This window comes from Bos indicus x Bos taurus, chromosome 7 (assembly GCF_003369695.1).
Source record: "Bos indicus x Bos taurus breed Angus x Brahman F1 hybrid chromosome 7, Bos_hybrid_MaternalHap_v2.0, whole genome shotgun sequence".
Taxonomy (NCBI): domain Eukaryota; kingdom Metazoa; phylum Chordata; class Mammalia; order Artiodactyla; family Bovidae; genus Bos; species Bos indicus x Bos taurus.
Genome location: NC_040082.1, coordinates 90,632,791 through 90,701,435, shown reverse-complemented (window position 1 = coordinate 90,701,435; position 68,645 = coordinate 90,632,791). Strand labels below are relative to the sequence as shown.

At 56.3% G+C, this 68,645-nt stretch overlaps 2 protein-coding genes across 4 annotated transcripts; one reads left to right on the top strand and one right to left on the bottom strand.

Annotated features, from left to right (window-relative positions):
• Positions 1-20,449: 20,449 nt before the first annotated feature.
• On the top strand, positions 20,450-41,149 carry ZBTB7A (zinc finger and BTB domain containing 7A). 3 transcript variants are annotated; one of them, XM_027547256.1, is made up of 3 exons: positions 20,450-20,728; positions 30,338-31,611; positions 36,030-41,149. In XM_027547256.1, the coding sequence occupies exons 2-3, from the start codon at positions 30,353-30,355 to the stop codon at positions 36,556-36,558; spliced, it is 1,788 nt and encodes a 595-aa protein (XP_027403057.1). In that variant the 5' UTR covers positions 20,450-20,728; positions 30,338-30,352; the 3' UTR covers positions 36,559-41,149. The 3 variants fall into 3 exon arrangements, with proteins under 3 accessions (XP_027403057.1, XP_027403058.1, XP_027403056.1); XM_027547257.1 differs by lacking the exon at positions 20,450-20,728 and adding an exon at positions 21,745-21,981; XM_027547255.1 differs by lacking the exon at positions 20,450-20,728 and adding an exon at positions 22,067-22,299.
• Positions 41,150-44,244: 3,095 nt separating this feature from the next.
• On the bottom strand, positions 44,245-68,224 carry PIAS4 (protein inhibitor of activated STAT 4). Its single transcript, XM_027547254.1, has 11 exons — positions 67,727-68,224; positions 62,542-62,968; positions 51,842-51,926; positions 51,181-51,222; positions 50,685-50,775; positions 50,451-50,579; positions 50,244-50,349; positions 48,205-48,278; positions 47,956-48,116; positions 45,275-45,405; positions 44,245-44,975 (listed from the first exon to the last, which is right to left on the bottom strand). The coding sequence occupies exons 1-11, from the start codon at positions 67,751-67,753 to the stop codon at positions 44,707-44,709; spliced, it is 1,542 nt and encodes a 513-aa protein (XP_027403055.1). The 5' UTR covers positions 67,754-68,224; the 3' UTR covers positions 44,245-44,706.
• Between the last annotated feature and the right edge of the window lie 421 nt (positions 68,225-68,645).

Sequence of the window (68,645 nt, the reverse complement as noted above, 5' to 3'; positions counted from 1 at the left end):
AATGAGCTCACAGCATTAGGGCAGCGCTAGGCAGAAGGCTATGGACTGGGTGTTGATGTTGAGAGTCCTTGGGGGGCATAGAGCGGGGAACGCCTCACAGGAGAACCAATGTGAGCAAGAGCATGGTGATGGGTGCTAAGTCGCTTCAGTCATGTTCGACTCTTTGTGACCCTATGAACCATAGCACATCCGGCTCCTCTGTCTGTGGGATAGGGTGAAAAATCTTTCACCACCTCCAGCAGTGACCACTCCTAATGGGCCCAGAAGGGGGCCTCAGCTCAAAAGAGGGTCAGATCTGCCTCCACAGTGCCTCCTATGGACTGTTTAACTCTGAAGTGGCAGGTAGGGTGGCGGAGGTCACAGAGACTGGGATGTTGGCTGCCTACCAGGCGAACAGAAGCCTGTCTTCGTTTCAAACTCCACGGGCCTTGGGTGTGGGACCAGGTGGTGGCCAAGTAGGGAGCCAGATCACTAGGATATCTGGCTAAGAAACTGGAACTTTGGAGCTTCCCTGGTGGTCCAGGTGCTAAGACTGCACGCTCCCAATGCAGGGGTATTGGGTTCCATCCATGGTCAGGGAACTAGATCCCACATATCACAACTAAAAATCCTGAGTGCCACCACTAACACTCTGTGTAGCCAAATAAATTTTAAAAAATAAATATTAAAAGAAAAAGTCACAGAGAGAGTTGGGGGCAACGCCTTGGACCAGAGACCATCCTGCCAAAACCTTCCTGGTAGCCTGCCTCAGGTGGAGGCCCCTTACGTCCTGTCCCCCTGTCCCCTCTTCCTCCCAGAAGACCACACCCACCTCGAGGCACCAGCATTGCACTGATGTCCTTTTTTTTTTTTAATATTTATTTTTATTTATTTGGCTGTGTTGGGTCTTAGCTGGGGCATGTGGGGTCTAGTTCCCTGACCAGGGATCGAACCTGGCTGGCCTGCATTGGGAGCTCAGAGTCTTAGCCACTGGACCACTAGGGAAGTCCCTGTGGGTGTCTCCTGAGGAGGCCTCTCTGCCTTCTCGGAGCCCCCACAACCCTCCCCTGTGGCTGGGGTGCTCCCCACCACCACACTCATCTACAAGTTCATGCACAGGGTCAGCCCACTGCCCTCTCCCCTGCCGGGACACCCATCTCCTTTCTTCCTTAACAGCGTTGGATTTTGCAGTGGGGACCAATGAGATTTCAAGGGCAGCCACATCAGCCCCACCCCCACCCTGATGCCTGTGAGGGGACCAGTGTACAGGGGTAAGGGCTGCCCAGGGGTCAGAGTCAGGGAGGAGGGGAGGGAGGGAAAGAGGGAGGAGAGAAGGAAAGGGGATGGGGAGGGAGGGGGAGGGGAGAGATGGGGGGGAGGAAGGAGAGGGAGGTGGGAGGGAAGGGAAGAGGCAGTGCAAGTCTCACTCACTCTTGGCTCCCTGTCTTTGCACCTGCTGTTCCCTGTTCTGGAGTTCCTCTCCCATTCCCTCTTCCCACTCCCAACTCCTGCTTAAGCTTCAAGCACCCTGCTGCCAAGGACCGACAGACCCCTGAGTCACATAAAACCCTCAGCAAAACTGCCCTTTGACCTTCCCATCCCCCATCTTCATGGCCTTGAACTTGGCAATAGATTCTTCACCAAGACACATAGTGCACAAGCAGCAAAAGAAAACATAAATGAACTTGGACTTAATCAAAATTTAAAACTTGGGTGCACCAAAAAGAACACCATGGGGAGAGTGAAGAGAAAGCCCACGGAGTGGGAGAAAGTGTTTGTAAATCCTGTAGGGGAGACCGGTCTATGCCAAAAGAGATAAAGAATCCTTAACTAACAAAACAAAAGAAAGAAAAAATAATCCTTATACCTTAGCAACCAAAAGAATCACAATTAAAAAGGCCGGTATCTGGTCTTCCCTGGAAGTCCAGTGGTTAAGACTGGGCACTTCCAGTGCAGGGGACTAGGGTTCCCAAGTGCGTGGGTGTGTGCTCAGTCACTAAGTCGTGTCTGATTCTTTGCGGCCCCGTGGACTGTAGTCCGCCAAGCTCCTCTGTCCATGGAATTTTCCAGGCAAGAAACCTAGAGTGGGTTGCCATTTCCTTCTCCAGGGGATCTTCCCCACCCAGGGATCAAACCCGTCGTCTGCATTGCAGGCGAATTCTTTTACCGCTGAGCCATCGGGGAAGCTGCTGGTGCGGCCAAAAAAAAAAAAAAAATCCTGATTCATACCGATAGGTCATTCTATGGGATTACATCTAAAATAATATTTACATTTTTTAAAAAAGGCGGTTATCTCCCCAAAGATGTACAGGTGCCCAGTGAGCACGTGAAGAGCTGCGGGGGCGGGGGGGGTCTCCCCACACTTGGAGTTGGGCTGGAGGAGAGGGCAGGGCGAGGAGGATCCGCCTCCACACACAGGGCTGGGGTCTCCCTGTGATGTGTGAACCCGGAGGTGCGCTGTCTCCTCTTTACCCCCACATTAAAGAGCAGGAAGTGGCTCCGGAGTGACAGGAACGGGGTCCTGTGTGACTCCCCTCACTCCTCCTCCTCCCCTGCGCTAGGGGCTACCCTCCAAAAGAGAGGCGGGAAGCCAGGCACAGGTGCGAGTAAGCCGCCTGCCTACCTGCCCTTAGAGGAAGCCCCGCCCCCGCGCTCCTCCTCGCTCCCCCTCCCTCCCCTCCTCCTGCCGCTCCTCTCCTCTCCCCGCCCCTCTCCTCCCCGGCCGCGTCCTGCCCACCCCCAGCCCAGCTCTTCTCCTCATTAAAAGGGAGTGGCCGCTTTCCGGCCGGTGTTCCAGACTGCCGGCCCTGCTGCTGCTCCGGGTCGGCCCCTGAGGTTCTGGGAGGTTCTCAAACGCTCCCTTTTGAAGTTCTGGCTTCCCAGTGGAACCAGCCAGGTTATGGGTAGGGAAGAGGTTTCCCCAGCATCCAGCACAGACCCAGGGAGTCTGGGCGCCAGGCTTGCCCCTGGGGGGTGCTCCTTGTTTCTGTGTCTTTTAGTGTACTCACCCTAATCGCCCAGAAAACTCGGGGTCCCCAGATATCAGTTATGGTGGGTTGACATGCACCAGTCAACACCAACTTGGGTTAACACCTGCCTTCATTCACAGTAGCCCAAAGTGCAGACCATCCAATATTCATCAGTGCATAGTGGATACACGAAAAGTGCTCCCTCCACAGCTGGGAGCATCACTCAACCATGAAAAGGAGAGAAGCCCTGACACTTGCCACCACGTGGACCGATCCTGAGAACACGATGCTCAATGAGAGAGGCAGACACAGAAGAACACACAGGGTGTGACTCCACTGATGGGAAACGTCCAGAACAGGCAGGTCCACAGACACAGAGAGTGGGTTCCTGGTTGTAAGGGGCTGGGGGAGGGGATGGGGTTGATGCTAATGAGGATGGGGTTTCCTTCTGGGGTGATGAGAGTGTTCTAAGATTAGATAGAACTGTTGCACAACACAGTGAATGTCCTCAAAACCAGTGAATTGCACACTTTAAGTGGGTAAACTGTATGGTAGGTGAATTATATCTCAGTAAAGCTGCTATACTAAAAACGAACCACCGTCTCTCATTGGCTCCCGCCCACATTCTATCTTGCTGAGTTGTTTGTTTGCTTTTTTTTTTTTTTAATATTTATTTTGATTTATTCATTTGACTGCATTGGGTCTTGGTTGCGGCCCATGGGATCTAGTTTCCTGATCAGGGATCTGAACCCAGGCCCCCTGCATTGGGAATGTGGAGTCTCAAGCCACCAAATCACCAGGAAAATCCCTGAGCTGTGTTCTTGACATCCCCAAGGTGACTCTCCCTGGCCTCTTCTCGCCCAGTCTGGGGAGTCCTTTTTAGGCCCTGAACAGGGTTCTGGGGAGAGAAGACTGGGCCCAGGTCCTGGCATCCAGGGCACTCAGCCCAGCCCAGAAGACAGTGGATATGTGGCCCAGAGGTCAGCTGTGGACCCCCTACCCTGCAGGAAGAAGAGCAGTAGTGAGGGGAACAAGGGCACACCATTGTCCAGAGACAGGCAGGCCTACTGGAAAGCCACTGGAGCAACTGGGCCTCCAGAGGCTTCTGCCAGAACAGGAGCCCCAAGCCACGGCAGGTGAGTCCAGGGGACTCCCGCCCATCCCGGACTCTGGCCACATGGAGGGAGCCTCCTTCCTGGTGCTTTCTGGGCCAAGGGTCCCTGCTGGGTGAAGACAGCAGACATCCCGTTCTGCCTGGGACCATGCTCCGCCCTCTCCCTAAGGGGATGTTGTGAGACTGTCCTGGGTCAGCAGTCAGCAGGGCTTTGATCTTCCCAGCACCCCATGGGGGCCGACATGATCCCCAGCCCCACTTTGACAGGAGGCTGAGGGTGGGATGGTGCGGGGAAGGAGTCCAGGATAAGAGGGTGGCTTGTGAAACCCAAGGTCGCAGTGGGAACTTGCCCTTGACCCCTTGACCTTTACTCTCAGAATCTACCCTTCAGAGGAAGGTCAGGGAGGGAGCTGCAAGGCAGGCGGTGGCCCCGCCGGACAGGACAGGGCAGAGGCTGACCCCCGCCGCGCCCCCCCCCCCCCCGCCCCCCGCCCCGCACCTGATACGGCTGCCCTCCTTCTCTCTCTGTCTCCCTCTTCTCCTCTCTGTCTCTGTCTCTCTTCTTTCTCTCCCCGAAAGTGAAACCAGTGACACCAAACTGAAACTGAAGCTACTGCCTGGCCGCCAAGCTGGCGGAGGGAGAGAGCAGACAGGCGGGCCAGTGGGCGACTCCTCCGGCCAGCCCACGTGGCGGGCCGCGGGATGGAGGGAGGAGCCGCTCCTTAAATTGCGGTGATTTTAAAAAAAGAAAAATCCGAGGCGGAGGTCTGGCCGACCGGCAAGGCTGCCACGTTCTCCTCTTCGGCTCCCCTGCTGCCTTTCCTGGCTGTGGTCCCCTGCTGCTCTGTAGGCTCCCCTGGGGAGGGGGGTTGCCATCTTGTAGAAGGTCCTGGGGAGGCGGGCGGGGCGGGAGACAGGACTGGCCTGGTTCACTAGGGGTCCCTCGGGTGAAGCGGACCCATGGAGACCATCTCCACTGAATATCCAGTCCCGGGCCCCTTGCACAGATAAAAAGCCAAGCCTGGAAACAGGCATGGAGACAGGCGGCCTGAGACAGTGTGGGGGTGGGGAAGAGGCTTTGCTGGAGGAGTAGGGGTGGAGGAGGGGGAGGGTAGAGGGACGGCTCCAGTGCTGGGACCGGGCCACTGGTCAAGCTGAGGCCACAATGCAGTGGTTTTCCTTCTCTGCAGAGCATAGGAAGTAAGCTGGCATGTTAGATCCAGGCTGGTGTTTCTGCCCCCTGGTCACTGTGGGCACTTGGGACCAATTGTTTTCTGGTTTGGGGCTGTCCTGGCCACTGGGGGGCTGCTGAGTGGCACCCCTGGCCTCCACCAGCTCCATGCCAGAAGCTCCCCTAATATGACAAGCACAGTTGTCCCCAAGGGGTGGGGGAAATCACACACACCCTGTCCCCCACCAATGTGACCCTTTTGCCCTAAGCAAACACCCTCGTGGGACCCTGCTACAGAAAGAGGGAAAGAGACAGGGCTCTGGGGTGGACCCCAGAGGCAGCCAGGCAGGTTGGCCCCCAGCTTTGGAGCACTCCTTCGAGGTCCTGAGAGGCCCCGGGGAGCTGTCACCCAGCCTGGAGTGAGGGGGCGTCTGGGAGACCAGCACTATTATGCTGGGTGGAGACTGGGAGCTTCGGGCTGGAAGGACCCATTGCACAGACGGGAATCCTGAGGGGTGAGTGGATGGAGGGAGGGATGGAGGGACAGCAGTGCTAGATCAGACCACCACTTCCATCTCTTAAGTGAGGCTCCCTAGCCCCCCAGGAAAGCATGGACCACCATCACCCCACCCTCTGCTTCTTAGAAACATTTCTCAGTGATGCTGGGGGCCATGCATGCAGCTGCTGAAGCATTTTGATACTTGCACACCTGGTTTGACAACCCCAGGGTGTGCTGGTTAAATGTTAGCTCATCTGGGAGGGGCCCTGGGGACCTGGGAGGAGCCTGGGTGGGAGGAGACAACCGTCCACCCACCAGGGAACCAGGGGCTTCCGGCTGCTCACCTGGCCTGCCCTGCAACTGGGGTACCAGTTCCGGGTCTATGGGGCACCGGGGACAGGCAAAGTCCCTGCACAAACCCATCGATGTGCCTGTGAGTGGTCCTGGCAGGGCTGGAAGTCTCCAGAAGCCGAGCTGGGAGCCATTTGTCTCTGCACTTGCGGCTGGTGGCTCCCGGGTTCTTTTCTTTCCAATGTCATCACTTGCCAAAATAAAACGGCTGGACTCTCTTTAGTTGGGCCCCAAAATAGTTTCTTTTGGTTTTATTTTTTTAGTCCTTTTTTTTTTTTAAACAGACCTGGATTTTTTCACTGTATTAAATTATACACAGAAGTTACTATCTTAACCACTTTTAAGTGCACAACTCAGTGGCATTCAGTACGTTCACATTGTTGGGCAAATATCTCCAGAATTTTCTCATCTTCCCAAACTGACTCTCAGTCCCGATTAAACACTGACTCTCCATCCCCCTCCCCCAGACCCTGTCTCCTCCCCATCTTACCTTCTGTCTCTAGGGATTTGATTTCTCTAGGGACCTTCTGTGAGTGGAATCAGATACTATTTACCCTTCTGTGTCTGGCTTCTCTCACTGAGCATCATGACCTTGGGGGTCCTTCCACATGGCAACAGGTATCAGAACCTCCTTCCTTTTTATGGCTGAGTAATAATCCACTGCATGGATGTACCACAATTTGTTTATTCATCATATGTCTACTTGACTGCTCTGGACTGCTGTGATAAACACAGGGGTGCAAACACCTGCACAGTTTCAGAAATTGAACTTTGCTCTGGATTCTCTGATTTAGGCCTCAGCAGCTCTGTCAGCACTTTGACCCAGTGAGTCTGGTGGAAAGACCCCCACAAGGCTCCCAGAAGATTCTCTTGATATTGTGCTGATCCAGCCCCCAGGAGTAAAGTGAGCCACCCATTGCCTGAGTCCAGTGCTGTATGCCAGGCAGTGAGAGGAACTCAGATAGGACTGGGACCATGTCTGACATTCATCCTTCCATCCCTCCCTTGGGAAGACCCCAGAATCAACTTCACCTTCCACCCATAAGCCATACAGAGGACTTCTGTGAACCAGACCTGGTTGTCGTCTATCTGCCTTTTCCTTGTGGGACATGACTCTCTATCTTTTTTCAGCATCCTGGTCTCATCCCTGGAATGTTTTGGTAAGACCCATCATCTCCCTTGAACTGAATGCTAGACCTCTATTAATGTGGCCTGAAATCACATCAGCTTTTTCAGAATCTCAGCTGCATTTTTTTTTTTTTTTTTACCCCATGCCATACAACATGTGGGATCTTAGTTCCCTGACCAGGGATTGAACCTGTGACCCTTGCATTGGAAGCTTGGCCTTTTAACTCCTGGACCACCAGGAAAGTCTCCCTAGCTGCACTATCTATTGCCTGGTTTGTCCCTACAAGCTGTGGAGGGCAAGATAATGGTCTCCCAGGAACGTCTGAATCCTAACGCCTGGAACTTATGAAGATGCTCCCTTACATACATGGTAAAGGAAATCCGCAGGTGGTATTAAGTTAAAGCTTCTAACAAGAGAGATGATCCTGGATTCCTCGGGGGCCCAGTGTCATCACAGGGTCCTTGTAAGAGGGAGGGGGAGGGTCAGAGGCAGAGAGATGGGAGATACTGCTCTGCTGGCTGTGAGAAGGGAGGGAGGGGCTGTGAGCCAGGGATGCGGCACCTCTAGAAGCTGGAAAAGGCAGGAGCCAGTGCTCCCCTGGAGCCTCTGGAGGGACCAGCCTAAGACACCCATTTTGGACTTCTGACCTCTGGAAATGGAAGATTAATTTGCATTCTTTTCAGTCACTACATTTATGGTAATTTTTGCTATAGTCACCCTGGGAAACCCATACAAAACCCTCATAGGATATTCTGTCTGGTGCAATTACCCCCCCCTTTTTTTTTAAAGAAAAGAAATATATACTAATTGAAAAAAAGTCAAATAATCAGAGAAGCAAGAAAAAAAGAAATCACCCTTATCCCACCATGTAGAGATAAGCACTGTTGATACCTCAGTGTGTATACAAAGATTATACATGTATATATATTTAAGAATAATGGGACCTTAAGTTTTGGGTTTTTTTTTTTTTTTTTTGCCGCACCATGCAGCATGTGAACCCGGGCCGCTTGCATCCCTGCCTTGGAAGCACAGTCTCAACCCCTGGACCACCAGAGAAGTCCTAGGACCTTTTAAATGTACTGGTTTGTAACCCATTTTTCTAGTTACTATACCTTGACCATTTCAAAATATTTTCTTTGGATAAATTTCCAGATATGGAATCTCTGGGCCAAAGGGTATGCATATTTTTAGGCACTTTTGGTCAAGCAACTTTTTTTTCAGGTGTTTTCATTTCTGTGTGTTTTTCTAAAATTAATATATAGGCTATAGACAATAAACCGTACAGATATTATGTATAGAGTTGGATGAATTTCACAAATGTACACACCCATGCAAACTCAATTTTTGCTTTTTTTTGTGGTTAAATAAATGTTTTATTTTGGATATAGTTTAGATTTACAGAAAAACTAAAAAGATTCCAAAATTAGAAAGACTTCCTATCTACCCTTAACCCAGCTTCCCCTAATGCTATCATACATCACCATGGTGTATCTGTCACAAGGAACCAACACCTGTAAACCCTAAACTGTCTTCACATTTCTCCAGTTTTTTCCACAAATGCCCTTTTTCCATCCAAGACCACATCCTGCAGTGAATCAACTGACTTTCCCCCCTGAAAAAAAATTGTAGGGACTTTCTGGCAGTCCAGTGGTTGGTTAAGACTCTGAGCTTCTGATGCAGGGTGCCTGGGTTCGAACCTTGGTCAGGGAACTAAGTTCCTGTGGGGAACTAAGCCCCATGCTATGGCCAAATAAATAAATAAATAAAGATAAATAATTATAATAAAACATACATACCAGGGCTTCCCTGGTGGCTAAGACAGTAAAGAATCTGCCTGCAATGCAGAAGATCCAGGTTCAATCCTGGGTCGAAAAAGCCCCTGCAGAAGGGAATGGCTACCCACTCTAGTATTCTTCCCTGGAGAATCCCATGGACAGAGGAACCTGGGCAGCTACAGTCCACGGGGTCACAAAGAATTGGACACAACTGAATGACTAACACTTTCACTTTCATACGTACCATAACATTTACCACTTTAACCCTTTCTAAGTGTGCAGTTCAGTGGCACTAAGTACATTCACATTGTCGTGCAACCATACCCACCATCCATCTCCAGGTCTTTCTCATCTTCCCCAACTGCAACTCTGTCTGCGTTCATTCCGTTGGCTTTTGAGAGTGTGTACAGAACTTTACAGCCCTCCCAGGAAGGCAAGTGTGTATTTGTGTGTTTGTTATGATACACTATGAATCCAAATTTATCTCCATTCTCTCAGAACTGATAAGTTAGCCTTCAGCATCTTGGCATCTTTATTCAAAGTCACTGGTGAAAAAGATTAGATTGATAAGGACTTCCCTGATGGTCCAATGGTTGGGATTTCCCCTTCCAGTGCAGGGGATGTGGATTCAATCTCTGACTGCTAGGCTCTCACATGCTTCCTTGCCAGGGGACCAAAACATGGAACAGAGGCAATATTGTAACAAATTCAATAAAGACTTTCTAAATGGCCCACATCAAAAAAAAAAAACTCTTTAAAAATTAGATAGATACTGCTTAGATAAGTGTAAAAACATAGACACACACACATATATATGACATGTTGAAGTCCTAACTTCCAGTACCTTAGAGGGAGAGTTTATTTGCAGATAAGGTAGTTGAAGATGTAATTAGTTAACACAAGATCATGCTGGAGCAGAGTGGACCCCTAATCCAATGTGACCACTGACCTTACAAGAAGGGGACATTTGGACAGATACAGATGACCACAGAGGGGAGATGACCTTAAGGGACCTGGGGGAAGCCAGCAACTCGCAAGCCAGGGGAAGCCTGAGGCTACTGGAAGGAAACCAGGAGAAAGGTCTGCAACTGATCCTTCCCGCAGAGCCTTCAGAGGGAGAATGGCCCTGCCCACAACTCACCTCTGGGCTCCTGGCCTCCAGGACAGAAAGGGAATATATTTCTGCTGTTCCCAGCCACCCAGTTTGTAGTCCTTTGTTACAGAAGGTCTGTTGTTGTTCAGTTGCCCAGTCATGTCCGACTCTCTGAGACCCCATGGACTGCAGCACACCAGGCTTCCCGGTCCTTCACTATCTCCCAGAGTTTGCTAAAACTCATGTCCATTGAGTCAATGATGCCATCCAACCATCTCATCCTCTGTCATCCTGTTCTCCTCCTGCCTTCAATCTTTCCCAGCATCAGGGTCTTTTCCAATGAGTTGATTGTTCGCATCAGGTGGCCAAAGTATTGGAGCTTCAGCTTCAGCATCAGTCCTTCCGGTGAATATTCAGGGTTGATTTCCTTTAGGATTGATTGGATTGATCAGCAAAAAGATGTAACACAGAAGCTGTAGAAAACGAATTTATGTACATATTTCATAGGCTCCTTATAAGAGGGAGTTACAAAGGTCGGTCAGAGAGAAATGAGAGGATGTCAAGCTGCTGGTTTTGAAGATGAAAAAAGAGATCATGAGCCTTTAAAAAATAAACATAAGGGGACTTGCCTGGTGGTCCAGTGGCTAAGACTCCAAGCTCCCAATGCAGGGGGCCTGAGTTCAGTCCCTGGTCAGGGAACTAGGTCTCTCATGCTGCAACTAAGATCTGGCGCAGCCAAATGAGTAAATAAATAAATGTTGTAAAACATAAGTGTGGGGACTTCCCTGGTGGTCCAGTGGTTAGGACTCCAAGCTTCCACTGCAGGGGGCACGAGTTCCATCCCTAGTTGGGAAACTAAGACCCCACATACCTCATCACATGGTTGAGAAAAAAAAAAAAAAAGACCTTGTCTACCTTCCCCTACTGTGGTCTCCATCTGTATAGGCCGGGATGCCCATACCAGCATCCCAACTGGCCTAGCCCTGCCCAGGGCTCTTACACAGTCATCAGTGTGATTAACAAAACATAAAGCAGGGCACAGGTCTGCTCAAACCCAAGCTGATGTCTTTCCATCAATATTTTTGGGGTAGGAGGAACATTTTAATTTTTTTTTTTTGCTGTGCCATGAGGAATGTGGGATCTTAGTTCACTGACCTGGGATCAAAACCGTGCTCCCTGCATTGGGAAGGGAAGTCCCTCGACTTTTTTAATTTTAATTTTTTGAAAAGAAAAACATTTGGGAATTCCCTAGTGTCCAGTGGTTAGGACTCTTCATTGTCACTGCTGAGGGCCTGGGTTCAATCCCTGATTGGGGAACTAAGATCCCACAAGCCATGTGTCGTGGCTAAAACAAAGAGAAAGAAAGGAAAAACATTTAGTTTTACTCATAAATGACCACAGTTCATAAAAATGGGATGTGAGAAATCACTAGGGACCACAGGAGTATCCAGACTTCGGAATGAGATTGAGCCCAGCCACTCCCATCTCTTGTTCCAGGCCTACTTTTCTTTACAACCTAAAGAAAAAAACTTGGGGCAACATACATGAGACATAAATTTTACCAATTTAACCATTTTTAAGTGTTTATTTAGTGACACTTAAGTATATTCACACTGTTGTGCAACCATCCCCACCATCATCTGCAGAACTTTCTCATCTTCTCAAACTGAAACTCTGTCCCAGTGAAACACTGACTCCCTATCCCCTCCCCCAGCCCCTGGCCCCACCATCTCCTTCCTGTCTCTGTGGATCTGACTTCTCTAGGGACCTCCAGTGAGTGGAATCAGACAGTGTGTGTCCTTCTGGTTTATTTCACTGAGCATCACGTCCTCAAAGTCCATCCAGGTTGTAGCAGGTGTCAGAATCTCCTTCCTTTTGAAGGCTGAGTAATATTCCACTGTGTGGACGGACCACATTTTGCTTATTCATTCATCCATCAATAGACATTTGGGTTGTTGCCACATTTTAGCTATTGTGGATACAGCTGTTGTTAAACATGCATGTTGCTTTGCTTTTTAAAACTGATGTCATTCACATACCAGAATATTCACTCTTTAATATGTACAATTCAGTGGTTTTTACAGAATCGTGAAATCATCACTACTATATAATTTTCAAACACTTCCATCACCCCAAAGAACAACCTCATCCCCCTTAGCAGTCACTCCCCTCCACCAGGTCCTGGCACCCACAAATCCACGCCCTGTGTCTGTAAATCTGCCTGTTCTGGACGTTTCCCATCAGTGGAATCACAACTGTGTCCTCCTTCTGTGTCTGCTCCTCTCACTGAGCATCGTGTCCCCAGGGTCCATCCATGTAGTAGTCAGTGTCAGGGCTTCACTCCTTCTTATGCCTGAATCCATGACCTGCAGGTGCCCGGGTCACTGCCCTAGAATCTATTGCTCCAGCCTCACTGGTTTCCTGCCTGATCCTCCATCATGAATCCAAGCCCCACACTTTACCCTTTACCCTCACACCTGGGAACCTGCCCATCCTTATTCAGATCTCGGTTCTCTACCACCTCCTTGGAATAATTCTCCCTGATGATCATTTCAATAAAAGAACTGACCCCTTAGACAAACCTAGTCTTGGTCTGATTCTATGGGGTTTCTTGGGGTTTCATGCCTTTTGCCATTTGGGGGCTATTTTACAACTATGGAGAAGGCAATGGCACCCCACTCCAGTACTCTTGCTTGGAAAATCCCATGTATGGAGGAGCCTGGTAGGCTGCAGTCCATGGGGTCGCTAAAAGTCAGACATGACTGAACGACTTCACTTTCGCATTTCACTTTCATGCATTGGAGAAGGAAATGGCAACCCACTCTGGTGTTCTTGCCTGGAGCATCCCAGGGATGGCAGAGCCTGGCGGGCTGCTGTCTATGGGGTCGCACAGAGTCAGACACGACTGAAGCGACTTAGCAGCAGCAGCAGCATGTTGTAGAAAATGGATGCTTATGGCAATGATTCTTTTTGTTTTTGTTATTTATTTATTAATATTTTTGGTCACATTACACGGATTTTGGGATCTCAGTTCCCTGACCAGGGATTGAACCCAGGACCATGGCAGTGAAAGTGCAGAGTCCTAACCACTACACTACCAGGAAATTCCTTGGCAATCATTCATTAAAAAAAAATTTGTTGTTATTCAGTCACTAAGTCATGTCCAACTCTTTGCAACCACATAGACTACAGCACACCAGGCTTCCCTGTCCTTCACCATCTCCTGGAGTTTGCTCAAACTCATGTTCATTGAGCCAGTGATGCTATCCAATCATCTCATCCTCTGCTGCCCACTTCTCCTGTCCTCAACGTTTCCCAGAATCAGGGTCTTTTCCAATGAGTTGGCTCTTAGTATCACGTGGCCAAAGTATTGGAACTTTAGCTTCAACATCAGTCCTTCCAATGAATATTCAGGGTTGATTTCCTTTAGGATTGACTGGTTTGATCTCCTTGCTGTCCAGGGGACTCTCAATAGTCTTCTCCAGCACCACAGTTCGAAAGTATAAATTCTTTGGCTCTCAGCCTTCTTTAAGGTCCAACTTTCACATCTATACATGACTACTAGAAAAATCATAATTTGACTATATGGACCTTTGTCGGCATATTTTTAAAATTTTCTTCCCCAATTCATTTATTTTCTTATTTTTATTAATTTACTCTTTGGCCACACAGCATGTGGGATCTTAGTTCCCAGACCAGGGATCAAACCCGTACCCCTTACAGTGGAAGCACAGAGTCTTGATCACTGCACTGCCAGGAAAGTCCCTGGGAATGATTCTTGTCAAGAGAGATACAAATTAATTGTGCTCAATCATGTCTTGCTTCTGTCTGTAATTCATCCAAGCGTTGCTCACCTGTCTCTATGTGAGTGTTCTTTGGATTTTCCTTTGAACCCATTGTAACACCTTGCTGGTTCCCTCATTAATGAATGAATGAAATAAAATCTTTTGACCTGTGTTCATTTAAAAAAAAAAAAAAGGGCCCCAGGCCCCCATCACTGTCTATTCAGTTTCTCTGGTAACTGTCTTCAGTGAATCACTGATAATTTTCTGAAATTCTTTATGTATGTGTCTATTTGCTTATTATCAGTATTCTCCACTTGAATGTGAGCTGGAGATTGGGAACTTGGCCCATGGGAGGCGCCAAGGGCTAGCTAAGTGGGTTTCCAGGCAGACCAACCACTGAGCAGAACATTCTAGAATTGTCAGGGTGTCCACATTAGGCTCAGTGACACCCCTGGGTTTTAGGACCTGCCTACAACCCCGCCATTTTCAAAAGAGAAATGCTTACCCTAGCTTTCTTTCCCAGAACTTCTTCTAGAAATATCAGCTAGGATTCCCAAGGCTTGTGTGCAAACTTCTTCAACACCTCAATCTGTGAGCTTCCTGGGCCCAGTGACAGACCCCAGTGACATCCCCAACAGCCAGGGAATGCCCCTCATCCACTCCCTCTTGGATCTTGGTTGAGAGAATAGTCAATGCCTAAAAACATAATCTAACTCGGAAAAGAATTTGACAAAGAATATATACATGTATATGTATGGGCTTCCCCGGTGGCTCAGTGGTAAAGAATCCACCTGCAATGAAGGAGACACAGGAGACGTAAGTTTGATCACTGGGTCAGGAAGATCCCCTGGAGGAGGGCATAACAACCCACTCCAATATTCTTGCCTGGAGAATCCCATAGACAGGGGAGCCTAGTGGACCAAGTCCACAGGGTCACAAAGAATTGGACACAACTGAAGCAACTGAGCATGCATACATGTGTGTACCTGAGTTACTTTATTGTACACTTGAAACTAACACAATATTGTTAAGCAACTGTGCTCCAACATTAAAAAACAAACAAACAAACAAAAACAACTAAAGACATTTGATCCAAGTTGCCAAGTGCCTTCCTTGTTTGCTGGCTGCTTTGTAAGCCTGTGAAAGAGATATGGTGCTTGCCACCATTGGTGTATTGAGGCCCAGGGGATGGAAGAAGATATTCATGTAAATGGAAATTAAAAGAAAGCTAGAGCAGCAATACTCATATCAGACAAAAATAGACTTTAAAATAAGGGCCGTTGTAAAAGACAAAGAAGGACAGTATATAGTGATCAAGGAATCAATCAAGAAGAAAATATAACAATTGTAAATATATATGCATTCAACATAGGAGCGCTTCAGTATATAATTGCCATATATATGGCAAATATCAACAACCATAAAGGGAGAAATGACAGTAACATAATAGTAGTTAGTAGTGGGGGACTTTAACATCCCACTTTCATCAATGGACAGGTCATCCAGACAGAAAATTAATAAGGAAACACAGGCCTTAAACAACACACTAGACCAGGTGGACTTAATTAATATTAATAGAGTGTTCCATCCAAAAGTAGCAGAAAACACATTCTTCTCAAGTGCACATGGAACATTCTCCAGGATTGACCACATGCTGGGTCACAAAGCAAGCCTTGGTAAATTTAAGAAAATTGATATATCAAGCATCTTTTCTGATCACAACACTATGAAATTAGAAATAAGTTACAAGGAAAAAAAATATCAAAAAAACACAAACATGTGGAAATTAACAATATGTTACTAAACTGAGCCCCAGAGTGGGAGGGTTCAACCTGGGCTGCAGAATCAGAACAAGAGGATTGGTCTTAAGAAATGCCAGCTTTGGGACTTCCCTGGTGGTCCAGTGGTTAAGAATCTGCCTTGTAATGCAGAGGACACTGGTATGATCCTTGGTCTGGGAAGATCCCATATGCCTCAGGGTCACGAAACCCATGCACCACAGCTACTGAGCCAGCTCTCTAGAGCCCATGAACTGCAACTACTGAGCCCATGTGCTGCAACTACTGAAGCCTGAGCACCTAGAACCTATGTGTCCCAACAAGTGGAGCCACTACAATGAGAAGCCCACACACTGCAACAAAGAGTAGCCCCTGCTTGCCACAACTAGAGGAAGCCCAGGTGCAGCAGTGCAAACCCACCATGCCCTCCCCCCAGATAAGAATTATAAATAAATAAATCTTTTTTTAAAAGAATTCTGTCAGCTTCAAAATACTCCTCTATCAAAAAATAAAGCCATTGTAAACCAACTCTACTTCCATAAAAAAGTAATTATATATATACATATATATATATAATATTTACTGAGATATAATTCACATGCTAAACAATTCACCCTTTTAAAGTACATAATTCAGTGGTTTCCAGCATAGTCACAGAGTTGTAAAATCATGGCCACTCTACTTCCAGAACATTTTCATCACCCCCAAAAGAAACTTCATTTCTATTGGTATTCGTTCCCCACCCAATTCTCCCCAACACCTCCCAGCTCCAGGCATCCACTAACCCATATTCTGTCTCTGTATTTGCCTGTTCTGGACATTTTGTATAAATGGAATTATACACCGTGTGGCCTTTTGTGTCTGGTTTGTTTCACTGAGCATTCTATTTTCAAGGTTCATTCACACTGTAGCCTATGTCAGTGCTTCACTCCTTTTTAAGGCTGAATAATATTCTATTGTATGGATGGACCACATTTGATTTATCCATTCATCAGTTGATGGACATCTGGACTGTTTCTAACTTTGGCTATTAGGAATAATGCTGTTATAGATATTCTCATTTTTCTTGGGTAGAGACACCTAGGAGTGGAATTGTTGAATGGTATGGTGGCTGTCTCTTTCACCACTTGAGAAACTGCCAAACTCTTTTCCACAGCAGCTGTAATATTTTACGTCCCCACCAGCTACAAATGAGGGTTCCAGTTTCTCCCCCATCCTCATCAATGCTTGTTCTGGTCTGTCTTTTTGATTCAAGCCACCCTAGCAGGGGCGAAGTGGTGTCTCCCTGTGGTTTTCATTTGCATTTCCCTGATGACTAGTGATGTTGGGTAACTTTTCATGAGCTTGATTGGTTGTTTATATATATATATATATATATATATATATATTTTTTTTTTTTTTAGAAATGTCTATTTAAATCCTTTACCTATTAAAAAAATGGTAGTGTTTTTATTGTTGAGTTTAAGAGTTCTTTATATATCATATAAATAGTAGACCCTTATCAGATCTACGATTTGCAAATGTTTTCTCCCATTCTGTGGGTTTTTCTTTCACTTTCTCGATGGTGTTCTTTCAAACACATAGGTTCAAAATACTTTAGACATAATTTTTGTTTTATTATAAGTCATAAGTGCAGGATACAAAATTCAAAAGATCAAAGAGAGTAAACAGGAGCTGTCTCAGTCTGCTCCCCATCCCAAAGGCAACCGGTGTTGATGGTCAAAAGAATTATCTGTTCAAATGTTATATAACTTTGCAGCCTAGCCATTGTAACTGTAATTCAAGCTCCTCTGCTCAAATGCTGTGTGTATTTGGTAAGTTTGCCAAGTTTACCCTCTCTGGGTCTTCAATGTCTTCATCGTGTACATCAGGGATGATAATTCCGGGGTCCACAGATGGACTAAAATTGCACACAAAAGTGGAATTCAGAAAAGGAGAGCTGGTATTACAACTCACCCTAGACCAAATCTATTTTGAGGCAAGTTTCAAGTATTTAACAATTTTTATATTGCTTTATTGCTATGATGGAGTTGGTCCTGATACATTCCAAGAATCCTTTAGCCAAGCATCTTAAGTAGGGGTCTGCCAATGAGATTAAAAAAAAAAAATGCCTTGAGTGTGTGTGAAGTTTTCACCTTGGGAGATGTGGGTCTCACCTCTATCCTGGCCAAGAACAGGGCATGAGGGGTCAGGGTATGGCCCAAATAAAAGTAATAATAACAACAATAACAACATAATCCCATCTGTCCTGTGTTGAGGACCTCCCACCAGCAGGTACCATGCTGTTTAAGTATGTTACATGTACCATCTTGATTCTCCTTTGTTACAACCCCAGGAAGTCTCTACCATTACTTTTTTTTTTTTTTTACCATTACTTTTTTAATTTTTAAAATAAAATTTCTTTTTACGTTTTATTATTATTTTTGGCCATGTTGTGGCATTTGAGGGAATCTTAGTTCCCTGACCAGGGATCAAACTTGTGCCCCACTGTAGTGGAAGCTTGAAGTCTTAACCACTGGACCACCAGGGAAGTCTCTCTACGATTATTCTTTACAGATGACTCGGAGGATCAGAGAGGTTAAGTAGTCTGCCCAAGGTCACACAGCAACTCAATCTTTTATACTTTATTAGGTTTTTCAACTAGTATCTGATTGGGTATCTTTTTGGCGGGCAGGGGAGGGGTGGGACTGAGGAGTGGGGGTTAGGACAAAGCTTTACCCACCTTCCTCTCTTTTCATTGCAGGGGTAGGAATGGGCACAGGGTACGCCATCCTGGCATCTCCTCAAGGACTTGCCTGCAGACCCTCTGGCAGGGTCCAGAGCCAGATGAAGCTGGATCCAACATCCTTGGGCTCTCTCCCTCTCTGGGTCTCAATTTCCTCAAATGTAAAATGGAAATCACATAATCCCTGCTCTTTCCCGGGGCCTGATAAGGATTAGATTCAATGCCAATCTTACATGTAAGTTCTCTTGCCCCTTCTGAGTCAGGTTATCAACTGCTGAGAAGAGTACCAGATATCTGAGGCTGGGTGGTACAGAAGGGACACTGAGTCACCCTTCTCTGGCTGAGTGGGTGGAGCTTGCAGGATGGCAAATAAGACCATTTAGGACGAAGGTCTGAGCTTCGAGTATCTACAGAGCCCAGGTACTATCCTGAGACCTGCAAATTGTGTTTCTGCTTGGCCCTTTTCCTCGCAGGGTGGATGAGAGGGTGGTTTAAAGAAGGAAGAGGGCTTATTCCCAGGCAGGGTCGTTAGAGCAAAGTCCCTGGGTTCCGCCCTCACTCTGGATGGTTGTGGCCCCTCCCTCAGTCCCTTTCCACCTACCCAGGGGCTGGTTTCAGGCTGCAAGTCCTGGGACTGTCACTTCCCTTCTGGGGACCTCCAGGGTTTCCCCTTAAAGACAAAGTATTATTACAAAAGCCCATTCACCCCGTTTGGGAGTGGAGAAGCAGTGAGGTGCAGAAAGTTGGGGTGGAGAAGGGGAAAGCTTTGAAGTCAGAGAAGGACAGATGTGCGTTTCACTAACGGCAGTGGAAGTTTCCTGCCTGTAAGGTAATTGTGGTAAAAAATGATAATAACAAGAATAATGACCATGGTCATGGCATTAGATGTTGGAATGGAAGTAAACAGGACCCCGGACAGAGCCAGCCACCTGAGAAGCGCTCAGTAAACGACCGCTGTGGAGCAGGTGCCAGCCCTCTCCGACCGAGGCAATGAGGAAGGGGGAAACTGAGGCGCAGAGCCCCCGCCAGGCGGCTGATCGCACCAGCCAGCCCTCCTCGGGTGCCTACTGTGTGCAGCGGGCAGCCGGCCTGGCCGGGTCAGTCTGTTCTCACCGCTCGTCCCCCTCCTCCCCCTCCCCCGTCCCCCCGCCGGACCTCTCCCACGACGGGGGAGGAAGTGGGAGAAATGGACAGGGGGAAAAAAAAAAAAGTTGGGCTGAGCCAATGCCTCCCCACTCTCCACCTCCGCCCCTCCGGAGCCACGCAGACCCTTGCGGGAGCGGACCGCAGAACCCAGGCGTCCGGGGCCGGGGCCGCGTCCCGCCCAGTGGCCCGCAGTTGGGTGGGGGAACTTGGAAAGCCGGGAAAACAACAGCCCAGCCCGCCCCTCGCCAACCCCTTCCCCCGCTACGCCCCTTGGCGCAGCGGGCGGAGGCGACTCCTTTATATAATCGCGGGCGAGCAGGTTGGCTGTTTCATTTAGGGACCCGGGAGCCCAGCGGACCCGAGCCATCAGCCGAAAGCCCGCCCCCGGGTCCCCTTCCGCAGCTGGGCAAACTGAGGCCCCCGGAGAGAGCGGGCGCCAGGCCCGCCGTCCCCACCCCGTCGCCCCCTACCCACCCCCAGCAGCCAGGGCAGGCGCGACCCACGCCCGCGTCGGTCCTCGCAGTGCGCACAGCCCTCCCCGCCCCCGCTGCCATCCTGCCACGCCCCAGGCGTCGGGGGCAAAGCCCGCGCCCCCCCGCACCCGCCTCCGCGCAGAGGCTGGGGGCCTGTTTATCTGGAGGCCCCCACCCCCCCTCCACCCCGGGGGGCCCGCTCCCCCCGCGCCCCGGGGAGCTCTGGGGCCAGATAAGCTGGCAGGCTGGCACGGCGCCGCGCAGCGGGGCGGAGAGGTCAGAGGAGGCGGGGGGGGCGCGCCGGGGGCGGGCTGGACCCCCCCCAACTTGACAAAACCTAATAACAGCCCGGTCTCCCCGGCGCAGCGGGCGAAGCCCCACGGGAGGGCAGAGACGTGGCAAGAGGGGACCTGCCGAGCCTGTTCTGGCCTCTGAGGCCGGGGTGGGGGGGGCGGGCTGGGCGTGGGGGGGGGCCGGCGGCTGCGGCACCTTTAAGACAAGGGAGGACCCCTCTTGCCCTCGGAGAAACCAGGAAGGGAGTCGCGAGCATCATACGGGGCTTTGGCTGTACTGTACAGTTACTGTAGGGGCAGTGACGCCGCCGCCGGAGCGAGGGAGCGACGAGGGGAGAGCCAGCGAGGGGAGAGCGAGACGCGGACCCCAGAGGCGAGCGGCCAAGGAACCTAGTCCGAACTCCGGGCCCCGGCCCCGCGCGCCCCGGCCCCGGCCCGGCCCCGCGAGGTAAGTCAGCGCCCGACGCGGCCCCCAGCGCGGGGTGCAGGGCGGGGACGGGCCGGGGGCACTGCGCCCACCGCTGCTCTCTCGGGAAGGGGCGATCCCCCGAGCCGGGGACGTTCCGCAAGTTTCAGAGGAGGGGGTGGTTGGCAGCTGCCCGGAGGCGGGAGGCGCCCTGGATCCCGAGCTCGGGGAGGGGGCGCCGCCCGGGAGGGGGTTTTGGGGGCGAAGTGCACGGGTTTGTGCGGCAGCCCCCCCCCCCGCCTCTGTGCATGATTTTTGGGGGCTCCCAGGCGCGCGGGGAGAGGGGGAGGGGAAGCGGGGCTGCATTGAGGGTGGGGGGAGCCGGCGTGGGGAGATAGGGGGCGCGTCGCGTGCTAAGTTTGCAGCTGGGTACTGGGGGCGCTCTTGCCCCCCGGGGGCCTATTCGGTGTTGCGTGCATACGTTGGAGTTGGCCAGGATTGAGCTCCATGGGGGATGGGGGGGAGGGGGCTGAAAAAACAGGGAGGGGGGCTTTGCAAAGGAGGGGGAAGGGGTGGGGTGTCCGGGTGGGCGGGCGCGGCCGCTGGGGCCTCTGGGCTTCGTAGTTCCCCCGCGCTTGTGGCTGGCAGGTGGCAGGCGGCTACGACTACTAGTTCCAGGGTGCTCTGCGCCCGCAGCCCGCCGCGGTCCGCGGGTAGGGGCGGTGCGGAGGAGGGGCGGTGAGCGGCGGGCTGGCGAGCCAATGACCGCGGGCCGATAGCGCGGCGCGGCTCGAGGGCGGGCCCTGCCGGTCCGGGGGCGGGGCCTGCAGCCGGGCTCCCCTTGCCGGGGGCCGGTGGCGGTCCCCGGCTTCCGGCTGCGCGGCCCGCGGGCCGGCCCCCTCCCCGCCCCGGGGCCCCTCCCCGCCTGGTTGTGTAACCGTCCCCAGCCCCCCTCCCCTCAGCCCCCCGCCCCCCGGGGGGGGGGGTCACCCACCCGGCGCTCCCCGGGGAGGGCGGCGGCCCGGGCCGCCGCGAGGCGCAGGCGAGCCCGGGGATGCGCGGCCTAGTGCAGGCTGGGCCCGGGCGTGGGGGAGGCGGGCGGGCGGACCCAGATCCGGGGTAATTTGCATCGCCCTCCCCCCAGCCCGGGTGGGGATTGGCCGCCGGCGGCGGGGGGTGGCGCGGGGCCAGGCTCACTGCCGCCTCCCGGCCCCTCGGAGGGAGCCAGCCCAGCCGCAGCCGCCGCCACCGCCGCCGCCGGGGCCGGGCCCCCTCGCTGCTGCCCCGGGAAGGAGGTAGGAGCACCCCGCGCTGGCGGCGCGGTGGGGGCCGGCGGGCCGGGGCGGGGGCTGCGCGCTGCGGCCGGGGCGGGGGAGGGGGCCGCTTCCTGCCCCCGCCCGGGCCTGACTCAGCCTTGGGCGGGGGGACCGGCCTGGCCCCTTGCCCTGCCCGCGCGGCCGTCCGGCCCTGGCCCCGGGTGAGGGGACAGAGAGCACCCCTCTCCCCCGCCCGCGCCCCCAAAGCGCGTGACCCCGTCTCCTCTGGCCCGGACACCCCTCCTTCCCCTTGACGCCACCACCACGTGCGAACCCTGAGCTCGAGCAGAGGAGGGGGTAAGCTGGTGGGATCCGGCCCCCTCCCTCGCCCTCCCTACCTCCCTCCGTGGCCTAAGAACTGGCCCCCTCCCCCAGCCCCGGGCCTGGGAACCAGGCAGGGGCCAGAGCTGAGCGCTGGGGCCGGTGCACCCCCCTGGGCCCAGGCCTTTGCGGGTCCTGGCAGGCACTGTCCGCGCCGGCTGGCCGGTGGTGGGGGAGTCCAGTGGCCCGCAGCAAGATACTGCTGTCCAACCGGGCCTGGGCACCCAGTGGGCGCCTGCTGAATGTTTGGGGAAGGTAGCCAGCACTTGGCGGGGTGGCAGGGGGAGGCAGGCAACTCCTCTCTTCCCCTAGCCAGGCGGCGGAAGTGAGAGAGGTGTTGGTGCCCCTCCACCGGGTGTGCCCACCTGGCTCACCCATGGGTGGCGAGCTTGGTTTGCACCCCCCCACCCACCCACTGCCTCCCAGAGCAGGGCTGGAGCAGGCCCTGCCGGAGAGGGCGTCCAGGATTCCGTGTCAGCGCCCCCCCACCCCAAACAGGGCCAGGGCGTAACCCCGAGTGCGCCGCTCCCACACTGGGGGGGCCCTTCCCAGGGTCAGTGGATCATTTCCTACTGGGGAGTCCAGGCTGGGCTCTGCTGCTGCCCAGACCCCCAAGGCTCCAGGCTGTGGGCATTCTCCCCCGTGGGCCACCCGCAGTGGGGCCCTTAGATCACCCAGGCCTGGCACTTATCGGCTGGGCTCGGGGCTCTGTTTACCGCCAGCCATCGCTGTGGAGACGGGAGCCTGGGGGAGAAGGGGGGGGGCAGGAGCTGGTGGCTGGAAGAGCGAAGCCCTGGGATCCGCATGCTTAATGAAGGAAAGAGGAGCCATCGGGGACACTGAAATTTTAATTCGTGGGTCACTTTGGGGGGGTATTTATTATTCAGTCCTGATTGGCTGCATTGTGGCCAGTCAGCACCCTGGCCCCGGGCGGGGAGCCACACAACCCTTAGCACAGGCCTTCAGCAACGGGTGAGCAGCTGCAGGGAGCCCCTGCACCCTTTTCTTTGTGTGGCAGACTGAGGCCTCGCCGTGCTCAAGCCCCATCCACTGGGGAGAGTTCTCCAGGCAAGAGCTAGTCCTTCTGTGGGCTTTTTTCCTTCCTTCCTTTTCCCTGGACCCTTGTGATTGACCCAGAGTCGGTTGGGCTGGAGGTGGTCCCTGATGCCATGTGAGGGAAACTGAGGCCAGGAAGGAAGGCCCAATACAAGTGTGGGGCCACAGGGGCTTAGACAAGCCTGAGAACGGTGCCGAATGGGGCAGGAGTGACTGAGGCCCAGGGGAAGCAGAGAGCAGGCCAAGGTCACCCAACCAGGGCTGGGTCTCACTCTTGTGGTCCTGCCTCCCAGCTCAGGTGGTGTCTAGAGTTCTTTGCATGTTGCAGCCAAGGGGCACCTGCTCACCTGTCTTACAGAGGGCCTGGAGGTTGACTTTAGGCACCTGTCAGCCAAATGGAGCCTCTGCCCCAAGAGGATAGTGAGGCTCAGAGAGGGGAGGCAAGGTGTCCAAGGTCACACAGCAGGAGCCTCAGTGTCCCAGCGTCCCAGGACCTTCCCACCCTGTCTGAGCTGCAGCCCCACCCCTTGGCACCTTCGTCCCTGGAGACTGTGCGTGTTTTACAACCCATTATTCCTGAGGAGACCCAGGTTGCCTCACAGAGCCAAGACTTGGGGCCAGGCCCTCTGAAGCAGAGCTAGCCCAAGAAGGGGGTCCACTGGGGTTTCAGATTCCGGCCCACTTGCTCTGTGACCTTGGACAGGTCCCATGGTCTCTCAGAGCCTGAGCATCCTTCTCTGTGAAATGAGGTTACTGTGAATTCCCCCACTTACTGCCTGCAGGCCCACCTGTGTTCGCTTTCCTTCCCTCCCTCGTGGAGGAAGCACCTGGGTCAGCTTGGGGTACAGCAGAGATCCTGTTGGGGGTTATGTGTGACTATGACACCCCCCCACCTGTCACCTTGTGCTCCAGGCACCTGATAGACCATAAACTGAGCTGCCACAGCCCTGGGCAGTGGAGACCAGAGGAACAGCCTTGGGTGGGGGCCAGTGTGGTCCAGTCTCAGCCCGGCCCTCCCTTACCTCCATCTGAGGTCCACTTAGGAAGGTTGCCTCCCCTCTGCCAGCCTCAATGTGGCCATCACTACAATGGGGAGATTACCTTTAGCCCCAAAGCGTTGTCCTGAGGATGTACTCCGTGATTCTCCAGGGATGTTTGTCTAGTGACTGCTGGGTGGTGTCAGGGCCCAGGAGAGCCCCTCCTGCGTCTCTGTTCTGAAGCCCGCCCCCCCCCCCCCCCCCCCGATTTCACAGGTGTCAGCTGGACTCCAGCCCAGCCCCAGGCTCCCTGAGTGACCTTAGGCAGACCTCTCCCTTTTTTTCCTGGGCTGTCATAAGGCAATTCTGAGGGGGTGTGAGAATAAGCTATCCTCAGCCCCCAAGGCCCCCAGGGTGGGGGGATTTAGTCCCCTGCTGGCACCTGGGGCAGTGTGTGTGTGGGGGCAGGTGGGTGGAGCCCTGGAAGGACTAGTTCGGCGAGATGGAGCCAGACAGATGACCTGTGTTCGAATCCTGCTCCGCCGTGCGACCTGGGCAGGTTGCCTCAGTGACCTGGCCCATGAAGTGGGGTGGTGATCACAGGTGCCACTTCCCAGAGCTGTGAGGGTTGATGCTGAGGCGACTGAGACCTGTTGGGGGAACAGCCCCGGCCCTGGGGGGTCTGAGGCCCAAGTTTCTGAAGCAACAGAGTGCGGAAGGCGCCCTTTGGAGAATCTGGCCAGAGAAGCAGGCCCTCCATCTGTCCCCCAGCAGGCCGGGAACGGCCATGGGGTGGAAGCGTCCCCACCCACGCCTTTCTGGTTCGACTGGAAAACAGGGCCCTGTCCCACCTCCTGTCAGGATGTGTTTGGTAGCCGGGAAGGGCTGAATCTGTAAGCACAGGAGCCTGGGGCCCGCATGGGCCATGTGCCCCTCTGTGCGTTTCCAGGCTGCGCCCTCCACCTGCTCAGGCTGCAGGTGGGGGCCGGGTGGTGCCTCCAGGTGACAAGCCGGCCTCTGGGGAGGGCATGAGGGAGCGATCTGGATGAAGAGAGGGGCAAGGCTCCTAGAAGTCACCCAGGCCTTTCCTGGGTATCTTGGATAAGCACGTGCAACCTGAGCTAAGGGCAGGGTAGACACTGGTGGGCTTCCATGAAGCCCAGCTTTGGTTACCCCCAGTGACAGGAAGCTTACTCCTTCCACCTCCACTGAGAACAGATCTGTCTTCTCAGGGCTTCCTCTTGAAACCTGGGCTTGGTGTCAGGGCTGCACTTCCTGGCCCACTACGGCGCTCAGAGCGTGGGAACAGGGTGGGCCTTGGCCCCACCCATGAGCTGGGGGTCAGATAGGAGCCCCATGACCTCCTAATCCCCACCCCCTCCGGTCTACACACACACACTTCCCAGTGGGCCCACAGCCTTCCTGCCTCTGGCCCTTTAAGGCCCGGGCAGGAAGCCCCTCCCCATTTAGGGCAATAAATGGACACATAAAATGGCCGAGGGCCTGTTTGCTGGTGTCTGGCCCAGAGGGAGGCCTGTGGGGACAGGCGGGCAGGGGGCCGGCCGACAGCTGGCAGCCACAGTCACCCTGAGCCGTTGGTGCCCCCCACCCCCAGACCAGGACGCTGCATTCCTGTCCCATTAAACCCCAGGCCGGGGACCGGGCCAGGCAGGGATTGGCACCAGGTCAGGGCGGGGTAACCCGTCAGGACCAACCTTGCAACACAGGCTGCCAGGCTGGGAGGGGGTGGGGGCGGCCAGGCGCTGGCCTGGCAGCCGCACCTGGGTGCCAGACTTGCTGTGTGACCTTGGGCCAGTTGCCTACCCTCTCTGGGCCCGTGTTTTTCCCTCTAGATGATGGCTCAGCTTCCTCCTGGGGCCTACCTCGCACTTCCTCGGCACATAGGAGATGGAGAGGGAGACGGATTCCCTCTGGTATAATGTTCAGGAGTGAAGTTGAAAGCCCCACCCCCATCCACAAGAGAGGAGGCGAACCACCTCATCAGGCCTTTGGGGACTGTCACTGGCACATAGTAGGTCCTAGGCCTAGGCTTGCTGAGTGGACTAGAGTGGAACCCTTTGCTACCGTCACAACTCCCAGGGAAACTGAGGTGCTTTTCTTGGCCCAAGGTCACCCAGCTTGGAGGTGGACAGACCAGGATGTGCTCCTGGGCTGCCGTGGCACATAGTAGGTGTCAGAGGTCCCCGAAGGAGTTCTCTTTTGTTCTCTCCCTGGGTGGGTGTGGGAGCCTGTAAACCCCATTAAGCTGCCCCCCTCCCTGACTCTCCTCCAGAAAGGCATCAGCTGATGGTTACCTACCTACCTGCTGCTGGCCACCCCCTTCCTGGGGGGTGTGGGTAGGAGGGGGAGGCCCGGCCCCAGCCCTCACCTTGCAACTGACCTTGGGGACTCCTCGGCCTCCTCCCCCTGCCTGTCCTGGGGCGCTACCCTGGGCTTTGCCCCCTGATGTTCTGGGGACCAGGTTTGGACGCTCCCAGCCTCACCGTGCATCCCCAGTGGATGAGTGCTGGCAGCTCAGGTCAGAGCATCTGCGTCCCAGCCTGGCCACTGCTCTGCTGTGTGACCTTGCCCTGGGTTTAGCACCCCTCTGAGCTCCTCATCTCTACAGCCTAGGCTCCAGTTAGGTCTTGAAAGTTAGGGCACCGAGGAGGGCCCAAAGCTGGCTCAGCTCCTAGCTTCCTGCTGCAGCAAATGACCCTAGGTTGGATTGGAGGTGGGACTGGCACTGGCCCCTGGTACTGGGTGTGCCTGCCAGTCAGGTGGGCAGGGCTGGGCGTGGGCTCACTCGAGTGCATAGCTCTTTGGTCTTTGGTTCCTCCTGCTGTTTGCTGCACCCCTACTGTGTGCTGCCCAGGGGAGGGCTGGGTGTAGGGGCCTGGGAGCAGCCCAAGGGGGAGGAGGGTGCCCCACCTCCAGCCCAGGAGGAGCCTGCCGAGGCCTGCCCCTCGGCCGGCCGCCGAGTCAGCACCAAACGGCCCCGGAAATCCCATGGAGGCAAGTGTGGGGGTGGAGCTGTGATGAAAGACCGTGCCTTGGGTGGGTGTGGGCCTGAGCTCAGGGACCCTGGCCGTTGAGGGTGTGGACACGGCCAGCGTGGGGGGGTGGGGCTTCCTGGAGGAGAGCGGTTTCGTTGGCTCATCATTACTGAGGAAACCGCCAATGCAGGAGCACCTACTAAGTGTCAGGTGCCGCCAGTAGGGCCTCTTAGAGCAAGGAAGGGCTCTCCCGGCGAGACCCTGCCATGGCGCACAGTGGGTGCTTAGTCATCAGTGCTTTCTGCCACCAGGACCCCACCTGACCTCCCTCTGCCATCTCACAGGGACTTCCTCCCCTTTCTTAGAGGGAGGGCCCCGAGAGGCCCCTGTGGGGACAGCGGCCTGGGGCGTGGCAGGCAGGTGGCATGAGTTCTTGGAGAGAGGGTTAAGCCAGGTGGCCAGTTTAGTTTCCAGGCCGAGAAAAGAGGCTGTGGCTTGCTGGGAAGTGTGTAGGGGAGGGTTGGGGGACCACCAGCCTCTCGCCTCTGTGGGTTCCTGGGTCAGCCTCGCTGGGTGCTCTCGGCCTGGCTTCTTTCTAGCTGTCTCTGGGCCTCAGTGTTCTCATCTGTGAATGGGGCTCATGCTGCTTTCTTGGGGGCTTCCCTTGACCTGCATCACCCCAGGCCTTGCCCTTGGGAGGAAGGTCTCACGTGATTTGTTGTTGTTCAGTTGCCAAGTTGTGTCTGACTCTTTGCGACCCCAGAGACTGCAGCACACCAGGCTCCTCTGTCCTCCACTATTTCCCAGAGTTTGCCCAAATTCATATCAGATGATTAGCTGGGGAAATAAGAGGCCCCAGCTGGGAAAGGGGAGGGACTCGGACCCCCAGACCCAACCCAGACCCAAGGACTGACCCACACAGCAGGCTGTGTGCGCTTGGCCTGGGTCTTCCAGCTGGTGGAGACCCAGGCCCAAGGCTTGATCCATCTCCCCAGGATGGGTTCAAGGACGGAGCCTGCTCCTTTCCAACTGGGTGACTTTGCACTTGAAGTAGGTCTGCACCAGCGCCTGGCCTGGTGGGGAGGTGGGGGTGGAGTGGCCATGGCAGGGGTGAGTCACTTGGACCAATTCAGGTCTCGACCTAGAGGCCCCAGGAGGCACCTGAAGGGACACTGGCAGGCAGGGCAAGGGTGGCCATCTTGGCGTGTTGGTGGCCTGGATCAGAGGAGGGGCTGAGGCCGGTCTGATCCGGAGGCCCATCTGCCCACTTGCTCCCAGGGGCCCGGGGCCAGACGGCAGATGGTGGCAGGGGGTGGGAGCCGCCACAGGGGGCTCTGCTGAGGCCTCCTGTGGCCGAGCCTTGGATGGGGTCGCGCCCCCCACCCCCCATCCTCCTGCTCCCAACAGCCACATCTGAGCCTCCCCCCGCACCCACCGCGGACTGGCGGAACAGAGGGGGGAGCTGAGCAGCTGGTGCGGTCGGCGGGAAAGAGGGCGGGCCGTGGAGAGAGGCGTCCCGGGAAGTGTACTGGCTGCCTGCGCGCCACACAAAGGCCTCTGTGTCGGCCTCAAGGCCCGGACCCTGCTCCCAGGCCGGCCCTGGGTCCTTGGGACTGGCTGGGCCAGCCGCCTGCATCCCGCAAGAGGCCTACCTAGCAGGAGGGATCGGGTTAGACCTGAGCTGGGTCACTCGGCTGGGGGTCCCGGGGAGGCTGAGGACGGCTGGATTCAGGCTCTCTCCCCAGGGACAAGCGGGGGCTCAGTCCTGAAAGCAGGCCAGCTGGGCCCAAGGAATGTGGGTTTTGTTGGGTGGCTCTGGGCAGCCAGGGGTTCCCCGGAGAGGGTGGAGGATGGGAACAGGAGCCAGGGGGTTGCACAAGCGTCCGAGTGGGTGGATGAGTCACAGCCCAGGGGAAGGCGGAAAAAAGGAGGGGGGGAGAGGGGCGAGATGAGTCCCCCTCTGGCCGTGCTCCGCCAAAGGCTTCTGCCCATTTGACAGATGGGGAGACTGAGGCCTTAAAAGCGGCAGAGTCTTGTCCTAGGCTAACAGTGCAGACAGGGTGGCCAAAAGGAGAGGAACTGGCTGGGCAGGAGGTGGGTAGGAGGCCCCTGGCCCCCCATTACTCCTTGACAGGGTCAGCTCAAGTAGGCAGGGAGGAGCATCTGACAGTGGCCTCGTTCCCCCCAGTTATTCACTGCAAGGGCTGAGCCACGTCCTGGGGGTCCACATGGCAGGAAGGGGTTCCTCCTGCAGAGTCGTGGCCCCACCCCACCAGGGCACACCCGTGGCCCCCATGGTTCTGGCCAGGTCCCCAGGTCTTGGCCTCACCCCTTCCTGCTGACTCAGAGCCCCCCCAAGAGAACTGGGCCTGACCAAGCAGCAGGAGGGAGGGTTAGGGAGGCCAAGGGGTCGGGCAGGGTTGGACAGCCACACCGTTTGGGTAATGGCTCTTGGGTCAGGCACCCTGGGTTTGAATTGAGGAGCAGCCACGGGGCCCTGGGACTCCCTGAGCCTCACTTTCTCACCTCTGCAGGAGAGACCACGCTGCCTATGGGACTGCTGGGCGCTCAGCCAGGACGGCACACAGTGGGTGCCTTATGTCACCATCCCCGCCTCCTAGAGAGCGGGTGGGCAGAAGCCTGTGCTCAGATTCACTAGGATGCAACTCATGCTGGGCATTTATTGAGCACCTTCTGTGCACTCCCACACCACTTCAAACTGTCCCTCAGCTGGGCTCTCCCATCCATTAAAGAGGGGAGGGGCCTCATGTTCATCTCTGAAGCACCGGGCTGGGTTTCGCCAGTGTCATCTCATAGTGATGACCACGGACCACAGACCATCCTAATGCAGAGCCAGGGAAACTGAGGCTGGGGTGGGGGCACTACTCTCCAAGGGTCCTGCTGCCCGGCCAGTTGGCCCCATCCATACCCCCCCACTCTCCACCTCCGACCCTCACGACCGCTCCTTCCTTCCTGGTGCTGCAGGTCTCGGCGCGGAAGATGGCTGGCGGCGTGGACGGCCCCATTGGGATCCCGTTCCCCGACCACAGCAGTGAAATCCTGAGTGGACTCAACGAGCAGCGGACACAGGGCCTGCTGTGTGACGTGGTGATCCTGGTAGAGGGCCGCGAGTTCCCCACGCACCGCTCGGTGCTAGCCGCCTGCAGCCAGTACTTCAAGAAGTTGTTCACATCAGGCGCCGTGGTGGACCAGCAGAACGTGTACGAGATCGACTTCGTCAGCGCTGAGGCGCTCACGGCCCTCATGGACTTCGCCTACACGGCCACGCTCACTGTCAGCACGGCCAACGTGGGCGACATCCTCAGCGCTGCCCGCCTGCTCGAGATCCCCGCTGTGAGCCACGTGTGCGCTGACCTCCTCGACCGGCAGATCCTGGCAGCCGACGCAGGCGCCGATGCCGGGCAGCTGGACCTCGTAGATCAAATTGATCAGCGAAACCTCCTTCGCGCCAAGGAGTACCTCGAGTTCTTCCAGACCAATCCCATGAACAGCCTGCCCGCCACCGCGGCCGCCTCCTTCCCATGGTCTACCTTTGGCGCATCCGACGATGACCTGGATGCCACCAAGGAGGCCGTGGCTGCCGCCGTGGCCGCCGTGGCTGCTGGCGACTGCAATGGCTTGGATTTCTACGGGCCTGGCCCCCCGGCTGAGCGGCCCCCAGCCGGGGATGGGGATGAGGGCGACAGCAACCCAGGTCTGTGGCCAGAGCGGGATGAGGATGCCCCAGCAGGGGGCCTCTTCCCAACCCCTGTGGTCCCGCCATCCACCGCCACACAGAACGGCCACTATGGCCGGGGCGGGGAGGAGGAGGCGGCCTCACTGTCGGAGGCAGCCCCAGAGCCAGGCGACTCTCCGGGTTTCCTGTCAGGCGCGGCTGAGGGCGAGGATGCGGATGGGGCTGATGCGGACGGGCTGGCGGCCAGCACGCTGCTGCAGCAGATGATGTCGTCGGTGGGCCGGGCGGGGGCGACCACAGCGGGGGACAGCGACGAGGAGTCACGGGCGGACGACAAGGGCGTTGTGGACTACTACCTGAAGTACTTCAGCGGCGCCCACGACGGGGACGTCTACCCGGCCTGGTCACAGAAGGTGGAGAAGAAGATCCGGGCCAAGGCCTTCCAGAAGTGCCCCATCTGCGAGAAGGTCATCCAGGGTGCCGGCAAGCTGCCGCGCCACATCCGGACCCACACGGGCGAGAAGCCCTACGAGTGTAACATCTGCAAGGTCCGATTCACCAGGTGAGTTGGCGCCTCCGTGGTGGGGAGTTGGGGTGCTTCCCGGGGGCTCCTGGTCCAGTGGCCGCACACGGCCCCCACGCCATCACGTGTGCACACACACGTTCACATCCTGCCTCCATGTGCAAAAACACCCTACAAGGGTGCCTACTCCATTGGTGCACCCCCCACCCCTGTGTGCCTGTCAAGAGAGCCTATGACGGGAGTGGGCACACAGCGCCTAAACAGGCTGACCCCTTAAACCTAAAGTGTGCCAGGTGGTGCCAAAATGTGTGAGGCTGGAAGGAAGAGCCCAAGGAGCAGCTCTTCTTTCTTTTCTAAAATATTTTTATTTATTGCATCGGGTATTAATTGCATCATTCAAATCTTTCTTTTTGGCGCACGGATTCTCTAGCTGTGGTGCTCATGGCCTCAGGAGTTCTGAGGCATGTGGGATCCTAGTTCCCCAACCAGGGACCAAACCCACGTCCCGGGCATTGCAAGGCAGATTTTTTTTTTTTTTTTTGCAAGGCAGATTCTTAACCACTGGACCACCAGGGACATCCCTGGCATAGCTCTTCTTCTTTTTCCCTGTGGTGGTTCTTCTCCAGACTGGAGAATCTGGGCCTTGGGAGAACACCACAGCCCTACTGGGAGCAGGGCGCTCTGGTTGCTGTGTTTAACTTACAAGCCTTCCATGAGCCCAGGGAACCTGCTTCATTCAGCCAACATGTATGAGTGCCTGCTGGGTGCCAGGTCCTGTTCTCAAAGTAGAGACATACCAAAATCCCCATGGGGGTGATGGGCATATGCAAGATATGACCACAGAATTGATAACATGAGTTGGTGGAAAATTCTAGGGAGGAAAAGAGCAGAGAACCGGGCAAGAGGGCAGCTGTGGGTGCTGCCCACCACAGGGAGGCTTCCCCGAGGACTGAGACCTAAAGGAGGAGAAGGCAGGAGTCACAGGGAGAGGGGAAGGGAAAGGCAGAGAGGGAAGCGCCAGTGCAAAGGCCCTGAGGCTGGTTCAGCTTACAGAATGGGCTACAGCCAGTGGAGGAAGAAGGGCACAGGGGTCACTGGGCTTGGTCCCTGGAGAGGAGGTGTCTGAGGCTAGGTTTTAGGAGTCCAGAGGTGACAGGCTGGGCTTTGTGGGTCAGCCCAATGGAGGCGGGGGACTGGCTGGTGTGCAGGGGCCTTGCCAGGCTGGGTGACTCAGCATCACCCCCTACCCTCATCCGCGCTGGGGTTCCCCCAGCCACGCCCACCCAGGCTGAAGAAAGAGGCTATTGTCCCAGCTTCCCAACCCCACCCCATGGGGGTAGAATCTGGGGGCTGACCCCTGGCCCAGTACCCGGGCCCCCTCCCCAGCAGGCCAGGAGAGGAGGGTGTGGCTGGGACTCCAGGACTCAGGAGTGCCAGGCAGGGGCAAAGGGCACTGGCTGGGAGGCAAGCCACCTGGATGGTGGCTTGGCTTCCCCTTTTGGTGAGATTGGGGTGCTGGTGGTCTTGGGGTCCTTCCTCTCCCTCCAGACATGGGGAGGATGGACTGGGATAGCTGGGGTCCTGCCCTCAGGATCTCTGAGCCTGGGAGGAACAGCTTGGAGGAGACCTAGCAAGCCCGAGTCTGTAAAGGTAATACCCCCACCCCACCACCCATCCCGCCAAGGCTCAGTTTCATCTAATCTGGAGTTCTCCGGGCCGCCCCACATTCAGCATGGGGCTGATTCTGTTTACTGATTCCCTCAGTCAGGGAAACTGAGGCATGGAGCATCTTCCTCCCGTATGCCCACCTGGCTCCTCTCTGCCCACCCCCAGGGCCCCAGCTCCCACCCCTCCCTCCAGGCCGGGGAGCCTAGGGGCCCCTCTGAGTCACACTAGAGAGTTGAGTAAGCGGGGCCTGTGGCGGCCGGGGCTATAATTACCCGGGCCGGGGCTTGAAGTGATGAAACCCAGGCTGCCTCCACCGCCCACTGCACCTTGGCGCAGCCCCCAACCCTCTGTGCAACTCAGGGCAATTCACTTCCCCTCTCTGAGCTTCTAAGCCTCAGTTGGAGAAATCTCTCTGTGGTGCTAGAATAGTCTGAGTCCCTCCTGTTCCCTCCATGACGTGGCCCCAGGATGTGAGCAGGGCACCTGGGAGGCCATGTTAGTGGGCTCTGAGCAGGCAGAATGGGGAGCACCTGGCAACTGCCATCGTCTTCCTGGTGACAGCCTCAGTTAATCTAGGGAGCACTGAGTTCATTATGGCCCAAATTCTGTTGGCTCATGTGAGGGTAACAGGCCAGAGAGTAGTCAAGGGTCTGGTTGCATAGGGCCAGGATTTGATCCTCAGGACAGCAAGGAGCCTAGAAGAGTTAGAACAAGCAGGGACATCAGCTCTCTGAGTGATGCCAGAGGAAGAGACTTGGGACTGAAAGAGGCCAGGTGGCGGCAGGGGATGGGTGCAGGCCTTTGTCTTGGGGTTGGGAAAGACTTCCTGGAGGCAAAGGGGCATTTCATGTGGGGTTTTGAAGGATGAGTAGGAGTCTGTTAGTCCTGGCACTAAAGAAGTTCTCAGTCTGGTAGACATCAGAAGGGAGAGACCCAGAGGGACTCCATAGAGTGCAAGAGTCTGCAGCAAGGAGCAGGTCAGATGCTTGCCGGAGCTCTGGAGATCCAGGTCCCTGCCCCTGCCTTGTGGATTCCTGCCTGGAATCCACCCCCATCAGTATGAACCAGCATAGTGCAATAGAAATACCATGTGAGCCACCTCTGTGACTTTGCATTCTCTGGCAGCCACGTTTTCAAAGAGTAAAAGGAATAGGTGAAAGTAATCTTAATCATATTTTGCATAGTCTGTTAGTTCCATTTCAACATATGATTAATAAGCAAAATTATAAATGAGATATTTCATATCACTTTGAGTAAAGGAAGTCTTCAGAATCTGGGGTGCCTTTTGCACTTGTTGTACACCTTACTTTGGACCAGTCACATTTCAAGAGCTCAGCAGGACAGAGCAACACTTGCACCATGGTAACCCCAGAACTAATGAGATGATCAGTTTTGTAGGCCAGAGGTCCCAGGCTGAGCCTAGTCCACACTGCTGTTTGTGGGGTGAGAGGGGCAGGGAGGGACCCTGGAATCATACCCTGCTCTCATGGCTCACAGTTCAGACAGGGAGACAGACGAGAAACAAGATGGTAGCGTGAGGGAGCAAGAGTGAAGGAGTCTGGTTGGGCCTCTCTGAGAAGGTCACATTTGGGCCAAAATTCAGTTGTGAGGATCTGGGAGGAAAAACAGTGCTCTGGTCGTGAGAGCAGCATGTGTGAGGGCCCTGATGTAGGCTCGTGGTTCTTGGTGTGCTGGGGTCATAGCCAGGAAGCCAGCATGGCCAGAGTGGAGTGAGGCAGGGGAGGGGGGATTTGGCCGGAACTGGGGGGTTGGGGGACTTGGTTACTGCTATGACCAACTGCCCTGGATTTCCAGTGACCCAGGGGTTTCCCAGGACAGAGATCTTTCAGAGCTAAAACCAGGACTATTTAGCCCTCTCAGTCACCAATCCCTCCAGCACCCACGGCATTCTGTCTTGTTCTCTGGAGCATTTTCAGCACCTGGAACAGGGCTTCCCTGGTGGCTCAGATGGTAAAGAATCCACCTGCGATGCAGGAAACCCTGGTTTAATCCCTGGGTGGGGAAGATCCCCTGGAGGAGGGCATGGCAACCCACCCCACTATTCTTGCCTGGAGAGTCCCATGGACACAGGAGCCTGGCGGGCTACAGTCTATAGGATCACAAAGAGTCAGACACGACTGAGTGATTAAGCATGCACGCACTCAGCAGGCTTAAATACCTGTAGTGTGAAGCTATGCGTCTGCCACTGGGCAGAACCCTAGGCAGGAGAGAGGCGTCTTCCCTTCCTTCTTCTATGGATAAGAAAGGGGTTTCAGTGGGACTTCCCTGGTGGTCCAGTGGTTAAGACTCCAAGCTTCCACTGCAGGGGGGCACAGGTTTGATTCCTGGTTGAGTAGCTAAGATCTTGCAGTGCAGCCAAAAACAAAAGGTGAGGGGTTTCAGTGGGACTTTCCTGATGGTCCAGTGGTTAAGAATGCTCTTGCCATCTTGCCATCTCTGGTGAGTGAGCTGATCCAGCAGTGTTGACAAAAAAAGAAAAAGGGTTTTAGAGGTTCGGCTGTTGTCCCAAGGCCACACAGCCAGCAGGGTTGAGGCCCTTTTTACACCTTCGTGGGTTCCTCAGTGCTGTTCTCAGAATGAGGACCTAAACCTGCTCACCGTGTTCCGCTGCGGTGCCCTCCCCGCCCCCCCAACCCAGGGTGCAGCCCATCTTTTCATGAAGGTCCCAGTTTCCCGCTGCAAGGCTAGTGGGGCGGGCTGGGCAGGGCTGCCATCCCGGGAGGGGGTCTGCCCTCCGGCGCCCCTGCTGACCCTCGGCCCGTCCACAGGCAGGACAAGCTCAAGGTGCACATGAGGAAGCACACGGGCGAGAAGCCGTACCTGTGCCAGCAGTGCGGGGCGGCCTTCGCGCACAACTACGACCTGAAGAACCACATGCGCGTGCACACCGGCCTGCGGCCTTACCAGTGCGACAGCTGCTGCAAGACGTTCGTGCGCTCCGACCACCTGCACAGACACCTCAAGAAGGACGGCTGCAATGGCGTGCCCTCGCGCCGTGGCCGCAAGCCCCGAGTGCGGGGCGGGGCGCTCGGGGGGCCCGACCCCGCTCCAGCCGCGGGGGCCCCCGCGCCCCCACCACCTGGCGCCCCCGCCCCGCCGGGCTCGCCCGAAGATGACACCGCCACCGCCGCGCGGCGCAATGGCCAGGAGAAGCACTTTAAGGACGAGGACGAGGAGGAGGACGAGGCCAGCCCCGATGGCCTGGGCAGGTTGAATGTAGCGAGCGCCGCAGGGGGAGGCGACGGGGGCTCCAGGGCCACCACCGCCGACGGCAGCTTCGCGGCTGGACTCGCTTGAAAAACCAAAAAAAAAAAAAAGCAAAACAGAAACCCGAGAAAGAGAGAGAGAGCAAATCACCCACCACCCCCCAAAAACACAAAAAAAGAAAATCTATCTATATACAGATATCTATATCTATATATATATATATATATATACAGATATATATATATGAAGCGTCACAGAATCTAGGGTAGTGCTTTTCTCCGATTTTCTTCTTCATGACCGTTCTCCCCCTCCATGGGGACCCTTGCCCCACCCGCACCCCACCCCCAGCCCCCAGCCCCGCTTCTCCCCCACCCCATCGATGGCTTTTGGGGCTTGGTTTGGGGTTTTTGTGGGACACAAGGATTCTGAACTCCCTGGGTGACCCCCCCCCCCCCACCACCACCACTGCCACCAGGTTTGGGGTCTGGGGTCCCATCTGAGGCCTGATCAGGATCCCAGGTCCCGGCAGGGGTGAGGGTGGTCTCGGGAGAAGCCGGGGACCCAGGTGGTCTTTTCTTTTCCTTCCCTCACTGGTTTCTAGAGTCTTTGAGACAAGACCTTAAAAAATGATTTCTGTCCGCTGTGAGTGGACGTTAAAATGGCCCCATCCCCACCCCCACCCTCCTTCCTCAGAGCACTTCCTAAGTGGGGGTCTCCCCCTCCATCTCTCCGACTGCCTCCCTGCCTCCCATTCCTGCCTGTGGGCCCCCATTATGTCCTGGCCACTGAACACAAATCTATTTCCAGGCATGGACAAAGGGAAGAAGATGGGAAATGGGGGGATGCCAGGGTGACTCCCCAAGGGCCCCCGCCGCCTTCCTTCACGGCACTTACAACCTGGCGGGACCCAATGGGCCACCACTCAGGGCGTCCCTGCCACCCCCTGTCTTCATCCCCCTAACCCCATGAGATGCTTGGAGATTGGAAACTATTTGTCTTCACCCACTCCCCTCCCCAGCCCTCTCCCAGTTTTTAAAAGCACTTTTTATTAGATTTTTTTTCCCTCTTTTCCTCCTCAAAGACAAAATTTATATATAGATATATATATATATATAAAATATACTTTTCCTCAGAGGAGTGGACGATAGTGAGGGGGTGAAGGAGCCAAGAGCAGGAACCCAGGGTCTCACAGTGTCAGGGATGGGGGAGCTAGAGTGTCCAGAAGTTCCAGTGTCACAAAAAGCAATAAAAACAAGATTTTACAAAAACGAAAGAAAAAAAACAACAAGACAACCAACCACAAATAGGAGTCTTGGCACTTTGTAACAGAACGGGTACTACACTTTATCTTAATTTAAAAAAAAAATGTTTACAAGTTGCAACCAACTTCTATGAAAAGTCAAAAAGACAAAAAAAAAAAAAAAAACGAGCGAGAGAGAGAGCGAGCGAGCGAGAGAGAGAGCAAACAAATTCCTAAAAGTCGATTTATTTTTGTACAAAATAATAAAAAGACAAACCCACCACAGACGTAGAATCCACTTCTGTTCCCCGAGTTGAGCAAAGGGGGTCAGGAAGTCACGGGCGAGCGAGGGCAAAGCCTTCTAAGGCATTTGTGCTTTACCACAGGGGCTTGCCTTCAGGCAGGACTGTGGGGTTTTTGTGTTTCTGCCGTGTCCCCCCACCCCCACCCCACCAACCCGCCCCCTCCCCCTTCTGTCCCTTTTTTGGGTTCTGATTTTGAGATGTCTCATCAACTGCTAGCCATACAGTGGCCACCGTTGTCCGCGGGGACCCTCCTTACCGACTCCCCAGCTCAGGGATGGGCCCGAGAGAGGGCTGGCCTTCCAACCAGCCAGAGCATTCCTGTCTCCCTGCCCTTGTCCCCACGCACATACACACCCCCGCCCTTGCTGTCCCCCAACCTCCAACATGGCCGCCCTTCCTGTGGCCACCGGGGAGCTGCCATCTTGGATCAACAATCCCCGTCGAGGTGGGCAGCAGGGGGCCCCACCTCCAGGGCCTTAGATCTCCCCATGCACCCCTCTTTTTACTCAAAGGCACTGACTGTAATTGGGGACTGGCACCTGCCTCCCCCCAGCCTCTGGCCCCCACCCTCCCAAAGGCCCGGTGTTGACCGAGCCACAGGCCACGGACTGGGGCCAGGGCTGGGGAGACCATGTTGCCAGAGGCCAGGGCACCCTTCCCCCAAACCCCTAACTCCCTGTCGCATATGCAACCCTAGCGTGGGACCCTGTAAATAGACACTGCTGAGCTGAGACCCTTCCTAGTCAAAGCCCGAGGTGCAGGGGCATCCCTGCCCCGCCCCCCCCACCACTTCCAGCCACTGGCCCGTCATCCCTCACCCCTCTGTTCTGTGACAAACCCCATCTTGTTCTTGTTTTTAAAGGGAAGCTTTTAAAGAAGGCAACTTTCATCATTGTTTCTACAGGATAGTTTTTGTTTCCTCCTGCTCCCCCTAACCCCCGAGCCCATCAGCCCCCCAAATGTCTCAGGACACCCCCTCCTGAGGGGGGTGGCAGGGGAGCCCAGGGCCGGGTGGCCCCGTCCACACCCCAGTGTCCTGAGGCGAGCTCAAGTGCCCAGGCCAGGGACCCCCACCCCACCCCACCCCAGCTCCCAGAGAGGTTCCCTGAGGGGCTCAGCCCTCTCCAACACACCCCCTCGCAATAAAACCAACTGAAAAATCACAGCTGTCATCCTGGCCAGGGGGGTGACCTGACTTAGGGGAATACTGGCCTCTAGGACTACGGGGTGGGGAGGAGGGGCCAAGGGCTGAACCCCCTGCCGAGCACACTTTAACACAAACCTCCTTGGGAATTGCACTAAATCCTTGCCCCTAGCTCTGCGCTCAGCTTCCGCCAGCCCTGCCCACCCACTCCGCCTTAACCCCCCCTCTTGCCGCCCGCCCGCTAGCCTGTCTCGGGGGGCCACAGCATCTGCATGGGCCCAAAGCCGGGACCCCACCCCCACCCCCCCAGCTCAGCCCCCTACCCCCAACTCCGCGCAATCACATACTGTATATAGACGTGGATCAATTTTATTTTTATTCTTTAAATTAAGGTCGTGATAAAGTGTTGCCAAAGATAACTGCTGAATTCTCGCGTTTCAGGAAAACAAACAAACAAAAAACTATTTGAGGGGGAACGTGCTGACTGTTCAGAAAGGACACAGCAAAAAGTTTTTTTGTTTGGTTGTTTTTTTTTTTTGTGGTTTCTTTTTTTGGGGTGTTTTTTTTTTTTTTTTTTAACTGCCTGGTACAAAAAAAAAAAAAAGAAAAAAAGAAAAACAGCGAAATTGTTATTTCCATCATCTTGGTGAAGCTGAGTGGATGTGTGTGTGTGCGTGTGTGTGTGAGAGTGAGGTCCGGGCACAGGGAGAGCTCCAGGCGGGGGCTCTGGGGGCACCCCGGGGTTGGGGGCAGCGGTGGGCCTGGCAGGATGGTGGGGGCCAGAACCCTCACCTGGAGCAGTCTCGAGCCTGCAGGACCAGAGAGAGAGAGAGAGAGAATTAGCATACTTGCTGCTGCTCCCTGGCTAGCCCCTCACCTTGATCCCCACCCCGCCTTTTGAGATTAAGAGAAAAAAATAAAAAAGAAAAAAAAAACTTAAAAACCAGTGAATGTAAAGTGCCGGACCAGGCCCAGCCTGGCAAGGGTGTGGGTCTGGGCCTGTACCCAGGCAGGCTCCCCCGGGGCCATACCAAAGTCTGCCCCCCCACCATGACCGGCTCGCCCAGGAGACCCCTCATGGCCCTCCTGTCTTGTCACCCTGTTTGTACCTGGCTGTCCCTTTCCTTTATTCTAAGGGAGTGGGGTCTTGGGTGGGGGGAGGAGCGAGCCCCCAGCCCCTTAGAGGGTCTTCTGGGGGAGTCTTTGCACTACTGAGATCCATCTCATCCCATGTGGTGGGACAGAGGCAGGGGCCCCTCCAGGACCAAGGCAGTTCAGGAAGCCAGGATTGTAGGAGGTGAGAAACAGAGAGACTGAAAGGAAGAGCAGGAGAAAAAAATAAAAATCCACACAAAAAAGCAAAAATCCTATTTTTTGAGAAAGAAAGATATTTATATTTGCAGTTTTATTTTAAAAAGTTATTTAAGCTGAGGAAGCAGCCTTCCTGGAGCGGGAGTAGGGGGATGTTGGCTGGTGCAGGACGGGTCAGGGCCTGGGGCACCCCAGGAGTGATAACCTCAGAGTAAGACTAGCTCGCACTAAATATATAGATTTACAGGGGGATGGGGGCAGGGCTGGGGAGGGAGGGGTCTGGGGAGACCCCCATCCCGCAGCTGGAGCTGCCTGAAGGCTGTGGCCACGGGTTTCCCCTGCCCCACCCGGGCCCACAGACATGAGGTGCCTTGGACTTTGGGGGGCCAGGCCTGGTGGAGCAGGGCGGGGTGGCGCCCTCGGGGGGCACAGAGCACAGAGCAGACATTCCAGAGACTGTATTTGAGAGTCTTTATAAAGTGTGGGAGATTAAAAAAAAAAAATCAATTGATAAAAATGCACTTTTTGGGGGTGGGGAGGGAGAAGCTTTAAAAGTAATAATAATAAAAAAACAAAAAGACAAAAGATGATGAAAAACTAGACAAAAAAATCATTTTTCTTGTACATAAAAAAAACCACTAAACGCAGCCTGTTATGACCGCTGCTGTCTCAGTTGCCTGATTTTGATGTTCTTTGTGTTTTGTTGCGGGCCGGGGAGTGGGGAGGGAGACAGGGGAGTGGGGCTGGGGGCTGGGGGGCCCCTTCCCTAGGGCCTGGGCCCCTTGTCCACACTCCTTGGGGGATCTGCCTATTCGAGTTCCTTAAGCTCAACCTGACCCTTCCTGCCAGGCCTGGGTGCAGTGACCTGGATGCAGTGACCCCATCTCTGGGCTCCTAGGGAGGGGTAGGTGTCACCAGCAGTGCCAGACCCGGGAACCCCTACAGAGGAGGTGACATGTACCCCCCAGGCACGGGTGGGTGGCACCAGGAAGGGACCTGAGGGATGGTGAGGGCAGGGGTGTACAGGGAGAACTGGCTAGGCAGGCTCCTTGGTCACCTGCAGGGTTTCTGGAGGCCCTGGGTGGGGTGGCCTTGGCCAGGGAATCCCAAGTCTTCCAGAGGGCCCTGCTGACATGCTCCAATATCTCAGCTGACCGCTCCCCCTACATTTCATGGTGGGGGAGTCAGGCCAGGGCCCACTCACTGGGGAGGGGGCCGTCAAAAGGCTTCAGCCCCCACCTCTGGTTCAGGGCCCTGGGAGGGTCCTTCCCACTCCTGTCTCCTAGACTCACTGGAGCCAGCAGGGCTGGGGTGGGGGTAGGGTGATGGAGGGGCCACCATGACCTGGGAGGCCCTGGCTGGGAGGTTGCAGAGTGATGATTCCAGGGGTCTTCCACCAGTGGTGAGGTCACTTACCTATCTGTGCTCACGTGGACCCAGGCCTCCAACTTGGGCTGGGTGGGGTTGGGGGTTAGGGGTTCCATGGCCAGATCCCACAGGGACCTGAGCCAGCCATGAGAGAGACTGGAGGCCTCTGATGAGGACGGTGAAGGACGATGGCTCTACAGCTCCTCGGCCCAGGAGGGCATCTTCACTCAGGCTCCCCTGCCTCCCATGCTGCGAGAAGTCTTGCCGTGTTCAGAGAACTGTGCAACCATCCCCTCCATCTAGTTCCAGAACATTCTCACCACCCCATCAAGACACCCCTCCCCACTTGAGCACTCACTACCTATGCCCCTCTCCCACCCCGGGTGCCCACCCTGTCTTTGTGGATCTGCCTGTTCTGGATGTTTTATGTAAATGGAATCACACACTACGTGGTCTTGTGTGTCTGGCTTCTCTCACTGACCATCCTGTCCTCAAGGTTCATCCGCATTGTGGCGAGTGTCAGTGCTTCGCTCCTTTTTAAGGTCGGATCATTTTCCACTGGCCTTCCCTGCTGTCTCAGTGGTAAAGAATCTGCCTGTAGCATAGGAGACTCAGATGTGGGTTTTGGTCCCTGGGTCTGGAGGATTCCCTGGAGACTGTGGCAACCCACTCCAGTATTCTTGCCTGGAGAATCCCTTGACAGAGGAGCCTGGCGGGCTACCGTCCATGGGGTTGCAAAGAGTCATACACGACTGAAGTGACTTAGCACCCGCATAATCCACTGTGGATGGAGTGCATGGTGTGTGTCTGTCCATCTGTTGACAGACATCTGGGTTGTTTCCCAACCACCTTTTGGCTGTTGTGAATCATGCTGCTATGACCACACAAACACTTATGTACCAGTGTTTATGTGAACCTGTTTTCATTTACCTTGCGGGAAGACACCTGAGCAGAGCCATTGGGCCAGATGGCAACCCTGGCCGGGGCTCTCCCACTGCGGCTGCTCCAGGGCCTCACTTCTCCCTGATCCTTGCTGACTAGCCATCCTAGTGGGGATGAGGAGCACATATTCCCGTTGACTGGTGATATCTTTCTATGAGCTTATTAGCCATGTGCGTATCTTCTTGGCCCCTCAGAGTGAGCAGGGACCCTCCTTGTATTTTGGTGGCTCTTCTGAACTGGCCCGGCCCAGCAGACACACACTGAACCTCGAAGTTCAAGGTAGAACCTTTCTGACTGGACTGGATGCTGTGCCTCCTGAAGCCAGAAGGTCCCTTGGCACAGCCAGGAGCATGGAGCGTGGATGGGCTTCTGGCTTTGTCCTCTGCTCCCGGCCATGGCCCCCGACCCACAGAGAGGCGGACACTATGGTAGCTTCACCTTGACTTTTTTATTTGCGTTTTTAAAAAACAATTAAATTAGAATACAAATATTAGAAAACAGTGGCCCTCAGCTGCCGGTGCAGACAGAGGGGGGGCCGAACTGCGCAACCGAGTTTATACAGCAAAACTGAATTTGCCCTCGACCAGATTTACGTCCCTTTCTTCTCTAGACCTGAAATGATATTGCTTCCTGACTAGGAGAGTTCTGTTCATACAAAGAAAAATTATTCTGGGGTCTGAGGGTGAGGGGTGCAGGGAAGAATAAAAGCAAAAAAAGAGCGGCGGGCACAGGCGGTCTTGGAGAACCAGGTGCGGCCTCCAGGGGACAAGGGTGTTGGGCGGGGGGCTGGGCACCCAGTGGAGGCGTCTGGGGCCGCTGCGGGAGCCCCCATGGTCGTTGAACCACCCCCCAGGCTGGGAGCCACTGGGGGGCGGGTGGAGCCGGGCGGGGAGCTGACGCCCAGTCCTGTTGGAAGACCAGAGTGAGGCTCCCGGGGGAGGGGGGAGCCGGGCAGGCCTTGTACCCGTCGGAAAACCCAAGAGCAAGAAGATGGGGGAGGAACCACCCCAAATGGAGAGGCCAGGCAGGTCCGTGCCACCCCTCCGAAGTGGCAGCCCCCACCCCACCGAGGAGGCGGTGTCCGTGGACACCTGCACTGTTCCCTAGGGAAGTTAACCTGAATTGGAGTTACCGAGGTAGCTGGCTAGAAAACTGAGACCCACCCCCCCACCACGCCACACGGTGCCGCGCCCTGGGGCCCCCGCCTGCTGCCAGGGGGGTGGGGGGGGCCCTGGCCACATGCCGAGTCTTCAAAATACCAAGTTATTGCACTTTCAAAAAATACAACACATCTGTGGCTAAACCCTCCCAGGCCCCCCACGTCCCCCCATTGCCCACCCCTGCCCCCCCAAGGCCCCATCCCAACCCCCACCCACTCCATGGCTTCTTGGCTAAGAGGCTCCCTGCTCTGGGCTCTCATGAGAGCATGTTAGCAGGGAGAGAGAAAGCAAAGGAACAGATGAATGTCAAGACTTGTGGCCACTGCTGCCACCGCTGCCAGGGAGAGGCCACTTGGCTGCCAGTCCTCCCTGAACTCCCACCACCCGGTCCCTCGCACCAGCTGGAATGGTCGTCCGGGGTCAAGGCGTCCTGGGCCTCCCCTCAGGGTCGGCTCCGACTTTGGGCTCCGACACTGGCCAGGGAAGCGGCTGTGTGGGTGGCTTGCCTTGTTTTTCAGTTTGCTTTTTGTTTTCTTTTTCTTTTTTTATACTTTTTTTTTGTCATTTTCCTTTTTTTTAATCCTCCGATGGGAGAGTCCAGAGGTACAGGTGCCAGGAGCCAGGGAAAGGGGTGGAAAAAACAAAATGAACAACAATGAAAAGAAAAAAAAATCACTCCTCCCTCTGTGCCCAAGGCCCGCCTGTGCCCCTCCAAGTGGTGAGCACCAGGAAAGTCGAGAGTCCGGCTGGCATGGCAGCGGCCAGCAGTCAGCAGGCCGACACCAGACCCTTTTGGAAGGGGCAGCGGCGCTTTGGCCGGGGGCCCTCCTCGTCCTCGTCCTCCTCATCCTCCTCTTCTTCCTCTTCCTCCTCTGAGGACGACGAGCTGTCCAGCGTTAGGTCCACCACATCAGCTCCCGGCTTCCCATTCTCCACGCTGCCCACTGGGCCGCCTCCGCTGCCCGCACCCCCAAGCACGCTGCCGCCCCCGCCGTTGACGCTGGGGGTAGAGAGGAGCCCATTGGCGTCCGAGGTGCCTGCAGGGGAGAGGGGACAGATGCTCGGGGGTGCTGCTAACCTGTAGGGCAGGGGAATCAAGGCCAGAGAGGGGCAGGGGCAGCCTGGCCGTGCGGCCCACTTTGAAGGACAGGGCGAGGGGCCTGATGCCCCCAGGCCCCTTGCACTCTGGATGGGGCTGCACTTGGACCATCTCTGACTGCTCACTGACCCTTGGATGTCCCTCTCTAGAGGGACTGACTCCACCGGGACAGTCGTGTTTCAGATAAACAGGCGGTGGGGCGGGAGACAAGCCCCAGGAAGAGGTGGGTGGCCTCACCGAGCACAAGGATAGGGCACTGGGGGCTGCAGCTGCGCTCCTTCTCGGCGCGAATCGGGCACCACGAGCCGTCCACCAGGTACTCAATCTCGTCCGCGTCCTCGCACTCGCTCAGGATCTTGGAGAGGAGCCTAGGGGTAGGAAGAGGGGTGCTGACTCCAGGGTTGCACTGTGCTCCCCAGGAGCCATCTCCTTCTCCAGAACAGTGCTTCAGGGCATGATGCTGAAGAGAAGCTAGAGGCTCTGGTGTGTGCCTTGCTCCTGGCCTGGGCACTTGGCCCCTCCCCAGACCCTTGTAGCTACTGCGGAGGGTGGGCCCTGGGTCTGCCTCACCCTGCAGGCAGGGAGATCCAGGCCAGGAAGCAGCAGGGGTGAGTACACAGCACTGGCCACACCTGGTAGCCTGAGGTTCTGTGAGGGCCACACACAGTGAGCCCTCCAGTCACCACCTCCACCCCCATGGCAAGATGACGGCGGAGCTGCTCTGGAGCATGAGGCCTGGGGAAGCCACAGGAGGGCCCCCTACCTGGCCTCCACCCTCCCATCCTGACACTGCCTGCGTTTACAGATGAGGAATCTGGGGCTCAGAAAGGAGACACACGGGGCTCAAAGGCCCTGAGAGGCTCTGGGCTCACTGGGGAGGAGGAGGGGCCCAGGTCACTTGCAGCCAGCAGCACCCCCCAAGGGCGGCTGCGGGAAGCACCCCTAGGTGCTGCTCCTAATGGACCGCCAGCAAGTCTTACTTTATAGCTGGAGATGCAGAGGCCGGGGGGTAGGGTGGGGGAGTGAGTCCCCCTAGGCATGAGGCCATGTGACAGCAGGCCTGAATTCTGGTCCTGCCACAGCTGCTCCTGGGCCTCGGTCTCCCCACCTGCACAGTGATGCGGGCCCAGCACCCACACTTTACAGCAGCTGCAAGGGTCTGGGGAGGGGCCGAGAGCAGGGCACACCCACCAGAGCCCTCAGCGTTTGTTCAACATCCACACTGCACCTGCCTAGAGGTGGCTTTGATCCCCTCCATCATGATCACACAGGAGGGAGGCCTTGTCCAGTACACCCTCTGTGGCTGAATGGGCCCCTCCAAACCCCATCACCCCCTGGTCACCACAGTATGAGCACAGCTCTGGCTGCCATATGTCACACCTGGAAAACTCCTACTCACCCCCCAAAGCCCTACTCTATGCTCCTCTTCTCCTCTAAGCAGAGCATAAGTAACAGTGTCTGTGTCTGGCTCAGTCCTCCCATCTCACATGCCCACAGGGGAGTTCCTTGAAGGATGGAGTTCTTTGGGGACCCCCTAAATCACCCAGCTAAGGGCCAGAAACAAAACAGCAAAGCCTTGAGGAAGAACTGTATGACTCAAGGGCCCTTCCTCCAAGAAGCCTCCCTGGCTACACTCAGGCCCTGCAGGCTGATGGAATCAGTCTGTGTGGGACATCATCACACTACCCAGCCCTAGGCCTGTGTGTCCCTAGAGCTGTCAGAGTTACCAGCACTTGGGCCCAAGTGACCTGCTCCAGGCCTGTAGGGGGAGGCGGGCCCAGGCTGCACAGCTGCCAGGCCGGGAACAGAGCTGCCATTCAGGCCCAGCCTGGTGCCCGGCCCCAGGGGCCTCCTCACCCCACCCCAGGCTGGACACTGTGGGAGTGGCGGCTTGGTCCTTGCTGGGAGGGGACCCAGGCTCATAGTTGGCCTGACTGGACTTGCTTCTTCAAGTCCTTGCCTGGCCCCCTGGGAGCTGGGGCCTGGGCTGTGGGACGCCCCTCCTGAGACTCAGTCTCCTCATCTGTAACATGGGGATGATCAAAGCCCACCTCCCTGAGCAGATGAGAGGGAGGGCTTGCAAGACATCTAACGCAGTGAGCGGACTGAGACAAGTGTCTGATGGTGAGGACCAGCAACGTGCGGCCACTGCGGGTCAGGGCTAGCCCATTCCTCACAGCATTGGCCCCAGCTGCACCTCGACCATCGGATGTGGGTGGGGCCGTCATGCAGTCAGCTGTCCAGAGCTTCCCCATGGCCCCTCCTGCTTGGGCCACCCAGCCCCCACCCCCACCAGCCCCAGCTCTGGGGTCAGAAGTGGGTGTGGCCAGCACCTGGCAGGAGCCTGGTAGTCAGGTGCTGGACTTCTGCAAACTTAAGCCCAGAGTGAAGTTTCCCTTTGGGGAGAATGGCCTCGTTCCCCATGTTCCCCTCAGCGTGGGGAGGGCCTGCTGGCTAGGTTCAGGGGACAGTCTGATCACACACTGCTGCCCCCTAGGAAAGGGACAACAGAACTGGGCAGAGTGCTGGGGAGACGCGTGTCCGCCTCATTCTTCCACATGAAAGATGCGACTAAGCCTCTGTTGAGCACCGCTGGAGAAGCCGCTCCCCAAGCTGTGCAGGTTCCCAGGGGAAGAAACAGGCTCAGAAAATGCAAGGTCACGGGGGGGCAACAGCAGACCTGCGGGTCTGGAGCTCCTCTTCTGAACCCGAAGCTACACTATCGCCAAGCAGACAGCAAAGACCCTGACAGATCCTCCAGGGCTGACATTGGCCTCTCTTTCTTGCCCGGGGCCATCGGAGCTGCCACAGGATGAGAGGCACCGGGAGGGACCATGAAGGCCTCAGGGGTCACAGGGCCCCGCTCCTCCTTCCAAAGGCCCAGGGAGGCAAGGGGTCCCCACGCCCCTGGGACTCACCCGTCGATGATGAGCTGGTCATAAGGGGCCGGCTTGTCACACACCGGGCACATCCAGGTGGGCTTCTTCTCGTTCATCTGGAGGTAGAAGACTGCGTCGAAGCACTGCAAGTGCGCGCAGGTCTCCGCGCGGCAGGGCACCGACAGACGCATCTTCACCAGCTGCAGGGGCAGAGGGATGGGTGTGAACAGCTGCCCAGCCAGCGCCACCCACCACTGGTTGCCCCTATGACCTCATGCGCTGACTCACCGGGCAGATGAGGGAGACCCGCACGCCCGTGGTGGCGATCTCACTGTCAGGGTCCAGGCGCAGCTTCTCTTTGACTGTGGGAAGGGGTGACCGATGTCAGCGGGGAGGAACAGGGGTGCCTGCAGGCCCAGGGCTGAGCAGCGGGTTCCCTCAGCGCACAGAGATGCTTGGGAGGGCAGCAGCTAACAGCTCAGTGCCCCCACTTCAGAAGGTCCACATGGCAAGTCCATCACACCCACCTCCTCCAGTGATGGGACACATGTCTGAGCTCCAGGGCCCAGGACTATGAGGAGCAGCTAATGTTAAAGAGCCCTGGGCAGTGCCGCTCAATTCTGACAACAATCTGAGTGCACACAAGGGGGCCCCCTGACAAGCCTACCCTTTCTGGAAAGACCCAGATGAGCTGACAAAGGTCACCTGCCGTGACTGTTCTTTCTGATAAAAATTAAGGCCTCCAAGAGCTGGGAAGCCCCAAGGCCGGAAGCACCCTCTGGGGGCCCTCTAGGGGCTCACAGGAGCGAGCCCATGAGATAGCTTCCTTGCACCGCTCAAGCCTGCTTCTCTCACAAATCAGAAGACAGTGGGCGCCAACCACAAAGCTACCTGACTATGAGTACACGAGGTGTAGAGGGAAAAAAGCCTGGAAGGAAATGGCGCACTGCAGCCCTGGGGGTGGACCTGCAAGGGGCGCAGGGAACTGGAGGACACTGGAGGGCACTCTGCTCTTCCCTCCTCCTCCTCCCACATGGGGCTGAGGGCGACCTGCCAGTTTGTCCCCACCCTGGAGTGCCCTGCTGTTCTCAGCCACCCTGTGGCCCCTCTCTCTGGCTGAGAAGTACTAACGAAGGATAGACCCCGAGGCCCTGGCCCCCTCAAAAAGACCCAGAGCAGCTGAGAATGGATCCAGCGCACACCATGCTTCATAGCGAGGCCCTGGTCCCCCTCCACACGACAGAGGGAGGGCACGTGCAGCGGAGAGGTTCTGTTGAGACGCACAACAGGACTTCCGCGCTGCGAGCAGAGAGCAAGCCCAGCTGCCCGAGCAGGCGGTCAGCTGGCCCACACACTGCTGCCATACTGCTGCTCCTGGCCGTTCAGTGAGGAGTCAACCTGGGGCCCGCAGTGCCTGGATAACCCTGCCCAGCCCCATGCCAAGCCCAATGTGGGGAGCCCACCTCCTCTGGTCACGCTGGCCATTGCCCCCACAGGTAAACAGGCAGGTGGGGGTAGGGTTGAAGAAAGGGCCCTTTGAAGAAAATGAGGGGAGGCAGAGGGTTGCTTAGGCTGAGGCCCTGGGGTCACAGAGCCCTAACTCTGCCACGCTGGCCTCAGTGTCTCCACTGGTCAGACTGGGACGTGGCCAGGCCCTGCTGCCCAGAACTGCATGAGGATGGAGTTGGAAGCCAGCCCACCAGGGCCTCCAGGTGACCAGAGAGGGAATTCCCAAGCCACTGCCATACAGGGCTGCCCCAGGGTAGGATGAAGGAAGGTTCTATCTGCCTATCTAAGCTATCACTTTGGGCTTTTAATGCTCTATGTATCCCCACTCCCTTTAATTGGTTTAGAAAAAAGAAAAAAATACAACCCAAACTGAATGGTCTCAGCATCCCTGGTCAGACCCTCATCCTCAGCCTCTGAGCGCTGACCCCATGCACCCTGTCTCTGCACATCAGCCCAGAAGCACGTGCCTGGACCACTGATCACAGGGGTCCTCCCCTCCCCCACAAGCCCTCCAAGGCCCCTTGCACCATGGACCTCGGTGGCCCTCACCCTGCCTCTCTGTGCCCACTCACTGAGCTCTGGCTCGTCCCTCCTCAGGGCCTCTGCACTGATGGTTCCCGGTCTGACTCCCCACTTCCTTCTGCACTCTCTAGAGACCTTCCAGAGCACCCCAACCCCAGGGTGACAGCTGGACCCTGGGAAGTCCAGGTTCCTCCATGGAGGGCCCGCCCACAACAACAAGCCCCAGCAAATTTGGAGGTCAGCACCAGAGACTGAGGGGAGCCCCACCCAGCAGTGCCAAAAACCCCGGGGCTCACCCAGTGCCTTGCACAGCTCCGGGTGCTTGACCCCGATGGTCTTCAACCTCTGCAGCAGCTCCGAGGAGGTCAGCTGCCGCACCAGGTACAAGGCCACGGAATAACTCTGGGGGTGGCGGGGCAGGAAGGGGCGGTTTAGTCAGGGCCAGGCTGCGGGGGCAGGCTGGGCAGAGGCGCTCGGGCAGGCAGGCGGGTCCAGCCGCTCACCTTGCCGTAGTTGCCCCAGGTGACAGTGATGCGGTTGGTGGCCGAGGACAGGTACATGAGGTGGGTGAGGTTGATGGGGCGGCACGGCCTCTTGGGCTCCACTCCAGGCTTGTTTGAGGGGTAGTAGCCCTGGGGGCAGATGCGCCGGCTGCGACCACCTCTAGTGCTGTGCCCACCGCCCCCCAGCACTCGGCCCCACCCCGCAGCAGACCCGGCTGCTGGGCATCCACTCACCGGCACCGAGCAGTAGCTGTGGTTGACCTTCACGGCGATATTGGGTGGGTACTGGTCTTCCTGAGGGCTGCTGGTGTCTGAATAGCAGATTCTGCAAGGACAATGGGGACCGTGGGGTCACGAGCACCGTGGGCAGGGGTGGGCCCGCTGGGAGAGGTGGGGAGGACAGACAGGGGCCTAGGGGGAGACGACATGACCTGTGTCTATTCTGGCCTGACAGGGGGATCTCAATGCTAGACTGTACGGGTGTGGGGAGGTCCTCAGGGACCCAGTGTCTGGCCTGAGGCAGGGGGGCGGGGGGCGGGGTGGCAGCATGATGGTGCATCCAGGGACAAGGCCAGAGAGCAGAAAGGGAGGATCAGGTAGGGGCAGAGGCAGTCTGAAAGGGTCCTGGGGTGCGGCGAGGCAGGACTTCAGCCATCCAGGATGGTGGAGGGGAAGGTGGGCAAGGGTCGTGTCCCCACCCGCCCCTGTGACCAGGCACACCTGGGCTTACCTTAGGACAACCTGCACGGCCTTGACCCCAGGCTGCAGTTCTCTGTATGGGGAGCAGAGGAGGGTCAGTGAGAGGGCCTGTGCCCAGCAGCCAGTTTGAGCCTTCGCCAGGGACCAGCCAAGTGGACTAACCCGCGACCTCCCACGGCAACCAAAGGCCTCAGGGCGCTGCCTAGAACATTCTGCCCCACTGTCTTCTTGCTGGTGACTTGGGCAAATGATCTCTCTCTGGAGAATGGGGGCCGGTATGGATGCTAAGAGGGCTAGTAGGTGTGGGCCCTGTGCCCACCGGGCGGCCGCCCTGGTGGTGACTTGTCCCAGCTGGAAACTGAAGGCCTTGAGAGGCAGAGTCAGAGCCTGGGACCAGCCTGCCTCCCTTGTCTGCTCACCCAGGGTGGTCCTGCCCCCAGGGGACACAGGTGGTCACCACTGGGGGTCTCCTGGCCTTAAGGGGGTGGGGGCAGGATGTTGCCCCACACCCCACAGAGAACGCCCCCATCCTGGATGTTGGGAGCAGTGAGGCTCCCAGTGAGGGGGACCCTGTGAAAGGGGGACGACTGGCCCACCTGGGGCCTGTGGGTCAAAGGTGCTGAGAGCGTGTGGTGGGGGCCACCCTTCCTGGTGGAGGCTCCCCGGGCTGCCTGGTGGCAGGCACAGCGCACCTGGAGTTCCGGATCAGCTCCACCTGTCTGGGGGTCAAGGCGAAGATGCAGGGGCTCTCCTGAAGCTTCTCGTTATTCTGTGGAACTAACAACAAACGTGGGGTCAAGGTCAGGCCTGGGCCCTGGCAAGGGTGCCAACCACCATCATCCCTCCAGGCCTGACCCTCTTCAGATTGGGCCCACCCAGGTGGGATGGATGCAGGGCCCACCGGGGATGGTGGGGGGTTGGATCCTGCCCTTTCCTGGGGCCACTCATCACAACCTATGGTCCAGGGAACACTCACATCCCCTGTGTCCCCCACTGAGGGCCTCTCGGGGAATAGCAGCCTCTATAGCCCCTCTGTTCAAGAGGGCTGAGAACTGGACTTCCCTGGTGGTCCAGTGGTTGAGAATCCACCTGCCAATGCAGAAGGCCCAGGTTCCATCCCTAGTTAGGGGACTGGATCCCACAGGCTGCAACTTAAGAGTTTACACACTACAACTAAAGATCCCACTTCACAACTAAGGCCTGGCACAGCCCAATAAAGAAATAAATAAATGTGTGTGTTTTTAAATCAAATGGGTTTAAGACGCAAAAAAAAGAAAAGGATTTAAAAATGAAAGCTGTATGCTTCCTCCACAAGAGGCTAGAAAAAAAAAGCACAAACTGAAAGCCAAAGCCATTAGAAGGAAGGAAACTAAAGATAAAGATGAAAGTCAATGAACTAGAAAGCCAACAACAGAGAAAACCAACAAAGCCAAAGTTCTTTGATAAACACTGAGCTAGACTGAACAGTCAGACTGTGAGAATACAGACTGTCAGAACGAGAGGTGGCCAGCAGTGCAGACCCTCGGGCCTTTGACCAGGGTGGGAGGGCGGGGGAAGCGGGAGAGGGGGCTGTAGCTTCACACCAATAAATCCAACAATGTAGAGGGTACGAACAAACTCTTCCAAACACACAGATTATCAAGACTAGCATTGAAACATACAGAAGTTTGAAAAGCTTTTTATCAGTTAAAAAAAAAAATGAACTCATGATTCCATCAGATGTTTAAGGAAGAAATCATATGAACTACACATAAACTCTTCCAGGGAATTCCCTGGTGGCCTAGTGGTTATGATTCCAGGCTTTCATTACCGGGGCCAGGGTTCAATCCCTGGTTGGGGAACTGAGATTCCACAAGCCTCTCAGCAAGGACATAAATAAAACAGACAAACTCTTTCAGAAAGTAGAGGAGGAAGGACACTTCTTGACTCATTTTAATGAGGCCAACATAACCCTGCTTCCAAAACCTGACAGAACTGCATGAAGAAGGGGAAAACACAGTTGACCATCTCTCATGAATGTAAAATATCTTTAACAAAACATGAGCAAACAGCCAGGCCCCCTGGGATCTGGCCCAGGAATGCAAGGTTCGTTTAAAAACCTCTACACAGGGACCTTCCCGATGGTCCATTGGTTGAGGCTCTGCACTTCCACTGCAGGGGGGCTCAGGTCTGGTCCCTGGTCAGGGCACTAAGATCTGGCATGCCACTCAAGGCGTGGCTAATAAATACACAAACGGATGAAACCTACGAAACTTCTACTTACAACGGCTAAAATGACAAGGCCAGCCATTCCAAGTGCTGCCAAGGATGTGGAGCAACCAGAACTCTCTGCTGAGGTAACAGGGAACATAGTTGTAACATGGAACAACCATCCTGGAAAACTGTTAGCCAATGGCTAATAAATACACCTGGCCCTGTAACCAGCAACCCACTGTTAAAGGTATTTCCCAAATAAGCAGAAGTAAGTCTACAAAAAGACTTGTGCAAGAATGCCTGGCTAATCTATTCCGGTGGCTCTGAACTGGAAGCAACCCGAGTGACCAGCAATAGAAGAACACGTGGACAAGCTGTGGTCGCTCATACAATAAAACCTGTAATCCATTCATCGACATGAACGGACGTGAAGCCGTACAGCTGAAACAAAGAAGGCAGATGCGGAGATGGCCATGCTGTGTGTGTTACGTCACCTTCCTGAAGAGGCAAAACTAATCCACGGTGACAGAACTCAGAACGGAGGCGGCCTCTGGGGGCTGTGGGGCGGTGGGGCGACTCAGCAGTGATGGAAATGTTCTGTATTTGGTGGCACTGGGGTTACTCAGCACATGCCTCTGCTACAACTCAAATGACAAGCTAAGTATCTGTGGATTTCACTGTATGGGAACTGGATTTTAAAGTTTAAAAATTTAAAACTACCCTGAGGAGTGGTGATCATTCTGTGATGAATCAAAACATGAAGTCACTTTATACCAGAAGCTCGTATCAGGTTATTGCATGTCAATCATATCTCAATTTAAACATAAATTTGAAGAAGCAAGAAAAAAAAAACCACCCCTCAAAACCAAAAACAAACCAAAAAATCCTCTACACTGAGAAGTCATCTGACTGCAGACTGGAAGGGATTGAAAAGTTTGATTAAAAACTGATGAGGCTGGAACTTCCCTAGCAGTCCAGTGGTTAGGGCTCTGCACTTCCACTGCAGGGGGGCCTGGGTTCAATTCCCGATCCAGGAGCTGGGATCCCACAAGTTGTGTGGCAAGGCCAAAAAACACCAACACCACGGACAAGCTGAGGAGGCTATGGCTGGTAGGAGTGACAACCTCCAGGGAGGGCAAGCTAGCACTGTCTACCAAAATGACTAACATCTCAGAAGCAGCCACTGCAGGTGGCGCATACACAGGGGGACCAAGGACCACTGTCAGACGGGATGCGGAACGGTTTTTAGCAGCAACAGACGGTAAGGACCTAAACGCCCGCCTGTGTGCTGTGGCCCCACGTGGAGGAACACTAAAACCTATGAATACGGTAGGTCCCATCAGGTGGCTCTCTGTGCTCCGACAAAAGGCCAACCCCCAGGACAGCTTAAGTGGGAAGAGCAGGTGCAGAGCAGCGTGCAGCTCAGGCTGCCAGGTGCGGAAACAAACTCGAGGAGGGGGTCTGCGCTACAGCTGCCCCTGGGGAGGGGGCGCCAGAACTGGCTTTGACCACAGCCTTGGCAACAAGCCTTGGGGAGGCAAGGTGTCGGCTCTCTTCCCACAGCAAACCCTTTAGGACACTGGTGGGCAGACTGTCTCTAGAAGGAGCTGGAGTATAAATATTATCGGCTTCACGAGCCACACGTCCCCACTCTGCCCCGTAATGCAAAAGCCTCAGCACACACCCGGAGCAGGAGCCCACCCCTGCTTCAGAACCTTCTGAATTCCAAAATTTAAAAAGCAAACAATGTGAATGTTAAAGCTGCTGGGGCCCAGAAGCCAGACCTTGTGGGGCCGAGGGATCCCACCCCAGCTTCACTGAGCCCAAGCCCCGTTCCCACTCAAGCTTGGGCACCCCTTATGCCCGAAACCACCAGGACTGGACCGTTACTGGGGGTGTTCAGTGAGCAGTAAGCTGCCAGCTCCTGTCTGCATGGAGGGCTGGTCCCTCTGGAGTCCCTGCTGGGCACCTGAGAAGGCTACCTAATTGGAGGGCTGGGCTGAGCAGGCTACCTGCAGATGCGCCCAGACCTGCCCGAAGAGCCTGGGGCAATTATTTATGGGGTGGGGGGAGGAGCCTCAAAGCACCTGAGTTGGGCTGCGAGGCAGAGTTGGGGGTCAAACACACTCCCCCAACCCCACAGAATCTCCTGGAAGGCAAGGGAAGGGCCCGCCCACCGGCCAGCCACAGAGCAGAAATGGAGAGAAAGGTCACTGGCGGCTGGGTCCTGAGTCCATGCAGCAGGGGCAGGTGGCGCTTTCCAGAGCCGTCAGCCCAGACTGGCTGACTCTTACTCCAGGAAGCCAAGTGGCCAGGAGAGGCCAGTTGCCACCTAGGCTGGGACACAGCACACGCTGCACCGCTGGGAGAGGGCGGGTGTCCCCCAAACCCAGGCCTCTGCCGTCCACCTCCAGGGGTGGCCCCACCCTTCCAGTTGTTCAAGGCCAAGATTCCATGACTCTCACCCCCACCTTCGATCTTGGCTCCTCTTTTTTTTTTATATATATATATTTTTTGATCTAGGCTCCTCTTGACCAATTCTGTTGGCACAGGCTTCCAAAGGCACCCCTTTCCCACCGGGGCTCATCTGATCAACATGCAGACCCCTCCTGGCTCCCCCCAGCTCAGGGGTCAGGGGCAGTGATAGCGGCAGTGATGGGGGCAGGGCTCTGTCCCCAGCCCTGGTGGCCCTGATTCCACCGCAGCCACCCTGGCTTCCTCCTCCTGCTCGCCACCTGCCAAGAACATCCCGCCTTGGGGCCTCTGCACGCGTGCCATCCCCTCTTCCAGAACACTCCTCCCCCGACAATCTACACAGCTCTGATGTCTTTTAAGTCTGTGCAAATGCCACTGGGACCAAAGCCTTCCCCAGTGGCTTTATTTAAAATCTGCAACCCCCACCCCACCCCAGCCCACCAGCAGCTCCGGCAACCCCCACTTCCCTCCCAGCTTCCTTTTTCTCCAAAACCTCTGTCCTGAGAATTAGCACTGTTTCCCCATGTCTTCGGTTCACTGTGGACACTGAACCAAAAGTACCTCTGCTGTCACCCATGCCGCACAGCCGGGGGTGGGGGAGGCCCTGCCAGGTGGTGTGGGGGCTTGGAGGAGGTACACACCCTCCCAGCCCCAAGCACACCCACAGGCCTCAGAGCCTCTCCGGGACTAAAGGGAGAACCCTGCCCCAGGGTTCACGGCAGGCGGAGCAAGTGAACCAGGGAAACCTCCCCTGGGACCCTGACAGAGAGCCAGGCAGCCCTGCAAAGCACCGCCAGCAAAGCATATGTAATGGTCTCAGCAGGTACTCGACGTATACTGGGAGGGTGGAGGTAGTGGCTACGGGTAGACCAGCAGCAGGGGCACACTGCACAGAGAGAAGACAGCAGCAGCAGGAGCAAGCACCTGGCTGCTTTGCTGTTAACCTGCCTTTTCTCAGATAAATACATATTTTTACAAAAGTTTAAACAGAAAGAGACTTCAAGAAGTCAATTGGCTGGGACTTCCCTGGTGGTTCAGTGGCTAAGCTCCCAATGCAGGGAGCCAGAGTTCGATCCCCAGTTGGAGCACTAGATCCCACATGCTGGAACTAAAGATCCATTGTGCTGTATCCCTGGGATTTCCCAGGCCAGAATACTGGAGTGGGCTGCCATTCCCTTCTCCAGGAGATCTTCCCAAACCAGGGTTCAAATCCCGGTCTCCTGCATTGCAAGCAGATTCTGTACTGTCTGACCCACAAGAGAAGTCCTGAGACTCGGCAGAACCAGATAAATAAATAAATAAATATTTATATATATTTATTATATATATAAAATATATATATTTCATATATATAAAAGAATTCGATTGGCTATGACTGGTCATCCTCCTACTTCCATCTTTGGCTGGTAGGCCCCTGCCCCTGGGCTCCCAAGGACGCTCCTCCCAGCCAAGGCCTGTCCCCAGTGGTAACAGGATGGCAGGTGCAGTCACAGAGGAGGTAAAAGAGGTGCTCAGGACTGGGAGCAGAGCAGGGGGTTCACAATGGAGGGGGGCGGGTGGGTACAACAAGCCCCAATTAGGGGCTCTGGGTTCAAACCCCAGCTCCTCCACCTGGGGTGAGCACCCCTGACTTCCTGCTGGTGGGATTAGCAGAGGAATGAATGCAGAAGCGGGGGCTCACCATTCTCCCTGCAGCCTGTGGTTGCTTCTCAGCTCCAAGCCTTTGCTCACACTGCTTGCACCCACTCTGACCCGTGGATGTGGTGGGGACAAGCCAGCCCCAGGCCTCGGAGGATGAGAGAGTGATGAGGAAGAGAGGGAGGTGAGCTTTAGATCAGGCTGTGCAGCAGGGAGGACCATGTTGGGAACAGCATATGCAAAGGCCCCAGGGCAGGACCTGCTGGAGATGGGGAGCAAGTGAGGGCAAGGAGGGGATCTGCAGACAAGCCAGCAGATCAGGAGAGTGCTTGGAGTAGAGGAGGAATGGGATCAGCCTGCTGTCTAAAAGCTTCCTCTGGGTGTAGCGGCAGGGCGGCGGAGGTGGTGCGGGGGTGGGGGTGGGGTGCGTTAGTATGTGGAGAAAACAGGAGGGAGGAGGGATGTTGGGCAGGTAGAAACCAGGGCTGTGCAGAAAGTTGGGAGGTGAGGGGATCATGGGCAATGGAGGTGAGCCTCCTCCGGCAGGACTGATGCCTGTGGGCAGGAGGCCTTGTGAGGAAAACCACCTCCACCCAAGGAGCCCTTCACAGGCCGTGTTGGGCGCTCCCCAGGGCAACCACGTGCTGCAGAGCTGGCGGAGACCCTCCCACCACCACAGAGAAGGAAGGCCAAGGCAGCCCAGGGGCTCAGGCCACCTGCCCCTGGAGCTGGGACACAGGACACAGGATGCCTTCTGACCATCCAGGCTCCCATGGCATGGGGTGGCCAAGAAGGCCACGGAGGGCCTGTGGGCGGGGTGGGTCCCACACCAGGCTGTGGGGCAGCAGGCAGGTGACTCTGTCTCTCTGCACCTTAGGGGTATTTTCTGCCTCAGAGCAGAGGTAAAATACAGCCCAGAAAAGCTGGGAAGCCCTCAGGACACGCCAGCCGGTCCCCCCCCACCCCACAAGGCACCCACGTCCAAGCCGCTCTCCTGCCCCTGGCCTGCGCCACACCGTGCTCCGGTCACAACAGCCTCCATTCACGAGCTCTCTCACCACTGGGCCTCCACCTGGATCACACCCACCCACCTGCTTATGTCCAGCTTAACTACTACTTATCTCTCAGGTCTGAGTGGGATTGTGACCTCCTCCAGGAAGCCTTCCTGACTGCTGCTGCTGCTAAGTCGCTTCAGTCGTGTCCGACTATGTGTGACCCCAGAGATGGCAGCCCACCAGGCTCTGCCGTCCCTGGGATTCTCCAGGAAAGAACACTGGAGTGGGTTGCCATTGCCTTCTCCATTGTGTGAAAGTGAAAAGTGAAAGTGAAGTCGCTCAGTCTCGTCCGACTCGTAGCGACCCCATGGACTGCAGCCTACCAGGCTCCTCCATCCATGGGATTTTCCAGGCAAGAGTACTGGAGTGGGGTGCCATTGCCTTCTGACTGCTACCTCCCAACAAATGCACAGTACAGGGCTCCTGGTACTAACAACCCCCACTGCTGCTCAGAGCGTTCCTTGCCAGTCAGGGACCCCAGTGCCTTGCTTATCAGTTGGGCAATACCAGCCAAAGGGCTTAGACCTTGAATGAGGTACCTATGCAGGCTCTGCCCAATGGGGCGGGCGCTAGACTGGTGGCTCTCCACCAGAGTCAGCCAACCACCTCCTGGGGCACAAGGAGACCTGGGCAGGGCAGCTCGATCACCCGGCCAGGCCGCTTGAGTGGTCCCACCCAACAAGGCACTGCCCACAGGATGCTGGGAGCCCCAAGGGGCAGTGCAGGGCCAGGTCGTGCCTCCTTCCTTCTGCCAGCGCATCTCATGACAGCACCTCCTCTCGCCCACACACCGTGGCCCTGAGGTCTGGCCCTCCCCAGTCAGCCTCTGCTCACTGACAGCCCAAGTGGCCAGGCCTGGGGGACCCTCAGGCCATCAGGGGGTTAAGACCCAAGCAACAGCACTGGAAGTAAGACTGCATTCCCGGCCCCCTGTAAGTGCCTCTGACTTGGATGCTTGGCCCTGACGGCTGGGCTCCCAGTCCTGAAATGAGGCCCGGAGTCCAGAGTGGCTCAGAGACGGTGCTTCCCCACAGGAGAGCAAGGCAGCCATGACGCAGGGAGGGCTCAGAGCAGGGAAGCTGGCCGAGCACAGGGCTCCAGGGGCCCGTCCTCAGGATGCTGTGTGACCTTGGGCTAGTCTCCTGACCTTTCTGGAAGCCATCCCCACCCCTGCGGAGTGGATCATCTGCCTCCTAAGGTCCTTCCAGCTCCGGGTCTGTGGCTCCATTATTCCCCTCCCCTCCCCCAACCCGAACATTCCTCTATGCGTGATTTATGTCTCCTGTCGGCCAGGCACGGGCTCCATCCCGGAGCCGGCCAGTGGCTGCTCTGGGAAACAGAACCAGGCTGTTTGGGCCTCCTTTCAGGTGGCAGGTCAGGACCTGGGGTGCAGGAGAAGGGGAAGCTAGCTTGAGCCTCCTGAGGGGGCTCCTGGGCTGTGCCAGACACAGAAGGCACTGTGGGGAGGCACCCAGAATGGCTGGTCCCAGAGCAGAGGGGGCCAGCTGGCTCAGGGCCGGTGTACGTGCTCACTCTATCAAGCCTTCCCGTAGGACCGCGGGCAGCCCCTGGGGGTCCTGGAGACTCGGGAAAAGGGTGCATCCTGGGGGAGGGGCAGGGGAATGGGTGGGAGCACAGGCAGGGTGGGGTTGGCCTCTTTGTTCTGAGCCGAGCCGAGTGATTCCTGGTGCAGACAGGGGAGCAGACTCTCCCGGAGATCAGGTGACCGGGGTCCCCGGGGGCTCAGGGCAAAGTGATGCATTGTGGGCCGGGAGTGACTGCACATTTGCGTGCAGGAAGGAAGCCCACGGTCCAGGCCAGGGAAGGAGGCTGCCGCCCCGAGTTCAAAGTCACCTCCAGTCCTGGCCCTGGCCCCTACCAAGTGCCGAACCTGCTGCACAGCCTCCGGGTAAAAACCCAGCCTCCCTGTTGCAAAGATGGTGATTGAGTCCTTAAGAAAGAGTCTGAATTGTCAGCTCAGTCTTCAGAACAGCCAGCCAGCCAGGGCTGAGGCCCCACAGTCTACAGGGATCATGCTGGGGGTTGTTGGGGAATGAGTCCTGACATCAAGAGAGGCCAGGGTGGGGGGAGCAGAGACAGAGAAACTCAGGGAAGGGCCTTGGGTCCCCTGTGCTGTCACGTCACCTCCATGACAGGTGCGGCTGGGCCAACCTGCCCCCACCTGGGGGCTGGTGAGAAACACCTCCTGATGCCAGACAGAAGGCAGTGGAGGGCACAGCCCTGGGCTGCACTGCGGGCCTCAGACCCCAGGACCACCCATCAGTGGCACCTTTCTTTACCTCTGATCCGACCCCACCCTCCCCAAGTCCAAGGGTGGCCGGGAGAAGGAGAGAGGTAGCTGCCAGTCCTCCCCTCCCTTCCCACTCTCAACTAGGGCAGGACAGAGGGGCCAGCAGGTGGGGGCTGGAATTAAAGCCTGTGGGCAGAGAGGGGGCCCCCGCCGAACAAGGCAGGGTGCTGGGTCAGCAGAGTTGGGAGGGACTGAGCCACAAGGCCAGGGGCATGGTGGATGGGGGCGTGGAGCGGCCACGATCTCTGGCACAGCGTGCTGGGACTGACTCGTGACCAGGGCCCACCATGTTGGGCTTCAGGACACACAGCACCAGGTTAGGCTAGGGTACCTGGAGGCCCCAAGCAAAGGGTGCTAGCAGGGAGCCTCTACAAGCATGATGGGCTCTGTCTGCATCCCCCACCCTGCAGGTCCTCAGAGATACACTGTGATTTGAGTGTGTGGGTGAGGGGGAAGAGGAGTGTGTGGGTGAATAGGAACACTCAGGGACCTGGGAAAACTGGAGGGACCACAAGCACCCCATTGCATTCTACTCGCTCTCTGGAGCCTTGGAGGCCCAGGAAGCTGTGGCTCAGGGGGGGGGGGGCTCAGGGCAGCTTCTGAAGCTGAGTCCAAGCTGATACCCACTCCCAGCCCAGTCAACCGGCTGCATGGAAGCGGTGGGAGCCTATTCACGTGCCACCCTATAGGCCTGACACACAGCGGGTCCTCAGTCAACAGAAGGGATAAAGAAAGGAGAACAAGGTTCTGTGACATCATCTCCACCACCTGTGGCTGCGCCCGCCTCTTGTAGACACACCTACCCACACCCTGATGGCCTGCCTGTGTGGACAGGTCTGATCCTGCTGACCAGGGTCACTCCTACAGGCTGCCTACTAGGAAACAGCCTTCTGCTAGCGGGGCAGGGATGGTGGGGCAATCAGGTTGAACCTCAGATCAAACCTCCAGCTCCTTTACCACCAGGACTAAGAGCAGAGCAGCCACCCCTCCAGGTGGCCCCCAGTGATCCCTGCCTCCCAGTGGTCCAGCCTGGCGAAGGCCCTGCCCACAGCACAGCAGAATTGGTCCATGTGACCAGTGGGATACGGCAGAAGCAAAAACATGCTACTTCCAAGCTGAGGTTGCAGGGGAGCCCTTGGCTTCCAGTGGGGTCACATGCTCACACGTGTGACCATGTTCACTTTCTCTCTCCCTTTCTGCAGCCCCCTCCCCCTGCCCCATCACAGTCAGGGGGAAAACAAGCCACCACTCCACACCATGCTGGGAGAACACTCAATCAGCCCACAGAGGCCCATGTGGCAAGAGCTGGTGTCTCCAGCCAACAGCTGGTGTTTCGGTCCCATGAATAAGCATGCCACCCGTGCCCCAGTCAAGCCTTCAGATTAGGCAGCCCCTGGCAACAGCTGGACCATGACCCCCTGAGCGACCCGAAGCGAAAACAACCCAGCTAGGCCACTCCCAAGTTGTGACCTTCAGAAACTGAAGTGTCGGCTACTCCAAGCTGTTGAGATCTAAGGTAACTTGTTACACAGCTATAGCTCACTAATTCAAGGACCCAAGAGTGGGTCCCTGTGTCTTCTGGGAGGGGCAAGCCCCCCGCACGCAGCCCCTTAGCTCTTGATGCACCCCCAGAAAATGCTCCTGATTGGCCACTTGGTGGGCCTTGGATGCCGGGAGAACCTGGGAGGCGGGGCCACCCTGGGGTGGGGCAGGGACTCACCCAGCTCGGTAGGCTTTAGCAACTCATCCAACATGTTGAAGAAGGGCAGCTTCACCAGGCGCACTTCTGGCTTGAGAGTCTTGGCAGGCAACCGTCCAAGTCCGTTTAAGTACTTCCCGTAGAGCACGGGATAGTCAATGTTGGGGCCTGTGAGGGGAGTCCTGGGTACCGAGCTGGCCCGCTCATAGGTGGAGTGCATGGTCAGGGGGTCCAGGGGCCGGTGGGGTTGGGGTACAGGCTCTGAGCTCTTCTTGGCGTAGCGTGTCTCATAGAGCTCCTTGATTTTCTTGAACAGCTCGGGGCTACAGTCAAACTGGACCAGCTGGAGGGCCCGCGTGACAAGTTCATGTTTAAGTCCACTCTTACTCCGGCCGACAAAACCCAGGAGCATCTGAAGGTCGGAGACTCGGAAACTCATCACCATGTTCTGGGGAAGAGCAACCACAGACACACACACTCAGATGGAGATGCTGCCAGGGTGAGGGGCCACCCGGGCCAACTGGGAGGGTGGCAGGGAAGACCGAGCCCCCCAGCCTGGGCTCGGTCCCACCTCCATGCCTGCGCTCACCCTCCCCTGTGAGGCCCCGTCCCAGCTCAGCCCTGCTCCCCTCCTCCAGCCTTTCTCAGCATCACCAACGCAGCAAAATCTTCTCTGACTGCCCCCCACCCCCACCCCACCCCCACCCCACGAATGCTTCTGTTTTAGGTCCTCTTTTCCCATCTTCAAGCCTGAAAGCAGTCCCAGGGCAGAAGCTGGGAATCTTGCTTCCTGGTCAACAGTCTCAGCCATTCCTTAGCTGGGAATACCGATGGCCTCTCTTCGTCAGGGAGGATGGCAGGTCTACCCCATTAGCATGTGGAAAGGGCCAGAGAAGATGACGCACAGAAGCAGAATGAGTACTCAACCAACGTCGGCAACATCGGCCACAAACACATCTTCCCTTCAATCCAGAGGACAGTAGCCACCACTTGCTCAGTACAACTCATCTGCTGGGGACTGAGCTGGGTAAGTGATTACATACTTAATTCTGGTCCTTCAAATACCCCTGCCAGGCTGGGTTGAGCTCCAGTTACAGACAAGATCCAAACCTGACTCTGAACTGGGGTGGTTCCTCCCTACCAGGCTGCCCCTGCACCGGCTTATTTCAGCTGAGCACTGCTAAGGCCATCAAAGAATCTGCAGGTCACCCCGGCAGATGTCCTCCCCTCGGCACCGTGGGCCTCGGGACTGGATCGTTCTCTGGGGTGTGGCTGTCCTAGGCATGGTGGGGTATGGAGCAGCATTCCTGGTCCCACCCACTTGATGCCAGAAGCCCTCCCAAATCCCAGTCATGACCACCACAAACGTCTCACAGACATCAGCAAGTGACCCTAGGGGCAAAATCCCCCCCAAAAGAGAAGCACAGGGACCCAACAGTCAGAGGTTGTAACTGAGCTGTGGCAAAGCGATGACTGAGGTCTCGTGAGTATCACCTGGTGGTGTCCCTCCAACGAAATCTGACCAAACACAAGAGCACAGTGGACCCTGATGCTTTCTGTGGGACTGACCAGCAGTGGCCTGCCCTCCATGATACTGTGGACTTCCTAATATGCTCCATAAGCAAAGTATCCCGAAGGATGGGTCAGCCAGGTTTGGGGGCCACCTGTGCAGAGCCCTGAAGCTGGCCTGTGCTAAATGAAATGTGGTGGGAAAGAGAAACTTCCAGGGGAAATGGAAAAAAGAAAAAGTACAGGCGACAAGTGTGGACGTGGAAAGCTGGTGAGCCCAGGGCAGGACAGCAGCCAAAGAAATCAAGAAATCACTTAAAAGCAACTAGAAAAAGTCTGGCGGTCTGAGGTGGGCAGGACCCCTGCCAGGCTGTTTACAGCAGTGGCCTCAAAGCCAGAAGGCGCTGGTGCTTCCTGGCTATCAAAGAGTGAGTGAGATGTGCCATGTGACGGTGGCCCCAGGACTCAGGAGCCTGAGGCTCAAGTGTAAGCTCTGTCCCAGGTTCCCAGAGGAGCCTGGGTCCCTGTCAGCCTCACAATTGTGAGGGGGGCCCAGTCCTGCCTGCAAAGCCTTGAAGGGGGAACCTTTTGCTGCTGCAGGATCTTCCTCTTCCCATGCTGCAGATGGGGCACGCCCACCATGCCAAGCTCTCCGGCCTTCGCACTCATTAATCTCACTGGGACTGGCGCCCACTATACAGGTGAGAAAACTGAGGCTCCAAGAGGGAAGCAGCTGGTGCCAGGCCTCCCCATGTGTCCACAGCAGCGTTGGCGGTATCTGGACTCCTGAGGCTGTCTACCTCCAGCTCCGAGAAGCCCCTCACTCCCCAGCATGCCCCCTGGGTGGGGGACCCAGCGGTCTGCAGGCCCCCACAGAATCCGAAAACTCTGCAAACAAAGAGGCTTTGCCTCCCTCAGCCTGACTTTCTACCTTGAACAGAGGAGAAAGGCTTGCAGACAAGATGTTTCTTCTGGAAGAGGCCCAAGGCACTCAAGGGGAGAGGCGAAGTCATGTGGAAGAGCTGACCGCCAGCCACTGAGCCTGAAGCAGGTGGGCCTGGCCTTTAAGAGTCTGACCACGACAGGGCACCCCGCCCTGGGGAGCCCCTGCCCCCACCTGCCCCTTCCACCAGGTTGGGGACATCCGGAAGCCGCCTGTGCACGCGCAGCCTGGGGCACACCTCTTGAGCTGCCATATGTTCAGGACTCGGATTTCTCAGCAGCTGCCACTACCCAGGAGCCTGCTCTTGACACTGGGCGGAGGTGGGAGGGGGGGAATGAGCGGGGCGCAAACATTCAGGAAGAAGCCCCAAGCACTACATAGATCACTTCCTGCCTGGCTTTATCCTGACCCGCCTGCCCCTCAGATCTGTGTTTATAAACAGCGCCAGGCCCGCAACAGCTTCCAGAGCCTCAACTCTGGGCCCCTCAGGAGCCGCATGGAGAAACAGTGGCTTGGATACAACAGCCACACTCAACTGAACACGGGCTCCTCACTGCAGGAACTCAGAACTCAGGGCATATGGCTACACACCCTCTAGGGGAGTGCCCAGCCCAACCCTTCCCCCCAACCCCTCTCAGGGGCCTCAGGTGAAGAGTCTCAGATTTCCAAGTATATGAATAAGTCCCCCTTGCTCTCCTCTCAGATCAGCCCATTTTGCATCCCAAAAGATAAGTCTCTGGCTATCACTATGAAAGGTTTAAGAAAGTGCTCAAAGAGCGGGTCATTTCAATGACATGTAAAGCACTCCATGGGACAGCAAGGCGCTGAAGATGTAGGAAGGTTCCAGAGGATCAGAGAAGGCTGGGTGGCAGTCCTGAGAGCCTCTAGGACAGAGGCTCATGGTTTAGAGAACTTGAAAAAGGATCAACCTGATCTAATTGGGGAGGGGGCCCCAGTCATGGAAGGGTCAAGTAGAGTTCATCAGATCATATTTCAAGGCCCTAGATGGTATAATAGTTCAGACCCTACTCTCTGGCTGGAGTGGCAGGCCTGCATCTAGAGCCACAGACCCACAGTGCCCTGAGGAGGTTAAATTTCAGGGCTCCAGGGGACTTCAGGCCACAGGCTGCCACCTTGGGCTGGCAGGGTTTGGACCCCTGCGTCTCTAGGGCAAGTCTCAATTTCTCAAAACAGAGCGGTGGCCGCGTGTGTGATGCAGGTATAGGCGGAGGGCACTCGGGTGGAGGGAGAGTAATACCCGATAATCACAGAACCGTGAGGGCTGTATTTCAGATCCCCGTGGGAAGCGAAGGGAGACGGAGGGAGAGGGAGGAGCGAGAGAGAAAACATTTACAGGTCAGGACCCCTGGGAGGGGAGATCAGCCGGGGAGGGGGCGGGGCCTCAGTCTTGCTAGGTCCCGTCCCCCACCTCCGAAAGATGAGCGGCCTTGAGTAAACTTCTCAGGCAAGAACCTAGCCTAGTCAGGGGCAAGGGTTCTGGAGCCTCACCTCGCAGGGGCATCTGACAGTAAATACTTCCTAGGAGAGGGATGCTCCCAACTTAGTCCCAAGACGGTTAAAAGGGGCCTCAAGCTAGAAGGAGTAACATCCGTGGGATGTAGAATGTGGACCCCAGACAGCAATACAGGGGAGACAGACTAGGACCCATTTTAAAGAAGCCTACCTTGCAACCAACTGGGGACACTTCAAGGATCAACGTAAGAGACCCGCAGAAAGAGCGGGGCTTCAGACGCCAGAGCTGGGGTGTCTAAACAGATCTAAAGAGGGGCTGTGTGGGGAGTATGGTCTGAGCAGTAGACTCGTGATGGCGTGAGTATAAGGGAAGCAGCTGGGGTTGGAAATGGGGTCTGATCCTGTGAGTGTGGAGTCTAGGGCTCCCAGGAGCAGAGTTCAAAGCTGCACAAATGCTGTCGGGAGGGGAAAGAGTGAGAAGGAACGCAAAACCCAGGACCTATGACTGAGAGAAAAGAGTTAGGAAGGAGTCGACACTAGGACCAAGGCTCCATCACACCGGGAAGGCAAGCTCAGTTAACACCGCGCCCACTCCGGGGTGAGAAGGATGTCAGGAGGGGGCGGGGCTCTGGGACCAGAGCGGGCGCTGAATAAGGGCTCTAAACCCCAGCCTGGGGTACAGACCCCCAAGAGACACCCTGTGTTTGGGGGCGGTTCAGGATCCTCAGTTCATCACCCAGGATGGTGGAAGTGGTGGCAGAAGTCAGAGGACCCTTCCGAGCAGAGAGCCGCCAAGCGCAGCCTGATCAGCTGGTTGAGGAGACTTGAGACCCAGATGCCAGCCCACTATACCATGGGAAGCGGTGAGAGGCAGACACTCCCCCAAGCCAAAGAGCGCCGACCTCGAGGAACGGACGAGCAGCCCAACCCGTCATGCTGTCCGGGGGGAATGTGCCTCAAGCTGGAGGCGCGGCCCTGTGCCTGTGTTCAGCGCGATCTGGACCCTAGTCGCTCGGGTTGGAGAGGGGAGGACCCAACCTCACGCCTGGGGGGCTGAACCCCCTGCTCGGAGACTGGGGTGAGGTTTTGGGGGCCCCGCCCCCGGCCTCCCCGCGCCCCGCCCGCAACCGGAGCCCCCAGGCCAGGGGCGGGCGAGGGGGCAGGACGCCGAGCCGCAGGCGGGCTGCGCCGTGGGGCCCCGAGCGGAAGGCACAGACCTCGGCCTGCCGCCCGGCCCCCGACCCCCGCCCGCCCTGGCCGGCGCCGCCGCCGCTCACTCACTTTGGCCTCCACCAGTTCCGCCGCCATCTTGGCCACCAGCGTCCCCCGCGCCGGGAGCCCCCAGCCGTCGCGTCACGTGATCGCCCTCCATTCGCGGGCGGGGCCCGCGCCGCGGCCAATTATCACCCTAGCGCTCTCCTCCCCTCTGGCGCGCGCGACCGCGCACTGCGCAAGCGCGCGTGGCCACCGCCCGGGCCTCGGGCCAATCAGGGCTGCCCGACTACGCACCCCCTCCCCGTTTCACTCACGGTGACCACGCCCACCCCTGGCCGTGTCTGGTTTCTTAAAGGGGTACAAGGCCGGCACAGGTTGGGGCGGGTGCTGGGTCCTGTCTGAGGAGAGAGTAGACAGTTGAGGCGACAACAATGCAGCCAGGTGTCGCGAGGCAGCCTCCAGGTGCGTGACCGGACGCCTAGCTGCCTGGGGGGAGGAAATGGTTGGCCCGCCCAGCGGCCGCCAGTGCGTTCAGTGAGGCGCCTTCGAGCGCAGCGCGGTTCATTCTCAGCGAGCCGGGAGCCCCGCGCGCTGTACATCCGGGTCCTGGGGTGGCTGAGAGGGCGCGGGCGCCACACCCCCTTGGTGCGCCGCCGGCGGAGAAATGCTGTACCCCTTACCCAATTCCCGCGGTGCAGGTGACCACCCTCCCGCCCACTCCCGCCCCGCGAGTTCCGCCTCTCCACCCACGGTAAACCTTTGGAATCTGCGCTAATCGGAAATTTACCAGCTTTAGCTTTGGCTCCCCATTGCCGGTGAGCTGCTAAGCCCAAACTTTCTTGTGTCAAAGAAAGTAAGAGGATAAAAACGTATTTCGGGGCCCATCCCTTGAGAAAATGAAGCGCCCCAAATGACTCAGTTATCAAGTTACTAATTTTTATATATAAATGCAAAAATATCCATAATGAAGAAAATACTAAAATTT

Bases quoted from the DNA above. Each gene is read 5' to 3' on its own strand.
- ZBTB7A (XM_027547256.1), top strand. From the start codon at position 30,353: ATGGCTGGCGGCGTGGACGGCCCCATTGGGATCCCGTTCCCCGACCAC. The intron at 31,612-36,029 runs GTGAGTTGGCGC...GCCCGTCCACAG, and splicing joins TGCAAGGTCCGATTCACCAG to GCAGGACAAGCTCAAGGTGC.
- PIAS4 (XM_027547254.1), bottom strand. From the start codon at position 67,753: ATGGCGGCGGAACTGGTGGAGGCCAAA. The intron at 62,969-67,726 runs GTGAGTGAGCGG...GCTCTTCCCCAG, and splicing joins CGGAACTGGTGGAGGCCAAA to AACATGGTGATGAGTTTCCG. The intron at 48,279-50,243 runs GTGAGCCCCGGG...CCCTTCCCACAG, and splicing joins GGAGCTGTGCAAGGCACTGG to TCAAAGAGAAGCTGCGCCTG.